Consider the following 72089-nt stretch of genomic DNA (forward strand, 5'->3'; position numbering starts at 1 on the left):
TTTTGGGGGCAAATAATCATTAACTTTAGAATTTGATGCCAGCATCATGTGACAAAGAAGTTGGGAAAGTTGGCAATAAATACTGAAAAAGTTGAGGAACGTCTCATCAAACACTTATTTGGAACATCCCACAGGTGTGCAGGCTAATGGGGAACAGGTGGGTGCCATGATTGGGTATAAAAACAGCTTCCCAAAAAATGCTAAGTCTTTCACAAGAAATGATGGGGCGAGGTACACCCCTTTGTCCACAACTGCGTGAGCACATAGTCAAACAGTTTAAGAACAACGTTTTTCAAAGTGAAATTGTAAAAAATTTAAGGATTTCAACATCTACGGTCCATAATATCATCAAAAGGTTCAGAGAATCTGGAGAAATCACTCCACGTAAGCGGCATGGCCGGAAACCAACATTGATTGACCGTGACCTTCCATCCCTCAGACGGCACTGTATCAAAAACCGACATCAATCTCTAAAGGATATCACCACATGGGCTCAGGAACACTTCAGAAAACCACTGTCACTAAATATAGTTTGTCTCGACATTTGTAAGTGCAAGTTAAAGTTATTCTATGCAAAGCGAAAGCCATTTATCAACAACATTCAGAAACGCCGCCGGCTTCTCTGGGCCTGAGATCATCTAAGATGGACTGATGCAAAGTGGAAAAGTGTTCTGTGGTCTGACCAGTCCACATTTTAAATTGTTTTTGGAAATATTCGACATCATGTCATCCAGACCAAAGGGGAAGCGAACCATCCAGACTGTTATCGACGCAAAGTTCAAAAGCCAGCGTCTGTAATGATATGGGGGTGCATTAGTTCCCAAGGCATGGGTAACTTATACATCTGTGAAGGCACCATTAATACTGAAAGGTACATACAGGTTTTGGAACAACATATGCTACCATCTAAGCGTGGTCTTTTTCATGGGCGCCCCTGCTTATTTCAGCAAGACAATGCCAAGCCACACATTCAGAACGTGTTCCAACAGCGTGGCTTTGTAAAAAAAGAGTGTGGGTACTTTCCTGGCCCGCCTGCAGTTCAGACCTGTCTCCCATCGAAAATGTGTGGCGCATTATGAAGCGTAAAATACGACAGCGGAGACCCCGGACTGTTGAACGACTGAAACTCTACATAAAACAAGAATGGGAAAGAATTCCACTTTCAACAATTAGTTTCCTCAGTTCCCAAACGTTTATTGAGTGGTGTTAAAAGAAAAGGTGATGTGACACAGTGTTTAACATGCCCTTTCCCCACTACTTCGGCACGTGTTGCAGCCATGAAAATCCAAGTTAATTGTTATTTGCAAAACAAAAATAAAGTTTATGAGTTTGAACATCAAATATCTTGTCTTTGTAGTGCATTCAAGTGAATATGGGTTGAAAAGGATTTGCAAATCAATGTATTGTGGTTATATTTACATCCAACACAATTTCCCAAATCATATGGAAACGGGGTTTGTTTAAGATAAACCCACACATCTTTTTTTTAATGCATTCTGACTAGTAAATAAATGTGAGCAAAAGTCAGCTGACAATAAAGTTTAAGGTACATGCTTTATTCCGTAACGCGCTTAAAAAAACATTCAAACACCTCCATCAAGGGTTTAATATACAGGATGTAAGTATTTACATAATGTTGTAACAGGCACATTTATAAGAACATTTCTTTTTTCTGTGTTTTGATCATTTTAGGCATACATTAATTTCAAAAACGCATCACAACACCACTTATTATTAGTCACTGCAGACTTCCGGAGAGCCAACAAACATAATAAAATATCACTTACTGTACAAGGTCGGTTGTCAGTAGGATGCCGACTGCTAGGATGTTCATATATTACCATTTAGAGGGGAAAAAAAGGTGAGTGGAACAAAGCATCTTTTCGTGTCTTTATTTCCGGGCTAAATTGGCTGTCAAAGTTGACCAAGTGGTCGGTTTATGTTCTTGTCCATCTACCATCCAGGTGAGAGGCATTATTAATGCTCTAATATTACATTTAATAGGAACTTCATTGGTTGTTAATGGACTGGGTAGAATCACCTTCCATCAGACAGGCCACAGGAATGGTGTCTCCTTCCCTTCGCTTTCTCTCACCTTAAACTGCGTCTTTTGTTTTCATGCAACTTGTTGTGTGTTCACTGACTACTGCATACTTCTTTGGCCCACATGTGATCTGTATCGGATTTTTTTTTTCCCATTTTTTTAATCCGACTCAGGCCTCTTTAGTAAAACTGATATGTATCCGTGGCGACTGCAGTCTAATGTTGCAATTTCCCACAGGGGTGTAGCAGCAAATGCTGGGCCCCCCATACACAAGATTCCTAAAAGGCCCCCCACACACATTTACATGCACTAAAAAAAATATTAATTGCATTAATTTGGTGGAAACCAGCTTTTTCAAAAACACATGTGAAAATCTTAATTGGGTTTTGGACTTTTTAGAAGAGAACTGTACTTTTCTTACAATTTTGCCTATCATTCAAAATCTTTATAAAAGACAAAGACATGTTTCGTTCTTTTTTTATGCATTCTAACTAGTAAATAAATGTGAGCAAAAGTCAGCTTACAATAGAATACAGTGGGGCAAAAAAGTATTTAGTCAGCCACCGTTTGTGCAATTTATCCCACTTAAAATGATGACAGAGGACTGTAATTTTCACCATAGGTACACTTCAACTGTGAGAGACAGAATGTGAAAGAAAAAAAGATCGAGGAATTCACATTGTAGGAATTTTAAAGAATTTATTATTTGTAAATTATGGTGGAAAATAAGTATTTGGTCAACCATTCAAAGCTCTCACTGATGGAAGGAGGTTTTGGCTCAAAATCTCACGATACATGGCCCCATTCATTCTTTCCTTAACACGGATCAATCGTCCTGTCCCCTTAGCAGAAAAAAAGCCCCAAAGCATGATGTTTCAACCCCCATCCTTCACAGTAGGTATGATGTTCTTGGGATGCAACTCAGTATTCTTCTTCCTCCAAACACGACGAGTTGTTTGTCTTTTGGCGATGACATCAGAATGTGACGTCACCGAGGTAATACACCCGCCATTTTCATTTTCACATTACAAACACCGGGTCTCAGCTCTCTTATTTTCCGTTTTTTCGACTATTTTTTGGTACCTTGGAGACATCATGCCTCGTCAGTGTGTTGTCGGAGGGTGTAACAACACTAACAGGGAGGGATTCAAGTTGCACCACTGGCCCGAAGATGCGAAAGTGTCTGCCGCCAGACCCCCATTGAATGTGCCCAAGTGTCTTCACATTTGACCGGCACAGAGATGTATGGATAACCTGCAGATGCATTTGCAACAATAAAGTAAACTAAATCACAAAGGTGAGTTTTGTTGATGTTGTTGACTTATGTGCTAATCAGACATATTTGGTTGCAGCATGACTGCCAGCTAATCGATGCCAACATGCTATGCTAATCTATGCTAACATGCTATTTACGCTAGCTGTATGTACATTTGAAACTAAATACCCACATTTAATACGAAAAAAACACTTACCAATCGACGGATTTAAGTTGCTCCAGTGTCACAAGATGCGAAAGTCCTGATTGTTTGGTCTGCACATTTTTCCGGCGATGCTAATAAGGCAGCCATGCTATGGGCCACTTCATTAGGTACACCCATGCTATGGCCGAATAGCATCAATAGCTATTCGCTCAATAGTTTCAATTTCTTCTTCAATTTCGTTTTTGCCATCTGCCTCCATATTCCGACCATCTGTTACAATACATGCGTAATCTGTGGAATCGCTCTAACCGCTGAAATCCGAGTCTGAATCCGAGCTAATGTCGCTATATCTTGCTGTGGTAACCGCCATGTTTGGATTGGCAGCCCTGTATGACGTCACAGGGAAATGGACAGTCGCATCGCAAATAGGGAAAATCAAGAACTTTAAAGCTTTTTTTCGGGATAATCCAGGAGGTGTAAAATTTTGAAAAAAAATTCGAAAAAAAACAAGCCACTGAGAACTGATTTTTATTGTTTTCAACCCTTTTGAAATTGTGATAATTTTCCCCTTTAATCTTCACCTCCAGTTTGATGGATATATCGAGCCATGCCCAGTTCCACTTGTTTCTCACGCCCTTTTAGATATATTTCGCTAATGAAGCATTCCTATCTTGAATAAGCTTAACCATGTCTGAAACCGTTTTGTCAATGAAGAAACGTGTTAATTGAGAGCTATTGTGTTTTCTTTCCAGATTAGTCGCCGATACGCACAACTAATATGAACAGAATACGCGTTCAGAAACGCTCACAATAATTTAGGATCAAGTGTTGTACCGAAATCTGTTACCCATCGGAATTTGTAACTCCAGGGGGCGATGTTCCCATGGCGTTTGTTTGATGGTTAAACGGCAAGCAAAGAGGCAAAAATGGCGTAAACTATCCTTCAAAGGCATAAACTACATTGGAAAATGTATGTGTGTGAGAGAGAATTAACAGCTGATACAATGGACTCGTACTATAATGAAAGTAAGTCATTGATTTAAAGAACATGTGTAATCTATTAAAGCTTAAATTCTGACAACTGACATTTCAGCATTAAGGATAGTTTACGCCTTTTACGCAAGCGTTCTTCTTCTCCTCCTCTGCTTGCCGTTTAACCATCAAACAAACGCCATGGGAACATCGCCCTCTGGAGTTACAAATTCCGATGGGTAACAGATTTCGGTACAACAGCTAGTTAGCTCTCTTTGATCACAGCGAGTGAATAGTTGTTCTGCTTTAGCACTTATAATAACTATATCACTTATACTTGCTTAATATTCAAGCCACGAAATGTAACTTGGGTATTGTTGACACTTTTGTGATGGTTGTTCGATGGGTAGAATAGAGGGCCTCCTATTGACTACATTGCAAGCGGTCTTTTATTTACGTTTATTTATGAGTAAAACTGCACTAGTAAAAAACACATCCATCTTCTTCTCTCTCATAATAATTGTGAAAGATATGAAAAATTGCACCGAAAAAAGTGCAGTTCCCCTTTTAAAGATTGGATTAACATAAACATATCTAAAACATATATAAAATCGATAAGCTCCCTTAAACGATTTGGTTTTGTTTACAAAAAATGCAAACATACTCGATATAAAGTAACCAAAATATGAAATTCAAGAATTGTCATCATTCACTTAAATATTCATATCAATCTGTCAAATCTTCCTCTACCTGATAGTGTAAAACAGAGATTTATACACATAGAATTATCATGAGTGGATAATACGAAACATAATCCCCCCCATTTTCTACCGCTTATTCCCTTTTGGGGTCGCGGGGGGCCCTGGCGCCTATCTCAGCTGCAATCGGGCGGAAGGCGGTGTACACCCTGGACAAGTCGCCACCTCATCGCAGGGCCAACACAGATAGACAGACAACATTCACACTCACATTCACACACTAGGGCCAATTTAGTGTTGTCAATCAACCTATCCCCAGGTGCATGTCTTTGGAAGTGGGAGGAAGCCGGAGTACCCGGAGGGAACCCACGCATTCACGGGGTGAACATGCAAACTCCAAACAGAAAGATCCCGAGCCTGGATTTGAACCCAGGACTGCAGGACCTTCGTATTGTGAGGCAGACGCAATAACCCCTCTGTCACCGTGAAGCCACGAAACATAATATTCCATATTTTTTCTTCTTACTATTGCATCTCCTGGGAGTACAAATGTGTATAAAAATGAGTGACACCTTTGTTTCTACTTTAATCAAGGGTCCTTGAATGCACCACAGTTATATGCAAAGATATGCAAAAGTGGAATATAAAAGTAACTTTCTCCTATGCTGCCAAAAAGAGCTTTATTATATTTTTACCTTTCTTCTCTCACTCCATCCTTGTTCCAAAATGTTGGTGCTGTGTGTGAATGCTCAAATGTGAGCTTTGATTTTGTTATGACATCTGTGTTGAGCAAAGTGTTCCAAGTGTTCCAAGTGAGGTTTGCTGCTCTCCAGACGGAATGAACCATTTTGCATTTTTGACAAAGTGACGTAGATAGTTCTAGACATTCTTAATTTGAATCAAGCTATCTTATTTTTGACCTTTCACGGCTATATTTATCTTATAATAACATTTCCGACAGTTTTTTTTTTTTACTTACATATTTGAATGTCATTAAAAAAAACTTCAACCTTTACAAAAACCCAGGACCTTTATGGTACAATATTTTTAAAGTTAAAGTTAAAGCACCAATGATTGTCACACACACACTAGGTGTGGTGAAATTTGTGAGGGGAGCAGTGGGCAGCAGCCGTGCAGCGCCCGGGAATCATTTATAGTGATTTAACCCCCAATTCTAACCCTTGATGCTGAGTGCCAAGCAGGGAGGCAATGCATCCCATTTTTTTATAGTCTTTGATATGACTCGGCCGGGGTTTGAACTCACAACCTACCAATCTCAGGGCGGACACTCTAACCACTAGGCCACTGAGTAGGTTCTCCACTTCATCCTGATAGTCTACGGCAACAAAGCAAGCATGTACTGGCAGTAAGTGCTCGATATAGCACTTAATTCACATGCTCCGGAATTGTGAGCTGTGAATTATGTTTATATAGCGCTTTTCTCTAGTGACTCAAAGCGCTTTTACATAGTGAAACCCAATATCTAAGTTCCATTTAAACCAGTGTGGGTGGCACTGGGAGCAGGTGGGTAAAGTGTCTTGCCCAAGGACACAACGGCAGTGACTAGGATGGCGGAAGTGGGGATCGAACCTGGAACTCTCAAGTTGCTGGCACGGCCACTCTAAATAGACAGAGTAAACATTGAAAGAGTAAATGAAATCACATTTGTGGGTGTTATAATTGATGATAACATTAACTGGAAATCTCATATAAAAACATACAACTAAGGTGTCAAGAAATAAATCGATAACAAATAAACCAAATATATGTATTGGACAACAAATATCACTCCATATTCTCAACAGCTCGATAGTGTTAGCATATCTGAGTTATTGTGCTGAAATGTGGGGAAATGACTATAAAAGTACAATTCATGTCACGATCCGCTTCCCGGATCTGACATAGTTTTAGTACTTGAGTCCTTTTGTGTGTTTTGTTTATTTTTGGACTCTTCCGATCCCTTTGTTTGAGCACTTCCTTGTTTGTTCAGTTACCATAGTTCCTCATTCGTTCCACCTGCCATGCCTTTTACGCACACCTGTGGTAACTGTTTGTTTTTGTATTTAAACCGGCCTCCTCCCTTTTGTCACGCGTTCGGCGCACTTGTTGCGCGGAGTTGCCACTTCGTGGATGCACACACTACCAGTCAGCAGGATTGCAGGTAAGAATAAGTTTTAATATAATAAAACAAAAGAACACTGGTGCAAAAAGGGGAAAAACAAAGCGCGTGCCTACGCACGGAAGCTAACACTAAACTTAGCAGGATACAAAAAGGGTTCCAAAACGGTGACGTGCCGAACGCACGCGAAGCTAAGACGGAACTTAGCACAACTAAAGCAGAGATAAGCAGAGGATACATACGTGATTGTTGCCGTTAGCAAATAATGAGCCGAGGACTAACTGAGGAATCAGGTGGGCTTAAATACACAAATAATAATCAAAAACAGGTGTGTGACAGGAGCCCGTGAGGAGGAGCACCCTACGTTGCCATGGTGACTAAACGGGGAAGTGCTCAAACACAACGAATCGGCAGAGTTCAGAACTAAACATGAACAAACACATATAAACGGCAAAACAATAAACGATCCGCATAGCGGATCGTGACACCTTTGTTCGGTTCATCTTAGTCCTTGTTTGTTCGCTAAGTCTCGTCTTAGCTTTCGGGCGTTCGGCACGCTCTTTTTGGACTGTTTGGACTCTCTGCTAATTTTAGCATTAGCTTCCCGTGCGTAGGCACACCGATTCGTTTCTGTTTTGTACAAGTGTTCGTTTACCTTTTTGTATATTAAAATCAGCTCTTACATGCTATCCTGCCTGGTCCGAGTCCTGCAGCATCTTGAGGTGACAACTCGCACATAAAAATGCGTTTCAAACGTGATAGAATGAACCAAGCATCTCGTCACCTCGCTTGGGACTTCCTGGAGCCTTCGCCTCGCCAAGCCGCGATGACTCCTTCTCCGGACAAAGGCTCGACAGCTACAGCCCAGAACTCTTCCCTGAGGGTTGGTAGTCTCTTTCTTTCTCCCGTTACTAAACACTCTTCTGACAGCGCTGTGAGGCCAGAGCAAACCTCCGGCTCTCCTGTCAATCAAGGTGATGTCATTCCGCTAATTTCCTATGACGTCACCGAAGACTTTTTTTTAGAATACCTCTTCTCAACCTTTTTTTGATTTTTTGATGTTAGCAGTGATGAGGAATCCTTTGATACTGAATGTCCTCACTTATCCCCTAAGGACTTGTACTTTATGAAGAAACTCTACAAGGACAATATTGTTAATTACAAGCCTAGTCTGTACCAGTCACCTCCCCGGGTTAACGACGCCCCGCCCACTCGGGATGACGTCACACCCCAGGAATTTGTTTTAGACGCGGTTAATTTCCCATGCAAGCCACCCACACAATCTTTTGATCCTGACGCTAACCCATTTGACATTTTTTTTTTCTAAATTTAAACATCTTCAGCGTTATGTTTGCCAAGTCCTCCACCCCCCCGCCCCCCAGTGACTTTTTCTCCCACCCAGTCCACCCCCCTCCTGACCTCCCACCTCTCTTCCGATCCCCTTGTTTGAGCACTTCCTTGTTTGTTCAGTTACCATAGTTCCTCATTTGTTCCACCTGCCATGCCTTTTACGCACACCTGTGGTAATTGTTTGTTTCTGTATTTAAACATGCCTCCTCCCTTTGTTCGGTCTTGGTTCATCATTTGCTGTATGCAACATTCACCTTTTGGTTTATCTAAGTCTTTGTTTGTTCGCTAAGTCTTGTCTTAGCTTCCGGGCGTTCGGCACGCTCTTTTTTGGACATTTTGGACTCTCTGCTAATTTTAGCATTAGCTTCCCGTGCGTAGGCACGCTGTTTCTTTTCTGTTTTGTACAAGTGTTCCTTTACCTTTTTGTGTATCAAAATCAGCTCTTACCTGCTATCCTGTCTAGTCCGAGTCCTGCAGCATCTTGGGGTGACAACTCGCGCATCAAAATGCGTTCCAAACGGGATACTTCAGTCACTAACTGAGAAGATTTAAAGCCTTTATTTATTGAATCTTTTGTTATTATTATTGAGACAAAGAGTATTTATGTATTTAATATGTGTTTGCTTACTATGGTATATTATTTTTTTAATTTGTTCACTGTTCTGTTATAAAGAACAAGGAAATTGCATACTATTGCTATGGTATGAAAAATGATTCCTGGGCGCAGCTACTGCTGCTGCTCACTGCTCCCCTAACCTCCTAGGGGATGATCAAGGGTGATGGGTCATATGCAGAGGAAAATTTCACCACACCTAGTGTGTGTGTGTGTGTGTTCAAGGTTCAAGGTTCAAGTTTATTTGTCACATACAGACTACACCACAGTGAAATTATTTTTTCCATGCTCTTCAGATATTGCGTACAGTGGGTTCCAAACACTAGTTGCAGAATCTAATACACTAGATACAAAAAATACAAAAAATTTAATAGCTGATGTACATTAATTACAGGACAATTAAGTTGCACAAAAAGTAACAGAAGTTATGGTAGAAGTATCAGTACAAGTAGAAGTACAGTAGTCAAATACAGTACCAGTGCAATATCAAATAGTGTAACAGTATATACAGTATAGGAAGGAACAAATATGAAGGTGTCTGTCAGGGTTGCCACTGACAGTTTGTTTGAGTTTTAGTTTCTCCTGTATGTTTAGTATTTCTTGTCCTTAGTTCCTGTCTATTGCTCATATTTTGTCAGCTTCCTGTCTTGTTCCCTGAGTGTTGTGTTTCTTCTCAGCTGTGGCTGATTACCACCTGGTCACACCTGTCACCAATCAGCCCGCTCCTATTTGTACCTGCTTTTTTGTCTTGTGCCAGTTGCCGGATTATTGTATTGTCGTTGCCACATGTCGCTCTTGTCGTGTAGATGTGATCATTTCAGCTATTACCTGTCGCGCTATATGTTGTCCTGGTCATCATAGCGGTAAGCTGTTTTTGTTAGCCATTAGCTATTTCCAGTTTTTCTGTTTGCTATCCACTAGCTTCCATGCTAAAGTTCCTTTTTGTTTCTTGCTAGCTTCTATGCTAAAGGCCTTTTGTTTATTATCCGCCCACGTGTGCGCTTTTGGTCGGAACCCTTTGTTTAATTTTGTCTTAGTATCTTTATTAAATCATGTTTGTTCACTCCATGCCAGCCTCCATGTCTGCATCTTGGGGTTCGACATCAAGTAACTCTGACAGTGTCTACAGTTCTTGGGCAGGTGAGCAGTGACAGTAGTATGAACAAAGGTAATGGAACAGTATGACTTCCTTTATACTCTTGTTTTTACATTATGTTTACATTATTTACAATCATTGAATGAAAAATATTGTAGTCCGGTAATTACAGTGGTAAGTAAAGTGTTTTTTACATTATTTTGGGTGTGTGTGTGTGAGAGACTATCATTTGAAAAAAAAAGAGGGTAGGATTAAATAAGCTCTGCTTCTCCAGACTCCTTTTCTGACGTGTTTCAATGATACAACTGGAAATGTGTGAGGCATTGCAATGTATTCTATGCATGTTCGAAATCAACTGAAACTGAACTGATTAATGTTAAAATTCAAAAATATAGGCCATGACACCACAAAAAAAGCATGAAAATGAATGCAGAGAAAAATGAAATAACACCCACGTTGCACAGTAGAAAGATGTCAGAGTTCACAATTGTGTGTTGTAAAGCCGAATGGCTGCAGATAAAAATGTGATTTTGTGGCGCCTAATATATAATACTATGTAAATATTACACATGTTATATTTTATATTGCTACTATGGTACATTTTTGTGTACTTTATACCTGCATTATCCTTTCCATCCTTTGTAACCGAGCTATTGTGTGGAACAATTTCCCTTGTGGATCAATAAAGTTTGTCTAAGTCCAAGTCTCCTTCCTGCACTGTGAACATATAGCCGACTTTTGCTGAAGGAACAATGGGGGCTGCTTAGTTTATTCCTAATTGTGCTGCATTTTTTCCCCCTCTCTTTTTCCTGCTGTTAATTTTCCAACATAAGGAAGTCGTTTTAACTTTTGTTTGCGGCCTTTGTGTTTGTGCTCCATGCGGTTGATGTTAGCCAACAGGAAAAATCCCTCCTCCGTTCGAGTATGCATGTAATATTGATGCAGAGCAGACTCGGAAAAAACACCGAAATGAAATACAATCCAAACTGAGTTCAAATGTCGACATCAAAACATACATTTTTGATTATTGCAAAACCGACAAGACGCCATTCCCTTTTTAGAGCGAGCCTCAGTGGCGTGAGGAGCCGGGAATATATTTGCAAGTACCGGTAAACTGGAGCCTTCAGATCAGATATTCCAATGAATCTGACTAATACTTGGTGAAATAAGTTGTTTTAAAAAAATGCTTTGTGTTAAATATTTTAAAAAGTACAAATTGTATGCAAACTTTTGGTGAATAATTGAACTTCTAAAACAAATAAATCCTGACTTATGTCAGAGTTTTCAGTGAATCAGTTTCCAGTCACATTTCAAAGCAACTGGAGATGGATTCAACACATGTCCAACGTGCTCAGGCCACGTCTGGCTGCTGCAGTTTCAGCAGACCACCGCTAGAGGGCAGTAAATCTAAACATTTGAACCGCCCTCTGCGTGGACAAAAGCATGGAAGGAAAATAGGGCATTGTTGTGCTGCATGTCTGTATTTCACCCAGAAGAACATTTGTCAGGTCAGAGGTCATGATACAGCTTAAAATAATAATACATTTTTTTCATAATGCACTTTATATTTCTCAAAGTGCTACATAGACAGAAGACAATTCAAATGTGAGGAAAAATAATGTTTTAGCTCAGTTTAGAATGTGTTTGCTGTTTTGTTCTTTTCGCAATCTCTTTAACAATAATGATAATAACATTCTTAGAATGTATTATTTTTTTCTTTATTTAATTGAGTTATCAGTACATATTATTTTGTTTTCCTGCTGTTTCTTTCTTTTAGGGCAGGGGTTGGGAACCTTTTTGGCTGAGAGAGCCATGAAAGCCAAATATTAAATGTATTTCCGTAAGAGCCATATAATATTTTGCGTGCATTTTTAAGTAAGACCAACCTTTTCACAGTATAATAAGTCTCATATTTTGTAACATTGTTATTCTAAAGTCAACCAATAATAAAATACTTCTTACCATTAATGCGACTTCTTCAACAGGTGCGGTAGAAAACAGATGGATGTTAGAATAAAATCTATGAGAATGTTCTATATTTTTAACCTTATTTTTAACACTGCGATTACCAGCGGAAATACTCATTACTTATCATGTTAAGCAATGTCAGCTAAGATTTTGTCTGAGAGCCAGATGCAGTCATCAAAAGAGCCACATCTGGCTCAAGAGCCGGAGGTTCCTTGCCCGTTTTAGGGGTTGGCATCTTTGGGATAAAACCAAAAAATATTTTGACATTTAGAAAAGACAACAGATAAATGATGTAATGGATAGGAATATCTGTGGATGTCAATACAAAATTAAATTTTTAAAAAATACAATTCTAATAACGTTCTTACTTTTAATAACATTTAATTTGAATGAAAACAATGGATTTTGTCTCTTAATTGGTTGAATTCCATGTAGGGTATTTATCGGGGCATCAGTCTGTCCAAAAGTCTCCGACTCCCATTAGAGTTGTTACTTTAGCAAGGCAATAAAGACCATCTGTAATTTTTTTCTCACCTTATTAGGATGCAATAAGAAAACAAATTAAGAAAAATACTAAAACATTTAAATGGCAATTACTGACCTGTCCTTAAGCTACGCTGGTGCCATTGAGTAATTGGTTATATTGTAAAGCATGCAGAGGTAAAGCATGAAACCTAATGTGCACATATATTGAAGAATGTAACTCTAGCACTACTTACTCGGTGGCCTAGTGTGTAAGAGTGTCCGCCCTGAGATCGGTAGGTTGTGAGTTCAAACCTCGGCTGAGTCATACCAAAGACTATAAAAAAATAGGACCCGTTGCCTCCCTGCTTGGCACTCAGCATCAAGGGTTGGAATTGGGGGTTAAATCACCATAAATGGTTCCTGGATGCGGCATTGCTGCTGCCCACTGCTCCCCTCACTTCCCAGGGGGTGAAGAAGGGGATGGGTCAAATGCAGAGGACAAATTTCACCACACCTAGTGTGTGTGTGACAATCATTGGGATTTTACTTTAACTTTTATATATTTACTATGTCAAAATGCCAGCTGTTAAAACAATGTAATTGCCACTTTCATGCATAGTGGACAACTATTTGCAACATTGAAACTATACTAAGACGTGGTGATAACAACCAAGGAGTAATATCATTATTAAAAACTATTGTGATTAATCATTCGTCCTAAGACATCGCTGGCTATTATTTTGACTGACATGTATAGTAGTGCGGAAAATGTATTGTTTTTGGCAAATACATTTACTGTTATTAGAAGGTAAATTTAGTTTTTATTAGAATGTAGCAATATTTTGTGGAGATTAATCCTATCATGTAAATTTTTGAAATCAGGAGGCTCAATATTTTTGTATTGCACTTAACAGTATTTGAATGTTAAAATAAGTAAGCATTAAAGGAATAAAAAATGTTTTTTAATAGAATAACAAATAATATAAAGTTTAAAAATATGTCAACATTAAATTATGAAAATGAAGTTAGATTTTTTAAAATTGTATTATTCACAAGATATTTGTTATTTTTTTCTTATTTATAAAACATTTTTGATCATTTTCAATTTATTCAGAAGACATATTTTTATTGATTTCATCAGTTAAAATCCCCAAAACCTTTTGTCCACACAAGTGGAAATTTCACCAACTCCTTGAAAAATGTACGTTTTTCGACATTTTTGTAAATGTTTAGATAATACTAGACACATCAGTAGGTCATAATTCCTGCCTAAAATAATAAAAATACCACTGGTGTTCGTAGATGTTTGCAGAGTACTGTGTTGATGAATTAAAAATGTTTTCTATTAGTGTCATGCAGAAAACATTACACTCTTTCATGCTCCAGTTTTATTACGCATTTGCCACAAAAAAGCAGGTTCTCGGCTGGACCTTTTTTTTAGTTCAGCACAGACCGTTCAGATTATCGGCGGTTACAATGAATAGATACGTTACAAGAAAGTACGTGGAAAAACGTTTTTGAGAAAGCTCACTTGTAGAAAAGTTACAACAGTGAAAAAAAATGGAAAATACTTAGAAAAAAACAAGGCAAATATAAAGAGATATATAGTTACAGGTAGGGGTAATCAACTACAAAGTCAGTGTGGGCTCATTTCTTTTTTTCTCTCAAGTGACTGTCGTAATGATACAAATATAAATGGACAGAACATCAAAGTGCAATAATCCCGCCAACGTTTGCTCGTAGTTGACCATCTCCATAGATGAGAGGAGCGTTTGGACCTTTTTTAAAAACGCCTTTGGATTCACAAACTTTTTTCAGCCAAGGTGCATACAGCTACATTCACCGTGGGGGAAAAGAGATTAGCCAAAAAGCAGTGCAGACAGAGGAGTTAACTGCAAACGTACTCCTCAAAACTAACTAAATGTAGGCCTCAACAACATTTGATATGCGTGACACTAAACAAGCACCAAGAAGAACATGGTAGATGCAATTAGATTACATTAGACAAGAAGAATGCGCTCAGTTCTCTGTTTCTGTCCAGATGCAGGACCTCGCTGCCTATCCATCATCCTCGTCACTCTTGATATTTTTACCACAACTGCTCAAAGGAGTGAGAGTGGGAGCTCAAGTGACATCATGGCCCCTCTCTCTAAAAGGAATTATGGAATAAAATAGGCTTGACCGTGCCTAAGAGGATCTTGGGCACATGGACGCTGACAATCTCCGAGATCATCTCTGGGAAGTTGACTCGAGTCTGCCGGGCCTGAGCTTCCATGAACAGATTATGAGTGAACTGATGCAACTTGCGCACAACCTGTGAATGTAAAGGCAACATTCAGAGATTCTTAAAAGGACCCTTATAATGCTGACAACATTGGAACTAAGTTCATAGTTCTGGACCTAAAAATGATGTTGACAGGTAAAATTAACCCCTTATACCGTATTTCCTTGAATTGCCGCAAGGCATATAGTATACGCCTGCCTTGAATTACTGCCGGGTCAAACTTGCTTCGCAAAATAATTAGCGCATGCTTAGTTTTACCGCCTGGTCAAACTCGTGACATCACGGGTCACATTTCCCCCGTCATTTTCAAAATGGAAAAGGCTGATTTCAACACCGGTAATTTGAAATCGCATAAAGGGAAGAAGATTAAGAGCTATTCAGTAGGATTTAAGGTCCAAGCTTACAGCACACTCAAATTTTTACTGCATATCTTTGGTAAGTGCCGGAGTGAGAAGAGTTTTTTTTTTAAATAATTAGCGCATGCTTTTACCACATGCCTTTGGTAAGCGCAGGAGTGAGAAGAGGTTTTAAATTAATTAGCGCCCCGGCGGCATTTCAAGGAAATACGGTAGTTTATTTTCTAAGGAGTTTCAACACATTTAATAGTCTTGTGGTCCTCTGTCTTTTATTGTGTTATTCTATTATATTGCTTTGTTTTCATTGTTTTATTCTATCTTATTTAGGTCTTATTATTTTATTCCATTTTTTGTTTTATTGTTTACTTGTTTCATTGCAATTTGATTACTTTTTATTGATTATTTTTTGAGTGCAGCACACTGAAGACAGCTGTATTGTGCTATATAAATAAAGGGGATTGGATTGGAACGGCCACTTTTAGCTCCAAATTGTGGGCGGGCATGCATCAGCCTGCTATCATCACCTACAGATGACTGGAGGCAATTGTATATTGCATAGTATGTGTTTTGGTAACAGATTGATCAAATATGGCTCCCAGATGCATTGTTGCAGGTTGTAGCAATACAACTAAAAAGGGGTCAGCCTGCATACATTTCCAAATGATGGTGCTACGAGGAAAGTATGGACCTCTCCAGTCAAGTTCACTTGCGCCAAATGGGACGGACCAAGCAAGAGGACTGCAATTGAATCTGACTTTGAAGAAGGGTTTTAGTCAGGGTTTGGATGGAAAGATGTAAAAGACTCCAGATAAATGTGGTCCCACAAATCAGGAGCACCCTCGAGGAGAAAAAGAAGAGCAGGCCAGGGGCCTCATGTAACAAGCTTGCGTATGCACAAAAACCTGACGTGCGCCCTTTTTCATGGCAAAGTTGAGATGCATCAAAACTGATGTTGACATTTCTACATGTTGTGGACTCTTTAGCCACACACAGAGGTGATGCTGGGTAACAGTTCACATAAAAAACCTTTACTCCTCAGACTGATTGACGTGCCCATCAGAGACATGTGAACCAACCAACCACACCCCTATCCCGGCATTCGGGCTTGGCAACATTTGTTTTCAACAATGTAAAAAAAACATTCATCGAGGCAAAGACAGCATGTCACAAAAGATACAAAAGACTTTGACTATTGTTTGATTACTCCATTTTTTATTAGAAAACATGGGAGCTTTTTGTGGTAGCAACCATACGTGACATTCTCCTCGGTCGCCGATGCTGCGACTTCCCGCTGCTGCTGTCCGCCTGGCATGGCCGAGGAGTCACAGGAACACGTTTTGACAGCAATAAGTGGTAAAATGATTGCCTCGATGAATGTCTCATAAATACTTATATGAAGCATTTAATACAATCGGGCGGAAGGCAGGGTACACCCTGGACAAGTCGCCACCTCATCGCAGGGCCAACACAGATAGACAGACAACATTCACACTCACATTCACACACTAGGGCCAATTTAGTGTTGCCAATCAACCTATCCCCAGGTGCATGTCTTTGGAAGTGGGAGGAAGCCGGAGTACCCGGAGGGAACCCACGCATTCACGGGGAGAACATGCAAACTCTACACAGAAAGATCCCGAGCCTGGATTTGAACCCAGGACTGCAGGAACTTCGTATTGTGAGGCAGACGCACTAACCCCTCTGCCACCGTGAAGCCCACCCGTCTTGTCAAATTTCAAAAGCCAATGTAGCCCCTGAGCTCAAAAGTTTGCCCACCCCTGCTATAGAGGGACTTCCTCAACTTTAATGTTTTCACGAGGCTCAACTGCCTTCAGGTTACTAGTGTGCACAATCTGGCTAATCAGACTCAGTTGACAAGATGTGCAGACACTGACATAGCTGAGCCATCAGGGGTAAACTCACGATGAAAGACAGAAGGAACATAGGTACTATGAACACACCTGACTGACTTACATACTGAAATGCTGAAATGCTGTTTTCTATCAATACTGTACTATTCATTAAAACAATATTTTTTTTCAGCTACTTTAATTTCTTTATCTTGATTTAAAAAAAAATTGTGACATTAAACAAGTTATTATTTTAGTATAAGTAAAATATGGCACTACAATACTAAAATCAACACAAAAAAAACAACAAATCATAATAACAGAAAATATTTGTGTACACATCTGTTTAACTAAAAATAACATACGCATTATTAGAAAATATTCTACTGTACATTCAGCATCTGTGGGTAAGGAATAAGGCACAGTATTGTTCACGTACGCCCTCTAGTGGTTGCCTGTATACACACAGTATATAAATAGTACAGTAGTCCGCGTTCAGAAATGCTGAAGTATAGTTTGTGGTTTCACAATTGCTCATAAAGACTAAAAGAAATAAAACAATGTCTGGATGTTTATCTTTCTGTAACCACTTCATCTGTTTTTTCAACCTTGGACAGGCTTGGACTGTTAGTCTTGCCATCACAAGTTACACTCTTGTTATCTGATCTCAGTCTGAAACCACCCTGATATTGAGTTTTACGACCTAATAAAATTTGAACATCATTAATCTTTTCATGCTGATAGAAGAGGAAATCAAATTGTAAAAAGAAAACCGTGTAATTTAACACGCATATTTTAGACTCAAATACAGCAGTAATAAAGAAATGTGAATGTAGTCCAACGGTATCTTTATGACACTTCTGTGGATATTGTTTTAGATTAAAGTAATATTTCTGCCACTTAATTTTAAAACCTAACAATAAAACTCTATATTATACCAAAATAATTCCACCTGCATTGTCAATGTTATTAATTTGCAATGTGTTTAAACTTTTATAGATCACTTTTATGTGTGTAATATTAGTTTTGTTGCGCTATTTAATTTTTTTTTTGGATGAAGTAGTAGACCGAATACAATTTACAGTTATGTTGAAGTGACTTAATTCGAAAGCACAGCATTTTTACACTATTGCATACTACTAACAAACAATATTGTAAAATAATATCACAACAACACCGATCAAAATCCTGCATTATTATTCATGTAAAAGCAGCAATTTTGCTATTAGAGCAGGAGTCTCAAACTCAATTTACTTAAGGGTCATTTGGAAGAGAAACTGGGTGAGGCTCGGCGGCATTAAGTATTCACTTCATAATCACGTTTTAACCATATGATGAAATTTGTCCACTATCTCTACCAGCAGCTGTGGGGACTAGTGTTGTTCCGATGCCGAAATTTTGGTAACGGTACCAAATTGTGTTTCGATACTTTTAGAAAATCAAGCGGACAACAAAAAAAAAAACATACGTTTCTTACTTCACTCAAAGAACAATTTTAGAAGATTAAACAATTCCTCTTTAAGTCAATATAATTGTAAAATTTAATTAAAAAAGTGGTATATTTTGACACTATAGATAAAGTATACCGGAGGACAGCCAGAGACATTTCTGGCTTGCTTAAAGGATGTTGCTCTTTGTGTTGCTCAATGTGGGTTTGTTGTGCCCTTCATTTTTGTGTTGCACCATCCAGTGGGATTCAAAATTAACAGCGGGACAAAATTACACTAATCTATTAAATTGAATAGAGGGCCAAAAAAAGAAGGTCCTGCAGGCCGCAAATCTGAGACCCCTGTATAAGGGTGTGAAAAGGTCCCTAATGAGGATAGTTGGGTCGAATGGTTTCTGCACCAAGTGGAGACAGATCCAAGCATATTATGAGAAATCACAATCTGAGATATTTTGTGGAAGTCTGCATTAGGTGGCGACTTGTCCAGGGCATACCCCACCTTCTGCCCAAATGCAGCTGGGATAGGCTCTAGCCACCCCCGTGACCTTGAGAGGGACAAGCGGTAGAAAATGGATGGATGGAACGAAGGGGGAACCTTAATGCTGTCAAGTCTCTACATTAAGGATAAGTCGCTGCTGGGAGAAGTCCCAACCTTGATGTACTTTGATCTACACAATTTTCCACTAAAGCACTTAAAGTGACACAAACACCAGTGACATTTATACACCAGTTCAAAGTCAGAGTGTAGTGTGTTGCATGTGTGTGTGTGTGTGTGTGTGTGTGCGTGCGTGCGTGCGTATTACCAGCTGGAGGTAGTCCAGCAGTTGTGTGAGCTGAAACAGCCTGTGTGACCGGGTGGTCTCGCCGTGGTTGCCGGCCAAGCGGTCCAACTCCTTCATGTAGGAGGTCCGTAGATCATCAAAACAGCCCTGGTTCTTCAGGCCCTCCACTGGCACTGAGACCACAAAGTCGTCATACAACATCTCCCATTCCATTAATTGTCATATTTCAGCTGCTGACTTGGCATTATTTGCCGGACTCACGAATGCTGAAGAGGACCAGCGCCTTCATGCACAGGAACTCCTCTTCGGTGACCTTCAGCATACAGAAACGTTGGGAGAGCACCTTCATCCGCATACAGTGTTCATACATACTGGATACCTGCATACGCTGGCTGTATGGAAGAGACACAATGAAAGGCAGGATGAGTGGAAAGACGTGACTAAGAAGACGCAAGGAGGGTAAGGCGTGGAGACATATTAGGGGGAAAAAAGCCGCTTAAACGCGATAGAAAGGAGCAAAAACGCAGCAGCAGCGGCAAAGGTGAGGAAGGTGAGCGAGATAGATAATAGAAAAAGGGAAAGACAGCCAGGCTGAGAAAGATGGAGGTCAGGAACGGGGGCAGGCGCAGTAGCCATTACCATGCAGGTCAGAGGCGACCCAATAGAGTGGGACCACCACCAACACAAAATGTGTTCTTGCTACCAAGGCCACCAAGCCTGTATGCCACATGCACTTTCAGCACCCAATAATACTACGAATTAAGATACTAATTGAATGTGCATAGTAAAAAAACAATAAATACAAACCTTGTTTCGATATGAGTTGGGAAATTGCGTTAGATGTAAATACAAACGTAATACAAGGATTTGCAAATCATTTTCAACCCATATTCAGTTGAATATGCGACAAAGACAACATATTTGATGTTCAAACTGATAAACACTTTTTTTTTGCAAATAATCATTAACTTTTTGAATTTGATGCAAGCGACACGTGACAAAGAACTTGGGAAAGGTGGCAATAAATACGGATAAAGTTGAGGAATTCTCATCAATCACTTATTTGAAACATCCCACAGGTGTGCAGGATAATTGGGAACAGGTGGGTGCCATGGTTGGGTAAAAAAGCGACATCCGTGTGTAAAGGATATCACCACATGTCTCAGGGACACTTCAGAAAACCACTGTCAGTAACTACAGTTTGTCGCTACATCTGTAAGTGCAAGTTAAAACTCTACTATGCAAAGCCAAAGCCATTTATCAACGATACCCAGAAACGCCGCCGGCTTCGCTGGGCCCGAGCTCATCTAAGATGGACTGATGCAAAGTGGAAAAGTGTTTTGTGGTCTGACGAGTCCACATTTCAAATTGTTTTTTGGAAACGGTGAACATTGTGTCCTCCGAACCAAAGAGGAAAAGAACCATCAGGACTGTTCTAGGTGCAAAGTTGAAAAGACAGCATCTGTGCTGGTAGTGCCCAAGGCATGGGTAACTTACACATCTGTGAAGGCACCATTAATACTGAAAAGTACATACAGCTTTTGGAGCAACATATGTTGCCATCCAAGCAACGTTATAATGGACGTTTTTGCTTATTTCAGCAAGACAATGCAAAGTCACTTGTTACAACAGCGTGGCTGAATAGTAAAAGAGTGCGGGTACTAGACTGGCTTGCCTGTAGTCCAGACCTGTCTCCCATTGAGAATGTGTGGCGCATTATGAAGCCTAAAATACCACAACGGAGATCCCGGACTGTTGAACAACTTAAGCTGTACATAAAACAAGAATGGGAAAGAATTCCACCTGAAAAGCTTCAAAAAAGTCTTTCCTCAGTTTCCAAAGGTTTATTGAGTGTTGTTAAAAGAAAAAGGTGATGTAACACAGTGGTGAACATGCCCTTTCCCAACTACTTTGGCACATGTTGCAGCCATGAAATTGGAAGTTAATTATTATTTGCAAAAAAAAAAAAGTTTATGAGTTTGAACAACAAATATCTTGTCTTTTTAGTGCATTCAATTGAACATGGGTGCAAATCATTGTATTCCGTTTACATTTACATCTAACACAATTTCCCAACTCATATGGAAACGGGCTTTGTAAATAAACACATTATTTGTATAAATGTAAGATCAGAACAAAAATACTTGTAATTGTTTCTTTTTGACCCATGACAGAAGAAAACAAATCAGGTGTCACAAGGATTATTGCAGTATTAAAGTGTCAGCTCGGTTTTCCAACGCCCGACTTTTCATATAACTTGTTTTTCAACAAAGATTTTCACCAAAATGTTGCTCACTATCTTGGATATCCTACAACTAAACATTACGCACAACAAACCAGTTTGTTTGGCCACCAATTAGGGATAGGCGATATGGCCTAAAATATACATCGTGATCGATATTGCAGCCTCTTGCAATAGCAATATATGTAAGTGTATATATATATATATATACATATATATATATGTATATATATATGTATACATACATGTATACATGTTTATATATATATACACAAACCCTGTTTCCATGAGTTGGGAAATTGTGTTGGATGTAAATATAAACGGAATACAATAATTTGCAAATCCTTTACAACCCATATTCAATTGAATGCACTACAAAGACAAGATATTGATGTTCAAACTCATAAACTTATTTTTTTTTTTGCAAATAATAATTAAATTAGAATTTCATGGCTGCAACATGTGCCAAAGCAGTTTGAAAAGGGCATGTTCACCACTGTGTTACATCACCTTTTATATATATATATATATATATATATATATATATATATACACATACACAGGGTGTACCCCGCCTTCCGCCCGATTGTAGCTGAGATAGGCGCCAGCGCGCCCCGCGACCCCAAAAGGGAATAAGTGGTAGAAATGGATGGATGGATATATATATATATTATATATATATATATATATATATATATATATATATATATATATATATATTATATATATATATATATATATATATATATATATATATATATATAAAGGTTGGACGGTATACCGGTACTAATAAAGTACAGCGATACTAATGAATTGAAATCTGTAGTATACTGCCTTTGAAAAATATTTGGGCTTCAAAACTAACGATAAAGGTGACACTTTAAACGGTAAAGAATGGTAAAGAATTCCACTTTCAAAGCTTCACCAATTAGTTTCCTCGGTTCCCAAACGTTTGAGTGCTGGTAAAAGAAAATGTGATGTAACACAGTGGTGAACATGCCCTTTCCAAACTACCTTGGCACGTGTTGCAGCCATGAAATTCTAAGTTAATTATTATTTGCAAAAAAAAGAAAAAGTTTATGAGTTTGAACATCAAATATCTTGTCTTTGTAGTGCATTCAATTGAATATGGGTTGAAAATGATTCGCAAATCATTGTATTCCCCTATATATTTACATCTAACACAATCTCCCAACTCATATGGAAATGGGGTTTGTATATATGTATATATATATATATATATATATATATATATATATATATATTTAAAAAATGTGAAGAAAAATCAGAGGGCCAGAATGAATTGTAAGTGAATTCATTCACTACTTGTATGTTGGAAAACACCATTTTTAACATAACTAAAATACCAGAAGCCACTCTATCATAAAATAACTGGAAAAAACATTGGCAAACATCACAACAGCCATTTTTTTATTTGCCACAGAATAGTTTTGTTGCAGAAGGTGCAGTGTGTTTCATATTGACTGTTTTCAAGTGACAAAAACAACCCGAAAGTTGGCCTTTGTAGAAGAAAGCACAACAACAATATTGTCTGTGCAAGGGACTGTTCGCATCTCTGCTAAGCCTGAATGGGTAACTTTTGCAGAGTTTTGGCTGTCAGAATTGAGTAAACAGAGAACATTTTCTACAGCACTTCTGTCTGCACAAAGTTGAGAAAAAACAGGTAGTGTTGACAGAGCAAATGTCTACAAAGAAAGAAGGCGATTATAGATCACAAGTCACAGAATTTGGACATGGAGAATGCGGATAACATTCATAGTTGCTCATCCCATTTTGTGTCTGGTATATATTTCCTGTTGAATACATTTCACTTGTTTTTAATGACTTTTAAAAACATATATTAATGATAAACAAGGACTAATTATTTATTTAGAATGACAAAATCCCATCCGCATATCTCTCATGCTTTCCTCACCCAACCATAACATGAGTGTGAACAGGAAATTAATTATTTCTGTTTTGTAATTATTCGTGCCCTCAAAAATCGAAGCGAGACTGAAGTTTCCGCATTTATAATAACGTCAATATATTCTTAAGAACTTTCATTGTTATATTTAAGACTTTTTGGAAGATTTGGATGGAGTTTAAGGCATATTAGAGGCCTAAATAACACAAAAATATGATTTATAGCATATAGTATCTGTTCTATATCGCGCAACCCTACCACATATAATTATGCAAGATCTCTGCAATACAATTGCAAAATAAGACAACAGAGAAAGTGTGTGTATAAAGATGTCCCATCCATCAATCCCTTTTCTATTATTTGTTCTTCTCGGAGTGGCGGGGGGTGCTGAAGCCAATCCCAGGTGCACTCGGGCGGAAGGCCACCTCATCACAGGGTTAACACAGACGGACAACTTCCACACTCACATTTACACACTAAAGTAAATTTAGTGTTGGCAATCAACCTATCCCCAACCTATTTTTGGAGGTGGGAGGAAGCCAGAGTACCCAGAGGCAAACCACATAGTCACGGGGAGAACATGCAAATTCCACACAAAAAAGACCCCGAGCCCGGGGATCGAACCAAGGACCTTCATATTGTGAGGCACACGCACTAACCCCTGATGCATTGTGATGCCCCTATAAAGAAGTTGAAAAACACTATTAAATTTATTTCCACCCATTACCATCTTTGCGAGCAAGTGAAGTGGTCCATCATTCATATATATTTTACATTTTTCCCTGCATGTAAAACTATAATTATTCTCTATGAAATGTATTTTGTTTTTCTATTTGTGGGTGAATTATTTGGATTTACATTAATTTATCATTGGAAAAATGTATTCGTTTTTTTGTCTGACCTTTCGGAATGAATTACGAAGCAAAACCAAAGTATCGTTGTCCTTCTGTTTGGCATCAAACAAATGACTTCACTTTGCATAATTTGGGAGGTTACTGGGGTGACTTACTCATTGAAAACCAGGTCTGGAGCAAAGTAAAGCAGGGAGCTGTTGGTGAGCGTGTAGGACCTCCAGCCCAGACCAAACACCATCACCCCCATCCATGACAGCTGAATCACCGTCATCTGGTCTTCCACATGTAGGTTGCGGAAACCTGTGGAAACACGTACTGTATTATTACCATTAAATGTACAGTAATATGCATAAGTCATGATTTTAGAACTTAAGTTAGAACATACTTGCCAACCTTGAGACCTCCGATTTCGGGAGGTGGGGGGCATGGTTGGGGGTTAACTATACCTACTGCTTCACAGTAGGTGTGGTGTTCTTGGGATGCAACTCGGTATTCTTCTTCCTCCAAACACGACGAGTTGAGTTTATACCAAAAAGTTTTATTTTGGTTTCATCTGACCACATTACATTCTCCCAATCCTCTGCTGTATCATCCATATATCCATTTTGGTATAAACTCAACTCATCGTGTTTGGAGGAAGAAAAATACTGAGTTGCATCCCAAGTCCACCATATCTACTGTGAAGCATGGGGGTGGAAACATCATGCTTTGGGGCTGTTTTTCTGCTAAGGGGGCAGGACGATTGATCAGTGTTAAGGAAAGAATGAATGGGGCCATGTATCGTGAGATTTTGAGCCAAAACCTCCTTCCATCAGTGAGAGCTTTGAATGGTTGACCAAATACTTATTTTCCACCATAATTTACAAATAAATTCTTTAAAATTCCTACAATGTGAATTCCTGGATTTTTTTTTTCACATTCTGTCTCTCACTGTTGAAGTGTACCTATGATGAAAATTACAGACCTCTGTCATCATTCTAAGTGGGAGAACTTGCCCAATCGGTGGCTGACTAAATACTTTTTTGCCCCACTGTATATGGACAAAAAAAGCAGTTATGACTTATGGCCATCAGGTGTCATCTTGGAAAAATTCTGACATTTTTTTTTATTTTTTAATCTCCAATGTCCATAAAGTGCTATCTTGCACAGTTTTCACATTTAGTTTATTTATTTATGTTATTATTTTGTTTCTGCCATATTGCTTTGTTTATAAGGCTTGTGTTGCTTTCATATGCACATTCAATTTATACTTGAGGTCCATGAAACAGTGTTCTTATCTACAATAATGATCTCTGACAGAGGAAATCATTTTCAATGTGTTTTTTTTTTTAAACAAAACTTGGTTTAAAGATTACAGTATGAATATTTTTGGAAAATTTTAAGCACATTAAAGAATTCCGCGTTCACAATATCCATGATAAGAAAATGTCAACACGCAGATTGTAGCGGCAAACAGCTGTCTCGTCAGCTGATGCGCGAGATCGCAACCGCGGCGACTTGGCAACCAGACAGACCCCGTTTAAAAAATTAAAAATACATAAATTATATTTTATGGTAAAGCACATCCGCACCACCTATTCACCTTGACAACCCCAGGTAAATAATAGATAATCCGGCATTAGTTCAGATAGTCTGTTTATATGATCACCTGATCTATTCACATTCACACGCAGGCAGAGCGCAGCGCGCTCCCCTCTCACCTGCTGGTGCGCGAGCCCGATAATCTGACAGCTGCGTCTAATCAAGTGGTGCATAAAATGCCACTGCAGCGCATACTGGAGGAAGGTTCACTATCCTTGAGAAAAACCTAGAGTTGTGCAAAAAAAAAGTACCAAATCCAAAAGCTGAACGGACAGCCGGTAAGATTATACGTTATTCCTCTTTGTGGGTTGACGCACTTGTTGCGCTGGTGAGATGGGAGGAGGAGGGGGGGGCGGGGGGGGGGGGGTGTAAGGGAATGTTAATGCATATTCTTTACTTGGTCTGATAAATGTTGGAACAGTTTGCTTCATCAGGAGGGTGAAGTTATTCAATTTAAAGTGTTGGATTTAACTGTGCTGGATCATTGACTGGCAGTGAGGGCATATATAGGAAACATGTCTTTTTTCTACCAGTAAACAACATTTAAGATCTGAGTGTTTCACTTCTAAATAAATACATTTATATTGGATATGTATTTTAAATATGTATATAAAATAAGTGGTTAATTAGTATGGTATGTATTAGGGCTGTGGATCTTTGGGTGTCCCACGATTCGATTCAATATCGATTCTTGGGGTCACGATTCGATAATATATCAATTTTTATGATTCGATTCGCAATTCAAAAACGATATTTTTCCGATTCAAAACGATTCTGTATTCATTCAATACATAGGATTTCAGCAGGATCTACCCCAGTCTGCTGACATGCTAGCAGAGTAGCATGTCAAACTTTTATAATTGTAAAGGACAATGTTTTGTCAACTGATTGCAATAATGTGAATTTGTTTTACCTATTAAACGAACCAAAAATATGACTTAATTTATCTTTGTGAAAATATTGGACACTGTGTGTTGTCAAGCTTATGAGATGCGATGCAAGTGTAAGCCACTGTGACACTATTGTTTTTTTTTAAATTATTTTTATAAATGTCTAATGACAATGTCAGTGAGGGATTTTTAATCACTGCTATGCTGAAATTATAACTGATATTGATACTGTTGTTGATAATATTTATTTTTGTTTCATTACTTTTGGTTTGTTCTGTGTAGTGTTTGTCTCCTCTCAATTGCTCTGTTTATTGCAGTTCTGAGTGTTGCTGGGTCAGGTTTGGTTTTGAAATTGGATTGTTATGATATTGGTGTGTAGTGGTTTGTTGGATTGATTAAAAAAATAAATAAAAATTGATTTTTTTAAAATGAGAATCGATTCTGAATCGCACAACGTAAACGATTCGATTCTTATTCGAATCTATTTTTTCCCACACCCCTAGTATGTATCTATTTGCATATTGGGTTTTCTGCTGCATTTATTTACTGTGTTTTTGGGGTTAAATGTATTTTATACGTATCTTGGTGCATTTATGTTGAGAAAATTTATTTAAAATCTGTTTTAACTTAAAGGGAAAATATTGGTCAATTTTCTTGCATGTGTTTAATGGTTAAGAGTTTGATAGCCTAATTATAATTGTAAATAATGGGATTAGAATTGATTAATTTCGTACAGCATGTTAATCTTTTGGTGTTTTGTCCTTTACAAGTTTTTCACCTAAAAGCTAGAAGCTAAAAGCTAAAAGCTAAAAACTAAGAATGCCAAAAGCTCCTAAAGACTGCAAAGACTCCAATTTCATTGGTTGAAGAAATTGTGGCAAACTAAAGGAAAATGAATGAACCAAAAATTAATAACCGTCTGGTTTTTTGAGTGAAATCCAGAATCTATATTCAGCATTGATACATTCTTTCAAGTGCGGGATAAGCGCAGCTAAAAAACCAAAACACTTGACACAGACGTACACACAAGTCTTCTTAGTATGGTTCAAATGTTAAAACATTTTGCTACAATGTAAAAAAGGAAAATCATTTCAACCTGTGTCTGAGAGTATTTGTGGCATTTTTTAACACTGTGAAATCAGTGTTACAGTCACCACTTGCCTTAGCACAAATTAGCATTGGGAGCCAATCTTTCATCAGCTTGTGTCTCGGTAGTGCCTTCTACTGCTCTGTAATAAATGTCCGCTGTAGCATCTTTTTTGGTTTCATCACAATTAAAAGACTTGCTGCGGAACAAACCACCTTTGCTGATAAAATCCTCGAACTGGGAAGGCCGCAGGCCCAAGGTTAACTAGCTAAAACCATAGTCCAAAGCTGTTGTCGAGCAACCCGAAGCTATACAGCGAGACTGTGAGTGTTGGGTTACATTTAAATCGTTTCTGATCACTCAAAGTAATCTCTAAGACTGGCTGACATAGCTCTGATAGGCAATTGTGGAAATAAACATGTCAGAAATGCCACTGGTAGTTGAAGCCCTTCGATATGGCGGTGCCCGCGTGTACAGAATGTAAACAGGATGTGGTGTAGAGGGCGCCGACTCTTCAAAATGGCTGTGCCTCCATGCAGAGGAAGTAATGCCATCAAAATGCCACGCAAAATGAATGAATGACTGAATGAAGCAATCATACACCAAGACATGGTTCACACACAGAGGCAAATTGTGTCATAGACACCGTCACAGTGGACAAGCGCACCCGGGTCTACCCCAACAGGAAGCCCTGGATGACAAAAACAGTCCAGGGCTTACTCAAAGAGAGAGACAGTGCCTTAAAAGCGCAGGACCAGGCACTCTACAGTGCTGCCAGAGCCAATCTGAAGAGAGGCATCAGAGAGGCAAAAGCCGAACACAGGAGGAAAATGGAAGCCCACCTGCAGAGCAGCAACACAAAGGAGGTATGGAAAGGAATAAAAGACATGACCAACTTCAGACCCAGTAACTCTTTGGCTGACGGCGACGCCTCTTGAGCGGGGGAGTTAAACAGCTTCTTCGCCCGATTCGAGAGAAAAACACCTGCAGCCGTCACAACACCCCCACCCAACACCCACAGCAGCTGCACCCTTATACTGGAGGGGCATGAGGTGAGACGCACGCTGAAGGGAGTGAACCCGAGGAAGGCTACGGGCCCAGATGGAGTCCTGGGACAGGTACTAAGAGACTGTGCAGACCAGCTGGCTGGAGTATTTACGAAGATCTTCACCCAGTCCCTCTCTCAGGCCGTCGAGCCCATCATTCCTGAAGACCTCCACAGTAATCCCGGTGCCGAAGAAGAACTCTGTCAGCTGCCTGAATGAATACCGTCCAGTGGCACTTACACCTATAGCTATGAAGTGCTTCGAGAAGCTGGTACGGACCCATATCACCTCAGTCCTCCCTCCCGAGCTCGCCCCACAAAAAGTTTGCCGACAGAGCCAACAAGTCCACAGAGGACGCCATCGCCACAGCCCTACACTCCTCCCTGGGTCACCTGGAGACGAGGGGGAGCTACGTGCGGCTGATTTTTGTGGATTATAGTTCAGCATTTAACACCATTATACCTGATAGACTGGTGTCCTAACTGTCAGACCTGGGTCTATCGAACTCCGTCTGCATGTGGATAAGGACTTCTTATCCAACCGCCCCCAAAGGGTGCAGTTGGGTCGCCACATGTCATCGAGCCTGTACCTCAGTACCGGTTCTCCACAAGGCTGTGTGCTGAGCCACCTTCTCTACTCCATCTACACATACGACTGCACACCTGCCCACTACAGCAACTCCATCATCAAATTTGCGGATGACACCACCGTAGTGGGGATCATCTCGGAGGGAGACGAGGCTGCATATCGGGACGAGGTGGAGAAGCTGTCGGATTGGAGCAAAGTCAACAACCAGGCCCTGAACACCTCCAAGACCAAGGAGCTGGTCATAGACTTCAGGAGGGAAAAAACGGACATCCTGCCCCTGATCATCAGTGGTGACTGTGTGGAGAGGGTCTCCGACTTCCGCTTCCTGGGAGTCCACCAGGCCGACGACCTATCCTGGAGCACCAACACCACGGCTACCATCAAGAAGGCACACCAGAGACTGCACTTCCTGAGAATACTCAGGAACAACCACCTCTCACAGGAACTGCTGGTGTCCTTCTACCGGTGCTCCATTGAGAGCATCCTGACCTACTGCATCTGCGTGTGGTTCAGCAGCTGCACGGCCGCAGAGAGAACGGCGCTCCAGAGTCATAAAGACCGCCCAGAAGATCATCGGATGCCCCCCCCCCTTGGCTGACCTGTACAGCTCCCGCTGTCTCAGGAAAGCACAGAGTATCCTGAAAGACCCATTCCACCCCGGGCACAGCCACCTGGAACTACTACCCTCAGGCAGACGCTACAGGGTGCTAAAAGCGAGCACCAATAGACTAAAAAACAGCGTTTACCCAAGAACCATAGTAGCACTAAACAGGCACTGAGTGAGCACAATATGTCCATCATGTCCTCATGTGTAATGTTTAAATTTTTTTCAATTTTTTCAGACTACAATGTGCAATAATGTTATATGTATGTGTGTATCTATATTCATATGCATTCATATATACATCTGTGTGGATATATATACATGGATACATCTCTCATCTCTATCTTTTTTTTACTATTTATATTACCATATTGTATATGCGCCTTAGGAGGATCTGTTCCAATTTCGTTGTTCTTTGAACCTGTTCATTGCAATAATGACAATAAAACTCTATTCTATTCTATATTTGGTTCAATGTAAAGGTTTGTAAACTGAAAAGGTTGTAAATAGAGGAGTGAGTAAATCGAGGTTCCCTTGTATTTTTTTTATTCTGTCAATGAAACTTAGTAAATAACCATCCACAAACTGCCAACAATACACAATTTACATTTCACGACTTGAATATGATTTAAGTATTAGTGATATTGTTATTATAAGCGCTAATGCAGACAAACTATTTATAGCAGCGCCGTGATCATTAGCTTGTGTGGCTTTGTACACAGGAAGTGAACAAAGTTTATACAACAAAATGTAAACAAACTAAATATTGTAAGTACATCCATCCATCCATTTCTACCGCTTGTGCCTTTCGGGGTCGCGGGGGGTGCTGGGGCCTATCTCAGCTGCATTCGGGCAGAAGGCGGGGTACAAGTATGTAAATATAACAATATGGTGTAAATTCATTATCAAGAATAGGCATAAAAAATGGGTAGGATTAAATAAATTGTGGTTCTTCCTTCTCATTTTCAGAAATGTTAAATTGTGGAAATGTAATTGCGTGAGGTTTTTCAATGTAACCCAGGTAAAACCACTGTTTCATACCTGGGTTGGACAAGACATCACATGGCAGCAACTCAAGCACAATAAGCATATTTGTAGCTGACTGTCTGTAGGTAATGTTGTAATTTTATATCCATCCATCCATCCATTTTCGAGTCATACCAAAGACTATACAAATGGCCCTGCTTGGCACTCAGCATCAAGGGTTGGAATTGGGGGTTAAATCACCAAAATAGATTCCTAGGTGTAGCCACCGCCCACTGCTCCCCTCACATCCCAGGGGGTGAACTAGGGGATGGGTTAAAGGCAGAGGACAAAATTTACCACACCTAGTGTGTGTGTGAGACAATCATTGGTACTTTAACTTAACTTTTACCGCTTGTCACTTACGGGGTAGCCTTCGGAACAGGGTCCAGTTTTTTTCGGTACAGTCCATTGAGTTTTTTCTTTTGTACCATCTATTTTAATACAGTTTGTTGCTCTCTCTCACAATATCGCTGTTTGAGTACAATCATGTAAACAAAAACTTTGTCCAGCAACAATGGCTACCCAGCCACACAATGCATTGCAAAAATCACATGGCCTTTTGAGCCCTATTTATGTTGTATATTGTCTATATTGTGTATCGTTTACAGTATTTTGCAAAAGGAACGTATAAAAATTTTTAGAAAATAAGAATTAAAATTATATTTTAAATTCAGTAAGAGTAATAAAATGTAACTCAATTGTTATTACTTGTCCATCCATCCATTTACTCCCGCATATCCCTTTGGGGTCACGTTGATTCTGAATTTCAGCTGCACACGGCCGGTAGGCGGATTACTTAATAGGAAATAAACAAGTTACATAATAAGTTTGTTTAGCATTGTAGTAAGTGCATTTAATGCATTTACTGTTTTACAGTGTGAATATGAGTGAAGTTCATTACAAAGTTCAAAACCATGGTAATAGTAGCCCAAGGCTTTAGCACAGTACTGGAAATACTTGAATGAAATGCTCTAAAATCATTCCAGCCATGGCAGCAGTTTCCATCCATTTGTGTCTTAAACGTGAACATATTGCCCTCTTGTGGTTACTATTTGCAGAGCTCAGATTGGGCTGAGAATGACTGTCACCAAGTCTACATGATGAATGATATTTTGTCTGCCTGCTTTCAGGCCTTGCCAATTGTTATATGATGAACATGTTTTCTTCCTGAGAGCTTTATGGCTCTTCTATACCGCAGTAAATTACCTGGCATCGCTTTGGCCCAGCCTACCACTGCTACAAGTTGTCTCTCCCCGAGTTCGTTCAGGCTGGTTAGCAGGGAGGTGGAGCTGTCTGGAAGGGCTGGGTCATGCCCTGCGCTGACGACGGCGGGCTCAATGGCCTGGAGCACGCTGGGCAGGCCGTTGTGTATGGTCCGGGGGATGCCTAAAACCAGAGCCTGGGATGCTGGGAGAAAAAACAAAATGGCAGTCATGAGAAGAAAAATATTAGAATTACACGAGCAAAATATGCTTATTGGTTTGATTGTGGCACTTTTCCTAATTACCACAAGCCCTGGCAAGTGCATTTCCGTGCTCCAAGATGACATCTCTCTAACCTGGCCTTTCTCCTATTTCTCCAGGCCTCAACGGAGTTGGAGGATTCTTCTCTTGCCCGCTCGTCTGGCTGGCTCCCTTCATCCTGCGACCTACAATGTACCGCAGACAAGCAGGACAAGAAGCATAAAGATAAAAAGGAGATAATGTCAACATCTTTAGTCCGATTGCACAATAAATTGCTTGGATACGGCAATGGAGTACTTTTAAAAGCCTTTCTGACACTCACTTACTTTTATCATAACCATGTGGGGAGGTTCTTCCCCTCCGGCCCCAAAAAAGTCAACAGATTTGTTCCGCTGTATTCCATTAGGACATTTTATTAGCATCTCTTGATTTGACGCATGTAAAGTCCACACAAACTCCACACCCTCCTTGCTCATGGATACTTAGGATACTCACCTTTGAGGCTCATTCCTGACATGAAGCAGCGCTTTAAGCGACACGAGGCACAGTTTTTCCGCCGCAACTTGTCAATAGTGCAATCATTCCGGCTGGCACACAGATGGTTCTGTTTACCTAAGAAAATAAGAACACGATAAAGCAGCCACGCCACCAAAAAAATTTGGGCAAGGCGATCCAAATGGCAGTAATATTGATACCAGTGTGGTTTTGTGACAATTTTTCAGTTCTTTTTTATGTTTCTTTTCACAAATATGTGCTTGTTCGTCATGTTGTTATAAAACATAGTGTACAGTATGCCCTTGTTTATCGCTGTTAATTTGTTCTAACTGTGTGGAATGAAATTCTGCGAAGTATAAATTAGGTTTAGGCAATTTAGACAGTACACGATACTTTCATCATATCGCGGTGATGCATTTTGATGACACATTCTCGCTGTGTCCCGCAAATGTGACAGCAACAATCAAATTAACGCGTCCTCAATGCAATGTAAAATTCTAGAAAATGGCTAACGTCCCTCCACAGCGCGAAGCCACTTGTAAGTCAACAATCCTTGCCTCTGTGGCAGCAAATCAACTATGTTTCCTGTATCATCCTTAGTAGATGAAAAAAATCCAAACATGCTACAACACACAGAATAGGAAGATTTAAACCTAAAACTAAACAAGAAGCAGCCTCAAAAGGTTCTGGAGCCATGGTAACATTGGCTCCAAAATTCCTGACTACATCTTAATACAAACAAAACTATGTTTTTTTTTTATGGCAGGCGGCTAAAACCCACAACAATCTTTTTTAGTCAGTGAAAAATGTTTGAATGTAGTAGATCCTTTTAAGTATCTGCATGTGGTCTTTGTTTCAAGTATCATGGTAAAAAAATACAAGTATCATCAAATTCAACTCATCAAATGTTAATCATATAATACATTTTTTGACCTTGGAATCAGCAAAAGTGTATATGAACACTGATTTTTGCACATATAAACTACAGTTATACAACTTGGTCTCATGCAACATAGAGCACCTTAAGACCCATCAAGTCTCTCTTTAAGAAGACATTGAACATTTTAGACATAAAGCCTCGTCACTATCATTAGTGTAATATTCTTAGTAAGTATAATATTTTAGGTTTGGATAACTATCAGACATTTTTGGATTTTTGTTTTGTTTTTAAGGTTTTGACTGAGCTCGCCCCTTCACAATTACAAGTTTTAATCCATAAGAAACCTTGCAATCGAGTCAATACTAGAGCACTAACTAGTGGCGATTGTAACATCCAACGATATAGGATTAAATTTTGTCAAATGGTTGTCTCTATGCCCATGCATGTAACACACCACCAGCTCACATTAGGTAACGTGTCAACTATTCAACTTTCAAAAAAAACGTACAACAGTGATTAAGGACAAACCAGTTTTGGGGACAGCGTGGTGCAGTTCAATCAATCAATGTTTATTTACATAGCCCTAAATCACAAATGTCTCAAAGGACTGTACAAACCACTACGACTACGACATCCTCGGAAGAACCCACATGAGGGCAAGGAAAACTCACACCCAGTGGGCAAGGAGAATTTACACCTAGTGGGACGCCAGTGACAATGATGACTATGAGAAACCTTGGAGAGGACCTCAAATGTGGGCAACGCCCACCCCCTAGGGGACCGAAAGCAATGGATGTCGAGCGGGTCTAACAAGATACTGTGAAAGTTCAATCCACAGTGGCTCCAACAGAGCCGCGAGAGTTCAGTTCAAAGCGGATCCAAGACAGCAGAGAGAGTCCCGTCCACAGGAAACCACAACAAGCGGAGTCGGATCAGCATCGTAGAGATGTCCCCATACAATACACAGGCGAGCAGTCCATCCTGGGTCCCGACTCTGGACAGCCATTACTTCATCCATGGTCATCGGACTGGACCCCCTCAAGAAGGGAGGGGGTGACAGAGGAGAAAATAAAAGAAGCGGCAGATCAACTGGTCTAAAAAGGAGGTCTATTTAAAGGCTAGAGTATACAAATGAGTTTTAAGGTGAGACTTAAATGCTTCTACTGAGGTAGCATCTCAAACTGTTACCGGGAGGGCATTCCAGAGTACTGGAGCCCGAACGGAAAACGCTCTATAGCCCGCAGACTTTTTTGGGGCTTTAGGAATCACTAATAAGCCGGAGTCTTTTGAACGCAGATTTCTTGCCGGGACATATGGTACAATACAATCGGCAAGATAGGATGGAGCTAGACCGTGTAGTATTTTATACGTAAGTAGTAAAACTTTAAAGTCACATCTTAAGTGCACAGGAAGCCAGTGCAGGTGAGCCAGTATAGGCGTAATATGATCAAACTTTCTTATTCTTGTCAGTTGGGAGAGTGGCCTTGCCAGCAACCTGAGGGTTCCTGGTTCAATCCTCACCTTTTACCAATTTCGTCACATCCGTTGTGTCCTTGGGCAAGACACTTCACCCATGCTCCTGATGGGTAGCGGTTAGGGCCTTGCATGGCAGCTCCCGCCATCGGTGTGTGAATGTGTGTGTAAATGGGTGAATGTGAAAATAGTGTCAAAGCGCTTTGAGTACTTTGAATGTAGAAAAGCGCTATACAAGTATAACCTACTTACCATTTACCATTATGTCAGTTGATCAATTTATGTTGATTTTTTTATTGCCAATATTTATTGTGAGTTATCTTGTAATGTATGCCCGTTACGTATGGTATTGTCTGTATATGTGTGTCTGCTTTTATAATGCCTGTCGTAGGACAACAGAAGAAACCGGCAATTGCAGCTAATTATAGCATATTAACTGTGATGCTTTGCTCATATTTTAATCAATATGCATTGTCTTAATCAAATAATGATTATCCGTGTTTCAGTTATCCTAACTTTTAAAAGCTAAAGCTCTTGAATGTAATCAGAGGTGAGCATTTTGATACAAATATCGGCAGTAACAACACCAAATACGGTATCAGTATATAGTCCATACGACAATGGTTAAGGCTTTTTTTTTTATTGTCAAAAATTATTTTGTAGTTTTTGTTACTGTTTAAAAAAACTCAGGAAATAAATCCCTGGACACAGGAGGCCTGTAAGTGCTACCAAGGGATTGATAGCAGAGCAAATAAATAGTTGGAAATAATTTCAATATTCAATTAATATTGTTACACTGGCATCCAGTGTTTTAGTGTGATTATAATTGTAATCAAGAATTTAATCATGCATTTTGAAAATTTTACGTTTCAGTATACCTAATTTTGTATCAATGCCCAAAGCTAATGTTAAGTATTCAAACATGTTTTAAATTTTAACAAGTGTAAGGAGCCGCGTAAAAGCAGAAAGTATGATGTTAGTAACAGTAAACAGTAAGTAGATTAATTATATTTTTGAGAAAATAACAAGTCTAGAAATGATCACAAATATCAGCAGCTAAATTAGGACTGTAACTCATTTTACATAGTTCTAAAATAATGTATGTGCCAGGTTATATATAGTGAAAAATATACTACAATATTGTTAGAATTATGTTATAAATTTTATATTTTTATAGTTCTGGCATAAAAAAAACTTGTGTACAACCTTCTAAATACAGTTAACATTAGGAGACCCCTCGTTACATGAAATAACACCAACATAGTCACCTTTACTAATCCAATATGATAATGCTGTGTGAGGGTGGCGTCTAACATCGATACTTTATTTTAATTTAGACATTTTTGTGCTTAAAAATGCTTAAATTACTCCAAAAATATGTAGAGTACCGTGTGCATTTTTTAAAAATCTGCGAAAGAGTGAAGCCACAAATTTCAAAGGACAGCTGTGTATTATATTGGGTTTAATTCATTTCACATATCATTTAAATAAAACTAATAAAACAAGTGTATTTTTAGTTAATTTTGTCTTATAGTGTTGTATTAAATAAAAGTATTCACAAATGAATATTGATAGAAATATTATGGTAAACTCAACTCAACTCTTTGTCTTTTGTGTTATTTGTAATCTTTATTGATTCACGTATTTAGTTTTTTTAATTATAAGCAACCACCACAAATTATTACAAAGATCTTTAAAAATTTTTTAAAAACTATTAAAAATAAAAAGTATCGCTCTCAGCGACCTGGTATCGAGGAATAGATACCAAGACTGGTTGTATTGCCCACATCAAATCCCCACACCTCCAAGCATCAATATGTGGATGTTGGCCGATAACAAGTAGATGCTACTTGTAATGTCAGGTCGTTGTGCCCTGGTTGCCTAGGCCAAAGAGTGGGTGTAAGAAATAAAATAAGTGCACAAGTAATAATGTGTGTGTGTGTGTGTGTGTGTGTGTGTATGCGTGTGTGTGTCACCCACCAGCAGCGGCCCTCTTGAAGAATACTTTGCAGCTGCCACAGGTGACTGCTCCATAGTGACAACCAGAGGCATCATCCCCACACACCTGACACACACGCCTGTCTGATAGGTACACACCTGGGAACAGATCTTCAGGCCTAAAAAACAAAAAGTAGAGTTTTAACAGTGGATTTAGGTCAATATGCGCCCCGTTAGTTCTAATTGTAGTGACATTCTGGCCACTAACACGTCAAATCGAAATAGATCCCTCTATAATGTTTGCATGTATCCCAAAATGTAACACAGAACGACACAGGAAGTCCTTCATACCAACAGCCATAAGACTGTATAACGCATATGTTCCTTTTTGACTCTACTTCAATGTATATTAGACTTATTATTAGACCTATTATTTATATTATTCACATGTGAATAATGCTGGATAATAGACTGTATTTATATTATTTACAAGTGTTTATTGTTTATCGTGAGCTAACTGTGGTGCTAAATTTCCCCCAGGGATCAATAAAGTACTTTCTATTCTATGTACGGCAACAAGTTGTGTTAAGAGTCTTTTTCAAAACACACTACGACGGCAGGCGGAGCACCAGGTGCTGTATCTCATGTTTACAGGGACACTGATTTTTTAACCTGTTTTGTACAAAGAGCACTGCAAAGTTGACTGGAGCAGCAAGCAGACACACAACAGGGCCAAGGCTGAGAGCTAGACACAGTGTTGGCACACAAATTGTGTAAACTTCGTAGCTGTATAACTTTAAATGCCACTGGTAGCCAAACCTTTTCCACAGCGGGCCGCATACTAATGTGAGGATGCAGGGGCTTTTTTTGATTGATTTTGTTGGGGTATATTTGATCATTTTATTGAAAAGGCTAAAAAAATAGCATCTCAATACAGATTACAATAACTCTAAAATTACATTTATTTCAGTAATTCAACTTAAAACGTTCATTTAAATTGCACTTTATTTTGAAATGTACTTTGTTATTTTGTGTCTATTTTAAGAAAGCATGAAGTCTCAATTCAACAGTTATGAAATTAAAAAATACTAAAACTGAAGCTACTAGTAACTTAGCAACCTGTTGGAAAACCCAGCTATACATGTACTACACACAAAGGGAAATATTTCAAGAATGTATTGCAATTTTTGCAACAAATAAAAACCCCATGGGTAATACAGTACCTTAGAAAATTAGAAAAGTGTAATATTATAAGCGGTAGAAAATGGATGAATGGATGGATTATTGGATTACTGGTTCACGCTGCAAATTAACTGCAAAAAACATTGTTTGGTTTCTTAGTTCTAATAGTTAGTTCTGTATATGCTTGAAGACACATCTTTTCCCATCCCTTCATCTATCCATTTTCTACCGATTGTCCCTTTCGGAGTCGCGGGGGGTGCTGGAGCCTATCTCAGCTGCATTCGAGCAAAAGGCGGAGTACCCCCTGGACAAGTCGCCACCTCATCACAGGGCAAACACAGATAGACACCATTCACACACTAGGGCCAATTTAGTGTTGCCAATTACCTTTCCCCAGATGCATGTTTTTGGAGGTGAGAGGAAGCTGGAGTACGGGGAGAATTTGCAACTCCACACAGAAAGATCCCAGGACCTTTGTATTGTCAGGTACATGCACTAACCCCCGTTTCACTGTGCTGACCAACACATCTTTGCATTCTTATTAATTAGTTGTTTCTCTTTACATTGTGTAGCTTTTGAAATGGCTTGTGGTCCAATAATGGCATCCAGGCTGCACTTTGGACACCACCCAAGCAAGTCATGGTGTGTGTCTGTGTCTGTGTACCATGTGGCACTGCAGCCCACAACACATTAATATTGGGATCCACCATGACACAGCAATGGGTGCATAAAACAAAGTTCAAAAGGACACATTGGAACAAAAGGACTGTGAACTTGACAGGCCAATACAGTCATTGTTCACATATGTTTTCTTTTTGTCTGATGAGTTTTTTGTTTTTCCTGGCCAGTATTTATATGGTTCCTTTAATTGAAAGCCTCACTGAATATGTATTTATGATTGACTGAAAATGTTTTATTCTTAGATTGTACAGTACAGTACATATTGACCACTAAATTGTAACACCCGAATAAGTTTTTCAACTTGTTTAAGTCGGGGTCCACTTAAATAAATTCATGGTAAATCGGGGTTGTATAATTTTGCTAGCGACGACTGCCAAACAAAATAAGTCATTTATGTTGGACTGTCTTATTTACCTGAAGCCTCCATCCGTGCAGTCCATCCAGGTTTGCGGTTCCGTCTTGACGGACGGGTAAGCGGGCTGGCCGTGAGAGTGACCACTTTGGTAACTTTCCACTTGGCCGTAGCTCGGTGCCATGGCTGCTGCTCGCATGCCTCCTTTGCTCGGCTCGTCCCTGTTGTGCCAGACACAGCGGCACTCCTGTCTGCACCCAACACCTGCTTGTCCACACTTACAATATTTACACTCCAAATTATGTCCGGTCCTCCCCGGCTCGGCTCGGCCGCCGTACGCGCCCTCGTTCACGCACAAAACATTCGGGATGTCTCTGTACTCGTTGGGGTTGAACTGGTAAGCGGTGTATTGTTTGAGTGGCAAGAGTCGGTCCATCTGAGAGGGGGGCTGCATGTTGGCAAACAAGTTGGACTCCTTGCATACGAACGTAGATATGACCGAACCGCGCGTCACCGGCGTCGGCGAGCTGTCGGCTTCGTCGGACCTCAGCAGGTCCATGCAGCTCACCTGCTGCATGCCTTGGCACATGGCGCCGAACTCGTTCTCAGTGGTGTCGGTGTGCGCGGCCGCGCCGAAACTCTGACCCGCCTCGCAGACCGGGAAAGCGGCGGCGCCGCTGGAGCCATGCGCGGTGCTGTGGAGCGGGGAGGACAGCGCATCCAAGCCCAGGGACACGGACACCGCCTGGCTGAGCTCCGCTGTGTTGGGACACGGACAGGTGTCGAAGCGGTCCGGGTCGCTTCTTCTTCTAGGGTTGTCCTCCAAACACAACAAAGTGGAGGAAAAATCCATGTTGTGAACAAGCGTGGTGGTCGAGGAAGAAGTGAAGAAATATAAACTAGGAGACGCCTTTTAAGCAGTCTGGTCATATCAGGGGAAGGAAGTCCATACCAGCCGTCGACGTAACGAAGAAGGGACGTCCTTCTGATCTTATCCGCCAGTTGGACAACTTTTTTTTATCCACACAGTCTCTTCCACTTCTTTCAATGCATGTGCGCGACACAGCTTCACACGATGATCAGCTCACGTCAACATTGCACACATAAAGGCCGAACAATACCGCTGAATCATATAACAATGCCGTTATTTGGACGCCACTAATGACCCTAGATCTCGCGAGAGAAAAGCCAGGCAGTCTTAAAAAAAGAGTAAAGTCAACGAAACACTTTAAAAACACCATGAGCGCTACACTAAATGTGGCTTGTCGTTTATGCTATGTTAACGACTCCAACGACTTTGAACTGCAGATGGCGACATAAACATGATAGCTATATGCAGGGCCGTTGCTAGATATTCTGGGCCTCTTGAAAGAGTATCTGGGTGGGCGCCTCTTCTGATAAATTTGGCTGCTTCCTCCAAAAACACTACCAGTATCTTTCTAAGGCTGCAATTGTCTACATAGTTACCTGTCAGAAGATACGACTCAGCTTCACACAAGCCAACATAAATCAGCTCACTTAAACTATGCACACATTATAGCCAAACAATACGGTGGAATTATATAACAATGCCGTTATTTGACTGACAAAAATGACCCCAGATCTCGCGAGAGAAAAGCCAGGCAGGCTTAAAAAAAGAGTAAAGTCAACGAAACACTTTAAAAACACCATGAGCTGCATGTTGTCGTTTATGCTATGTTAACAACTCCAACAATTTTGAACTGCAGATGGCGACATAAACATGATAGCTATATGCAGGGCTGTTGCTAGAGATTCTGGGCCTCTTGAAAGAGTATTTGGGTGGGCGCCTCTTCTGACAAATTTGGTTGCTTCCTCCAAAAAAACTACCTGTATCTTTCTAAGGCTGCAACAGTCTACATACTTACCTGTCAGAAGATACGACTCAGCTTCACACAAGCCAACATAAATCAGCTCACGTCAACTATGCACACATTATAGCCAAACAATACGGCGGAATCATATAACAATGCCGTTATTTGGACGCCATTAATGACCCTAAATCTTGCGAGAGAAAAGCCAGGCAGGCTTAAAAAAGAGTGAAGTCAACGAAACACTTTAAAAACACCATGAGCAGCACACTAAATGTGGCTTGTCATTTATGCTATGTTAACAACTCCAACGACTTTGAACTGCAGATGGCGACATAAACATGATAGCTATATGCAGGGCCGTTGCTAGAGATTCTGGGCCTCTTGAAAGAGTATCTAGGTGAGCTCTTCTTCTGACAAATTTGGTTGCTTCCTCCAAAAAAACTACCTGTATCTGTCTAAAGCTGCAATTGTCTACATACTTACCTGTCAGAAGATAGGACTCAGCTTCACACAAGCCAACATAAATCAGCTCACGTCAACTATGCACACATTATAGCCAAACAATCTGGCGGAATTATATAACAATGCCCTTATTTGGACGCTACTAATGACCCTAGATCTCAGGAGAGAAAAGCCAGGCAGGATTAAAAAAGAGTAAAGTCAACGAAACACTTTAAAAACACCATGAGCAGCACACTAAAATGGCTTGTCGTTTATGCTATGTTAACAACTCCCAACGACTTTGAACTGCAGATGGCGACATAAACATCATAGCTGTATGCAGGGCCGTGGCTAGAGATTCTGGGCCTCTTGAAAGAGTATCTGGGTGAGCTCTTCTTCTGAAAAATTTGGTTGCTTCCTCCAAAAAAACTACCTGTATCTGTCTAAAGCTGCAATTGTCTACATACTTACCTGTCAGAAGATAGGACTCATCTTCACACAAGCCAACATAAATCAGCTCACATCAACTATGCACACATTATAGCCAAACAATCTGGCGGAATTATATAACAATGCCCTTATTTGGACGCTACTAATGACCCTAGATCTCAGGAGAGAAAAGCCAGGCAGGATTAAAAAAGAGTAAAGTCAACGAAACACTTTGAAAACACCATGAGCAGCACACTAAAATGGCTTGTCGTTTATGCTATGTTAACAACTCCAACGACTTTGAATTGCAGATGGAAACATACACGTTGCTAGAGATTGTGGGCCCCCTGAAATAAAATCTGTGGGCCCCTTTTCTGTCAAATTTGGCTGCCTCCTCCAAAAAAAACTACCTCAGGCTGCAATTGTCTACATACTTACCTGTCAGAAGATACAATGAAAGAAATATAATTGAAATCATTACTTGGACATAGTGTTTGTAAAAATGTCGTTAAATAATAAGTTTTATTAACGCTGTTGCTTTTACTAGTTACAAGTGACGGAATTCATTACTTTTAGGTCCGTTACAACGCTGTTAGCGATAGCCAGAGGTGGGTAGAGTAGCCAGTAATTGTACTCAAGTAAGAGTACTGCTACTTTAGAGATTTATTACTCAAGTAAAAGTAAGGAGTAGTCACCCAAATATTTACTTGAGTAAAAGTAAAAAGTATGTTGTGAAAAAACTACTCAAGTACTGAGTAACTGATGAGTAACCTGATTACGGCAACAAATAATGCACAAAAACATAAAAATAGCAATGAGCAAATTCAGAGCCAGGAATATCTCTTAAGCAACTAAAACAATAATATATATTAAATGATAGTACATTAAAATAAAATAAATAAATGGCACATTGAGCCACAATAACTTAACAGCACCATAGCCTCAGTAGGCATTGATTGATTTGATTGATTGATTAAAACCTGTATTAGTAGATTGTACAGTACATATTCCGTACAATTGACCACTAAATGGTAACACCCCACTAAGTTTTTCAACGTTTATCAATTACTTAGTAAATGACCAAATCGAGGTGATCTACCTCATATATATATATGTATGTATATATATATACACACACACATATCATTTATACACACACATATCATACATACACACGCAAATCATTTATGCACACACATATCATATATATATATATATATATATATATATATATATATATATATATATACACATACATTTATATATATATACACATACATTTATACATATATATACACATACATTTATATACATATATATATATATATAATATATACGTACATACATTTATATGTGTACATACATTTATATGTGTACATATATATTATATATATATATATATATATATATATATATACAGTATATAATTTGTATTTACTTATTTTGCCGTTTTTGTTCACATGTTGAAGGTGTTTTAATGAATATTCATGCATGTTTACACACAAATATCATTTATACACACACATATAAATGGTAAATAAATAAATGGGTTGTACTTGTATAGCGCTTTTCTACCTTCAAGGTACTCAAAGCGCTTTGACACTACTTCCACATTTACCCATTCACACACTGATGGAGGGAGCTGCCATGCAAGGCACCAACCAGCACCCATCAGGAGCAAGGGTGAAGTGTCTTGCTCAGGACACAACGGACGTGACGAGATTGGTACTAGGTGGGATTTGAACCAGGGACCCTCGGGTTGCACACGGCCACTCTCCCACTGCGCCACGCCGTCCCTAAATATCATACATACATACATACACACACAAATCATTTATACACACACATATCATATATATAAATATATATATATATATATATATATATATATATATATATGTACATACATTTATATAAATATACATGAATATATATATATATGTACATACATTTATATATACAGTATATAATTTATATTTATTTATTTTGCCGTTTTTGTTCACATGTTGAAGGTGTTTTAATGAATATACATGCATGTTTAACATATAGATTCCTATCTTTCATGAAGACAAGAATATAAGTCGGTGTATTACCTGATTCTGATGACTTGCAATGATGGTAATCAGACGTCCTCGTTTTCAAATGGAGGAGGAAAAAAAGTTCCTCTTTTGTGTCTAATACCACATGAAAGTCGTTGGTTTTTGGAATCTTATTCGTCCAGCTTCTATATTCGTTTGTATACACTTTACAAGAAATACATTGGCGGCAAACTCCGTAGCTTGCTATCTTCTTTGCTCTGGCTTTTGGAGACTCTTGTTTTGTTAGCGCAGGCGCGATGTAGCGGCGCTTTTATTGCGAAGAAAGGAACTGTGCGATCAGCCTTCAGGCTTTTGACGGGAAGTACGGTTGAAATAAAAAGTGTATTTTTTCCTTTACACTTTTGATTGATTGATTGAAACTTTTATAAGTAGATTGCACAGTACAGTACATAATCCGTACAATTGACCACTAAATGGTAAAACCCCAATACGTTTTTCAACTTGTTTAAATCGGGTCATGTGACCGCCTGGCTCTGTTTGATTGGTCCAACGTCACCAGTGACTGCATGTGATTGGTGAAACGCAGGCATGCGTAGATTCTACTTTGAAGCTGTCATTAACCAAAACAAACATTAATAGATCGATTAAAAAAAAGTAGCGAGTAGCGAGCTGAATGTAGATAAATGGAACGGAGTAAAAGTAGCGTTTCTTCTCTATAAATATACTCAAGTAAAAGTAAAAGTATGTTGCATAAAAACTACTCGTAGAAGTACAATTTATCCCAGAAGTTACTCAAGTAAATGTAATGGAGTAAATGTAGCGCGTTACTACCCACCTCTGGCGATAGCTTGAAGTAACGGGGCTCGTTACTTTTGAAGTGGTTTTCTGTCAACAAAAAGACAGCGTCATGAGTGCCGCAAGTTCCATCCATCCATCCATTTTCTACCGCTTATTCCCTTTCGGGGTCGCGGGGGGCGCTGGCGCCTATCTCAGCTACAATCGGGCGGAAGGCGGGGTACACCCTGGACAAGTCGCCACCTCATCGCAGGGCCAACACAGATAAACAGACAACATTCACACTCACATTCACACACTAGAGCCAATTTTAGTGTTGCCAATCAACCGCAAGTTCAATGCAGCAAATATATTTTTTCTCGTGAAAGCAGCAAGCAGCACCGCGTTAAAATTAACTTGATATCAAATAGCAAGAGGCACCGTCACACTGTGACGCATGCCACACAACATACGCACACGTACACAATGGGAAGAATGAACAACAATTCAATGACTGAAGTGACAAGCTTGCCATTCAAATAAGAACTTTTGACAGCACATTCAATCTCTTAACGCAATAAGGTGAAAAGATTCAAAAGAGCTGGCGTCAGAGCAGAGTTTACTGCCGCTGCTAACTGCTAAAGCCAACAAACACACCGTTGAAACCCTACATGATGTCGCACTTTACTAGGCAAAGGGCTCTGCTTTTTAAAAGCACACACGCACTTTCTACCCTTTCTAGATATTTTAAGATTTGTACTTAGAACATTAATAATATATAAATACTATGCAAATATAACACAGGTATTTGTTTTTAATCTTTATTGTTTGCTTCAAGTAATTACTGTATGTCTCTATATACATATATTGTTTTATTTGTTTTATTAATTTTGGCCTAAGGGGGCCCATTTCAATGTCTTGCCCACACTTGGTATTACATATGTTGACCAAAGGGGGCGCATTTTAATTTCTTACACACACTTGTGATTGCATATGTTGGCCAGAGGGGGAGCACTTTTAAAGCCGACATACAGTCAATTTGAAAAATCCCACCTTTTTGGGAACTTCCTAATTTTGCTACATTTCAACACCAGGGGTGCAAACAAATTATTACATCTAATTCTCTATTAGATGCAATGGTTTTCCGTATCAGGACCATGCTTTTGGTCCTAACTTGTTTACCGGTCCTCATAAGGAAGGTACTTTTCCTTGTTGATGTATCAAGAAGGGTAAAAATACAAGAAAACACACGCACACACACACACTGTGCTCTCAAATGAAACGTCTTTTAATTGGACATGTGCCAAATATTCAATTTTTTTTTTTTTTTAAAGCAATGTTTTAACTACTTTCCTTAGTAATTAATTACATTTATTAAAGAGTAATTGTGTTAGTGATTCAATTACTTTTTTTGGCAAAGTAACAGGTAAATATAATTAATTGCTTTTTAAAAGTAATTTTCAGTACACTGCTTGTACACGAGGCACACGAGGCAGAGCAATGTGAACTTTCTCATGCTGTATTTCTCTACAAGCTGCTAGTCAGAATATACAATGAAAGATGCATATTTTAAAATCACTACTTGTACACGACGCAGCTGCTATTTGTTCGAGGCAAATATTTGAAACATTTGTGTTTGTGCTCATGTTGAGTAGCATACATAGATGGGTAGCACACGTCAACAGAAAACCTCTCTACTCCATTCATTGCCACATTCAATTTTGTTTTTCAGTGTGTTTGGCGGTGCCTGTTGTGATATACCCAATTTCCGATTACAACCTTAAAAAGTCTGAGTATTATTATGTATACGATGTCTTATTAGTTGACTCATTCTCATTTCACTGATTTGCAACGCGTTATTACTTCTCTGATTGCAAGTACATTTTCAGTTAAACACTCAACAAAAATGTAGTGGGTATTTTATTGTATTTAACAACCAAGCAGTGATAGGATACAATAAACAAGGTGTCCTGCCTCAAGATAGTCTGCAGGTAGATACATATGTCACAAGTAATAGTGTGCAAATAAAACAAAGAGCATGTTGAATATTATGTTATAAAACATCATCTAATCCATTAAAGTTTAAATTGCCGTATTTGTTCACTGTAAGTCTCATCAGAAAGCCTAGAGGTCGGCAACCCAAAATATTGAAAGAGCCATATTGGACCAAAAATTCAACAAAATAATTAGCCTGGGGCAGCAAAACTTTAAACGACTTGTAAAAGTGTTATAATGAAGGCAACACATGATGTACATGTAAGTGGCTAATTTGCTATATTAGCTAACTATCAAAATGACGATGTGTCACAGGCTGAAGCAAATCTTTGTTGTCAAAAATGTTGAAATGTAATATGTATTCTACACATTTCTACAACATTGGAAAACATTAGTAAAACTTCTCAGATTGTGAGATAACTCCTGGAAATTACTGTGTATGTCCAAGTTCAAGGAAACGGCAGGCTGCCTCCTAATGGATTGATTACAATCATTGCAAGCTGGGTAATGTTTGCTGTGGTCTGGAACAACATGGCACACAGAAATGCAGCCATTATTACATACAGATAATGTGTCATGAGACAAACACATATACATTAAACAGACAGAGGACGTAAGTAAAGGAAAATAAATGAGCTCAAATATACCTAAAATGAGGCAAAATGATGCAATATGTACATAAAGCTAGTCTAAATAGCGTGTTAGCATCGATTAGTTTGCAGTCGTGCAGTGACCAAAAATGCCAGATTAGCACCCCACAGAAGTCAATAAAAACAACAAAGCTCACCTTTGTGCATTCAGGCACAGTATAAAACCTTTGGTGGACAAAAAGAGACAACGAAGCAATGGCATAAAATACGTCTTGTGTCGTGTTTTTCTTCCCACAGAAACCATATTACAACAAAAAATATATTTTTTACCCCATTTTTTTTTCCATTTCCATACATTTTTGAAAAAGCTCCATGGAGCCACCAGGGCACCGCTCAAGAGCCGCATGTGGCACTAGAGCTACAGGTTGCTGACCACCGAGAAAGCCTAATGTCGGACCTCTTTGTTGGGAAATTTGACAGCCGAGCTGACTTTCAATTATAAGTCTCTCTTGGCTTGTTGTAGATCCCAGATCGTTCTAAATTTGTTTCAGTTTGCAAAACACCTTCTGTCAACCTACAACAGTCACAGGAAATGTTTTGATATGAAAGTTAGTCGAAAACTGTCCCAAATCCTAAATAGTCTTATTTACTTTGTTGTTGTCATCTGTTATGGTCTTTTATTTAATATTGCTATAAAAACAAACAACAAGAACAAATCTTTGAACATTTAACTTTGTATTTAGGCCATTCAAATGTCCCATTAATAACACATTTTACAAGACCACATTCATCACATCATGATAACGTAACTCATCTTCATCAGTTGTTCAGTAAATATGAGCATCTGACCAAGGTAATTATTCAGTAATTATTCATTACTGAGTAGAATTTGAATGTGTCATAAATACAATTCAACACAGCCTCTGAATGGGCGCATACTGGAGCACTGTCCGACAGTAACATGTGTGAAAAACACAGTCACACTTTTGCTTCATAATGAACTGGCGACTTTATTATTATTTTTTTCTAACTAGTAACTTGTCCAAAGTGTAGTGCGGCCAGATGACAGCTAACACCCGTCAAAGGTAATGTTACAGACGTTAAATGAATGAACAAGTTGGCTAATTGTTGCAACTATCAGTCATTTTATTCTCTCAAAAAAAGCTTGGGATGTACAGCCCTCATGCTGCCCCGTACATCTGTTCCTACTCCTGGCCTCTCTGCTAGAGTTTGCTCGTGCTCACTTAATGCAGTTGAGGAAAAACCACGGCGGGAGGAACAAACTGCGCTGTGGACCAAACCACTTTTCAAGAAGGGGCCAAGGGGGTTATTGAAAGTATTTACATTAGAACAGTGGTTCTTAACCAGGGTTCGATTGAACTCCTGGGGTTCAGTGAGTCGCCCTCAGGGGTTTGGTGGAGCCTCCACTCATGCCACACCCGACTCATCGCGTACATAAAAACTTCTCCCTATCAACATATTAGGGATACGGCAACAGCAGAACCCAAACTGATTTGCAGGTGTGTAATTTGTTACGAGTTCATGCACTGTGTTGGTTTTGTTCTTTGAACAAGGTGATGTTCATGCATGGTTGTGCACCAGTAAAAGATCATATAACTTTTTCTTGAATTTGAAAAACATTTTATTTTTCACTAAAGAAGAGTTCGGTGAATGCGCATATAAAACTGGTGGGGTTCAGTACCTCCAACAAGGTTAAGAACCACTGCATTAGAACATTGTAAGACTTGTGGCTTTGTTTTAATTTGGATTTATTCGTATAAATATATATTCGTCCAGTGTATGCATAATCATGTTGTCATAAAGGCTACTGTGGACTATGTGTGGGCCTTAGCGGGTTGTGAGCACTTAGGATTGTCATCATCGTTCCCCCTATACGGCGGCCCTGTAAAAAGGGAGGTAGAAACAGTAGATTTAGATCGATAAATATTGTAGACATATCAATTAGCACCTTGAATTGCACTTGTAGTTTTTTCCCAAATTTGTGTAAAATATACATATACATATACATACACTCTTCTCCTGAGCTGCCACGTTATTGTGGTAGAGGAGTATGACGGTCGCAATGATCCTAGGAGCTATGATGTCTGGGGGCTTCTATGCCCCATGGTAGGGTCTCCCAAGCAAACAGGTCCTAGGTGAGAGATCAGACAAAGAGCAGCTTGAAAACCTCTATGAAAAAACTAAATCTAGGACCAAGATTTCCCCTGCGAGGATGCGGGTCATCGGGACCCTCTTTTGGTGCCAGGCGGGGAGGTTGGGCAACGTGGGTCCTTCCTTCGATTGGGCCCAGCACTCTTAGGAGGGGGCATAGAGGTCAGGTGCAATGTGGCCTGTGCGGTAGTCGAAGACTCGGTCCTTGGCTTTATCCGATCCTTGGCTACAGAAGCTAGCTCTAGGGACATGGAATGTCATCTTGATGGGGGTGAAAGAGTCTGAGCTGCTGCGCGAAATGGTCAAAGTGGACTCATTTTGACGCACAACAAGGACTCTGGAACCAGTCCTCTCAAGAGAGCCTCGACTCTCTTCCACGTTGCAAGAAGTGAGAGGTGGGTGGGGGTTGCTCCACTTGTTGCCCCACAGTTCAGAGCCTGTACGTTGAAGTTCAATCCAGTAGACAGGAGGGTAGCTTACCACTGCCTATAGGTTGGGGGACAGGTCCTGACAGTAGTTTGTACTTACGCACCAAACACCAGTACAGACTACCTGCCTTTTTTGCATTCGCTAGACCAGTGGTTCTCAAATGGGGGTACGCGTATCCCGGGGGTACTTGAAGGTATGCCAAGGGGTACGTGAGATAGTTTTTAAATATTCTAAAAATAAAAACAATTCAAAATCCTTTATAAATATATTTATTGAATAATACTTCAACAAAATATGAATGTAAGTTCATAAACTGTGAAAAGAAATGCAACAATGCAATATTCAGTGTTGACAGCTGGATTTTTTGTGGACATGTTCCATAAATATTGATGTTAAATATTTCTTTTTGTGTGAAGAAATGTTTAGAATTAAGTTTGTGAATCCAGATGGATCTCTATTACAATCCCCAAAAAGGGCACTTTAAGTCGATGATTACTTCTATGTGTAGAAATCTTTATTTATATTTGAATCACTTGTTTATTTTTCACTAAGTTTTTATTTATTTTTATATCCTTTTTTCCAAGTAGTTAAAGAAAGACCACTACAAATGAGCAATATTTTGCACAATTATACAGTTTAATAAATCCGAAATTGATGACATAGTGCTGTATTTTACTTCTTTATCTATTTTTTTCAAACAAAAATGCTTTGCTCTGATTAGGGGGTACTTGAATTAAAAAAAATGTTCACAGGGGGTACATCACTGAAAAAAGGTTGATAACCACTGCGTTACACGGATTAGTGGAGAGTACTCCCACAGGTGATTCCCTTGTTCTGCTGGGAGACTTCTAACACACATTGGCAACGACAGTGAATCCTGGAGAGGCGTGACTGGGAGAAACGGCCACCCAGATCTAAACCCAAGGGGTGTTTTGTCATTGGACTTTTGTGCACGTCACATATTATCCATAACGAACACCATGTTCAAACATAGGGGTGTCAATATGTGCACTCGGCACCAGGACACCCTAGGCCGCAGTTTGATGATCGACTTTGTGGTTGTGTCATCAGATTTGCAGTAGCATGTTTTGGACTCTCAGGTGGAGAGACGGGCGGAGCTTTCCACTCATCACCACCAGGGGGTAAGCTGTGTTCGACGGATGGAGTGTAACATGTAGGGATGTAACAATATAAAAAATTCTTATCACAGTTATTTTGACCAAAATGATCACGTTATTATTGCAGAATTGTTGAGTGATACACGCATTAAAATCATATACCCAAGTTAGAAAACCGATCAATTTGCATATTTTTGTGTTTGTGTTTATGCTTCATTGTTTTAGTCTAAGTATTCAAATTTCAATGCTAAGCTTGTCTTGTTGTATCTATTAGTTTGCACTGTAGTACTTAAGATTTGTTTGAATGAAAACTGCATGTTTTTGTTTAATTTTTTTATCCAACTATTGTATCTAATAATATTATTATCAATCATTAAGTTTATTCATACAGCCCTATCACAAGTGCTTTTAAGGGCTGCGCAAACGACAATGACATCCTTTGATCTGAACCCAACATCCGGACAGGGAATTCACATACGAAAGAGGCCTGGGTCGGATATTAACAATTCTAAATGGCGCTATTCACACTGACATAAACAAAATGTGATACAGGTTGTATATAGGCAAAACAAATGGGAATTGACCTACCGTGTGATTGAGGTGTTTGATATCAGTTTTATCTTGCATTAAAACTCATCTTACATCACAGTCGTCTTTAGAAACATAACTCGTTCATAAACTGAGGACCACCTGTACTATTGTATCTCATAATTAAGGATTTATTTTCATTTTTAGAATATGATGAGGCCAAAAATGACCTCATCTCCCACAATTTAGACACCTCTGGAATAAACACAAACAAGCATCATCCGTACACCAGGAACTGTGTGTACAAAGGATAAATAAATTCACGTCATATCCAAATTATTTAGCATCTTTAGATTTCAATATTTTTTTTCCTGAAAAAACAGCATACAGAAATAAAATTATACTTTTTGTGCATTAAAGATGCTAAAACCAATCCATAATACAGTAATACCTCAGTTGTTAGTAATCTGTTCTAAATGGCTGGACAAAGATTGAAAACCAAGTAAAATATTCTCTTAAAATATAATGTCAATTCAATTATTCTGTCTTAGACTCCCAAATATTAACTCAAAATACATTTAATACTGATTGATGTTTTACATGCATACAAGAATGTGGAATTATAACTGTAACTGTAAATGGAAAATTAAATGAACATTTAACATCACTTTTACCTTCATAAAGACTCTTGGTGGCCAGGACAGCGATGGGGAAGAGGGAAAAGCCACACAAACGCCGCCATTGTACTTAGCTGAGTTATTTCTTGAATACAATAGTGTTTCTCACCTTCTTTATCAATGCGCTGGCACTTGTACCTTTCTTTGGCCCCATAGAGTCACCAACACATGTGATCCTTTGTTTGGAGAGTCCGTTCCATAGAATGATATACAAAGAAAAATATTAGTGTAGTATGTTACGTGCAATGTTTGGCAATCATTTTGCGGCAAATTCCTAAAACAACCAGATTGTTCTCGTTGTAAAGGGAAACTCGGACCTCTGGAAACACATTGGCAGATTATTGCATTGACATTTTACCCTGTCTAGCAAGCATGGAAGACTTGGGTCCAAATTTGTGATTTACATATCTTAGGCGTTTTTCTTTTTTTTTAACTTTAATGAAAAAAAGACTAAAGTTTTTTTTTTATGCTCCCAGTGGTATTTGTGAGTAGCCGCCTATTGACCTTGGCCCCTTGGCTACATGCACATTAAGCCCATGGTCACAAACCTTGGCTTTCGTATAGATAGTGATTTTAACTAGGACCGTCAGATTGGTACAGTGTTGAAAGCCACCTTATTTCATTTACGGAAGTTGGCCAAGGTTAAAACATTTCTTTCCAGACAATAATGTGTAACAGTAATAATCTATGCCTTCATTACTTTTTGGCTGTATATGTTAAATTGTGTTTCATGTCTTTGTTTTTATACTTTCCTACAGGTTTACTTGTTTGTGGTGCACAGCCCTTTGTTTCTCAACGTTGGTTGTTTTTAAAGGGCTTCATAAAGAAAGTTGGAATTGTTAGGTTGCATATGACATCACGTCTGCTTTGCATAGTCATGGTGTAAAGCACATAGAGGACAGACAAGCTTAAGAATAGCAATAAATCAAATGGAAGGCACATTAGTAAGTGAAGAGTTTGAGTTGAAAATGCCCCTTTGCTGTGCCGTTCCAAGCATTCAAATCGAGAGACAGGGGAGAGCTTTTCAAGAGTCCTGAAAGATGTGGTTCATAAAAGGAATACGGTCGGGGAAATTACCAAAGCGCTTTAGGGAAATTGGCAGTAAAACATGTTGCTTTCATCTTGTACAGTCGGACCATGCTCGTGTGTGCAGCGGTGGCTTGGTAAAAGGTTTGATTAGACATTTGATTTGTTTTGAGTTTTTTTCTTTACTTACAAACCCCGTTTCCAAATGAGTTAGGAAATTGTGTTAGATGTAAATATAAACGGAATACAATGATTGGCAAATCCTTTTCAACCCATATTCAGTTGAATGCACTACTCATAAACTTTATTTTTTTTTTGCAAATATTAGTTAACGTATAATTTCATGGCTGCAACACGTGCCAAAGTATTTGGGAAAGGACTTGTTCACCACTGTGTTACATCACCTTTTCTTTTAACAGCACTCAATAAACGTTTGGGAACTGAGGAAACTAATTGTTGAAGCTTTGAATTCTTTCTCATTCTTGTTTTATGTAGAGCTTTAGTCGTTCAACAGTCCGGGGTCTCCGCTGTCGTATTTTACGTCTTAAGAGCTGGTCAAGGGGGTGACCCCGGGATGCAGAGACGGGAGGTAAGTTTGAATAACGAAAAGGAATACATTCAATGAGTCCAAAAGGTGTAACAAAAAGCGATGGGGTAGTAAATGCACTCCATGAAAACTAAATGAAGCCGGTTCCCCAGTGGTCGGCAGTGGAAAAGCTAGGGCGCACTAGTGCACAGGGAAACAGTCTCTACTGCCTCAGGGAGGCTAGAAAACAAAATACAACAAGGTTAAGAAATACATGAATAAGGAAAATCAACATACCGGACTGACGAGGCAGAGCTGGTTCATGCACGTAGGAGGTGCAGGATCAAAAATTAACCGACAAGGACCAGTTGTGGGTGACGAGCTTATATACTCCTCGGTAGAAAATGGTTGCAGGTGTGTCTTAGTGTATGCCCCTCACTGGAGGCTAATGATCTGAGGAAACAAATCACAACAAAAGAGAAGGCAGGGAAATAAAAACATAACATTACGCTTCATAATGCGCCACACATTTTCCATGGGACACAGGTCTGGACTGCAGGCGGGCCAGGAAAGTACCTGTACTCTTTTACTACGAAACCACGCTGTTTTAACACGTGGTTTGGCATTGTCTTGCTAAAATAAGCAGGGGCCTCCATGATAACGTTGCTTGGATGACAACATATGTTGCTCCAAAACTTGTATGGACCGTTCAGCATTAATGGAAATATCATCGCTTACGTGCAGTGATTTCTCCAGATTCTCTGAACCTTTGGATGATTTTACAGACCGTAGATGGTAAAATCCCTAAACTCCTTGCAATAGCTCATTGAAAAATGTTGTTCTAAAACTGTTTGACAATTTGCTTACTAATTGGTGACCCTCACGCCATCCTTGTTTGTGAATTACTTAGCATTTCATGAAAGCTGCTTTTATACCCAATCCTGGCACCCACCTGTTGCCAATTAGCCTGCACACCAGTGGGATGTTCCAAATAAGCGTTTGATGAGCATTTCTCAACTTTATCAGTATTTATTGCCACATTGCCTGAATATCGTAAAAACAACCGTCCAACATTTTACAACTAATTGTAAACTTAAAGGTGCCGACCATCAGGGCCGAGTTGCGACAAAAGAGTGTGTCGATGTTGAGATATTAAGCCGAGTTGGTAAGTGAATTTGTTTGCTAATAGTAGCTACTAGCCGTACCCATGTATTATCTATGGGTGGTTAGCATCGTGTTTTGATTCCTTTTTATTCCAATGTTTCTGATCCGTTTGAATTTATATTTATGTCGAGTCTTTATTTTAGGTACTTAAATATGGTGACTGAGTATTGTGGCGTTTTAAGGCCATCTGCATTTTTTATGCTACAGTAAAGACAATGAATGAACACTGCCGCTGGTGCGCGTTTACACCTGTCATAATGACAACTCTGTGTTACACCTGTCATAGTGACAACACTGTGTACTGTTGTGTTTGTTATTTTGTACATACATGTGATTGTCTAATATTGTTAATGTTAGCAGTATCATCGCTAATAATGATAATAATAAGTGTAATTTATTTATTGAACTCCGGGTCCTGTGTTTACGTAGGCCAGGTCCCTAAGTCTTGGATGGCGAGCTGTAGATAGGCCTCGAGCCCGAGCCCGAGCCCGAGCCCGAGCCCGAGCCCGAGCCCGAGCCCAAGGATCTCCACCTCCTCAACCCCTGAACTGCACCTGCTCTGGTCGGGCCGGTAGGCCCCTTATAGCCGAACCCCTTGTCTTGCACTTCATTGCTCAGCAGCCTTTCGCACTACTTCATACACAACCTGCCCATAAAGTGAACTTTCACTACAAACTGCCACATCCACAACGGCAACCCGTGTGGCTGTATGAACTGCGAATGCACATATGGACTGCGATCCGTCTCATATGGCTCCTATAAACTTGAAAAACTTTTGATATTACTTTTTATGAATTACCTATACCAAACCAACATTGTTTGTTGAGATTCCTTTCTGTTTTTTTCTTTTGTTTTAAATGTCCATTCCTATTAATGTATGTCCACTAGTTGTTGCACTGTACATTGTACATGTTTAAATAACACCAATATCATTTAAAGTATTTAATTGTGTCTGTCCTACTCTCTCCGAGTCGTAATCTAGACTTCTGATTAGCCCAAATATTGAGAACTTCTACTATACTAGCTAAAGTACCTGCTACAATAAGTTAAAGTACCAATGATTGTCACACACACACTAGGTGTGGTGAAAATTGTCCTCTGCATTTGACCCATCCCCTTGTTCACCCCCTGGGAGGTGAGGGGAGCAGTAAGCAGTAGCGGCCGGGAATCATTTTTGGTGATTTAACCCCCAATTCCTACCCTTGATGCTGAGTGCCCAGCAGGGAAGAATGCTAGTATGAGCTTTTAAACATAACCCGTTAACTGCTGCCAATCAAATGGTGAATAAGATACTCTATAGCAGTGGTTCTTAAATGGGGGTACGCGTACCCCTGGGGGTACTTGAAGGTATGCCAAGGGGTATGTGAGATCTTTAAAAAATATTCTAAAAATAGCAACAATTCAAAAATCCTTTATAAATATATTTATTGAATAATACTTCAACAAAATATGAAGGAAAGTTCATAAACTGTGAAAAGAAATGCAACAATGCAATATTCAGTGTTAACAGCTAGATTTTTTATGGACATGTTCCATAAAAATTGATGTTAAACATTTATTTTTTTGTGAAGAAATGTTTAGAATTAAGTTCATGAATCCAGATGGATCTCTATTACAATCCCCAAAGAGGGCACTTTATGTGGGCCATACCGAAGATGTCGTTGTGGTCTGTGCAGCCCTTTGAGGCACTTGTGATTCAGGGCAATATAAACAAACATTGATTGATTGATTGAAGTTGATGATTACTTCTATGTGTGGAAATCTTTATTCATAATTGAATCACTTGTTTATTTTTCAACAAGTTCTTAGTTATTTTTATATCTTTTTTTTCCAAATAGTTCAAAAAATACCATTACAAATTAGCAATATTTTGCACATTTATATGATTTAATAAATCAGAAACTGATGACATAGTGCTGTATTTTACTTCTTTATTTCTTTTTTTCAACCAAAAATGCCTTGCTCTGATTAGGGGGTATTTGAATGAAAAATAATGTTCACAGGGGGTACATCACTGAAAAAAGGTTGAGAACCACTGCTATATAGGGTTCATATGTTTATAAATCTGACTGTGATGAAGTCAGTGCCTCACCAGCCATGACCCTCACCGCATGTCACTGGTTTGCCATGCCTAAATATAACTACAAATACCACTGATTGTGGAAATAAAGGAACATCATGTGAAGTCCTAGTCATAAATATTGTGATTGTTGAGCCAATATTTTGGTTGTCAAATTTCATAGAAGAAACTAAAAGCTTAGTTGTTGTTGTGCAGGGAAGCTTAAGTAAGTGCTTTAGTCGACATGGATGACAACAGTCATTATTGTCAATCAAATACGTTACTGACCGATGGAAAAATAAGTCCAACATTGTCTTTCATGGATTAATGTTTAATTCCTTGGCTTCTCCAGATCTAAAGACATGATGTGCCTCCAATCTTTTCTACTTTAAATCCTTGTGAGTGTCGAAGGAAGTGCGGTCATGATGAATGTTTAAATCTTTAGAAAATTATGTTCCCAGGAGAGTATAAAGCCACCCCATCCCATTTCAATGTATTTTCATGATGGCTTATTTGCCTCTAAGCCTTACAAAATATGCCCAAATCTGTACTTACGCATGCAAATAAACAGTACGTTTGCCCTCCACTTAAAACCCAAAGGTGCCTTTAGGTCACGTGATTGCAGCCTGACAATAGTATGGTAAGGTACCCCTTTAAGTCCTCTCCTTTTAGGCAGACACCTTTTTTGCGTCATTTTATATATGTTATTAGGTGTTGCAGTAACGTATTTAAATTTCAGATGGAGGTGGTAGCAGTGGCGTCGCCAGATAGATTTCACTGGGGCACGTGCCCCAGTGTTGATCTGCAGTGCCCCAGTAAAAATTTCACCAATAAAAAAAACCGCTTCAGAGTTTTAAGTCTACATAACATAGACAACAGCGCACATACTACTTAGTATGGTAATTGATTGCTACTGTATTCACTCCACGTAACAATGAGCACATGGCTAAATAATATGGTAATTTATTCACGTGTGGATCGAGACTTCAGTTGAGAGGGAGAGAGAGAGAGAGAGAGAGAGAGAGAGAGGGAGAGAGAAAAAGAGAGAGAGAGAGAGAGGATGCGAATCACTGCTGAGGTAGGTAACGTTAGCCAACAACAATTTGTTAATTATGTTATTTTGATTTTGATTTGACTCAAACTGTAACTCCTAGTTGGATATCAGAAAGTTATTTGCCCGCAGCAGGGAAGAAGCAGCGAGGAATGAGAGATGTAAGTGAAGTCCGAGCTAGCTAGGCATCATTGTCTTAAGTTGATGCTAAGTTAGCTAACTTTATTCCTTGTATCAAGACAAACATATTAATTTACTGTACGAGCTGTCGGGGCAATTTCCAATGAACATGAAACATAATGTTGGTTATTGTCTGCTGGTTCTGCTCAGGACCTCTGCATCAATGATGATTTTGAGTAAGCATGTGTGAGTTGAGTGCTTCTCAAATGGTTTATCTTCAGGAAGAAAAACATTTTTCCATATCAAGTCGTGAGCCAAATTTTTATTTCAAATTTATTTCACAGAAAAATAGCACAGTAGACTTGTCTTGTTAATCGGTGTGACTTTGACTAAAATAATCTTGTTTTGTGACCAGAAAAATGGCTACAGCTAAAGCATCTGGTTTTGTTTCCAGAAAAAATAGTAACATTTCTGTATTTGTTTTCAGAAAGATGAATAAAAATATCGGGTTTTGTTGCCCCATTTAGATTTTTTAAAAATATATTTCCATTTCTGTCCTGAGTTCTCCTCCAACTTGTTAGTCAGTTTGCCGTTTGCTAAAATACTCACTAATAGTCACTAGAAAAATGGCTAAAAATATCTGGTTTTGTTGCCACAATTTGATATTTTTCTCCCTAAACTTTTTTTTTTTTTCATGCACACATCTGACTGCGACTCACTGAAAATGACACACAATCCACTTTTATGTCACGACCCAGCAATTGGGAACCACTGGTCAACTGTATAACAGTTACTGTAATATTTCCATGTCTGTCCAGAGTGATTGACAAATTTGCAAAAATGAAAACGAGACGTTACAGTTTACTTCTCAGAAAATGATTCCCTGAACAGACACACAGCAGTTGTTAATTTATTCTACTACTGTGGCTTTATTGTTTTGTGTATATTTTATGGTTTTGTGTATCTGAAATAGGATTAGCCACATTGCCATAAATGGGAATTAAATAATATAAAAGAACCCAGAGATGTAGGGGTGCTTTATTTTTTGTTTTACTATTGTAGATGTTAAATTTTCAGATGATTACTGCAATATATATTTCAAAAAGATTCATTGCTCTTCCTTTTTGCTTTTACCAGTAGCAGTTTAGAAGTCTGGGGTAAAAAAGTGCACAAGTAGGTCAAATGCATTAGTTAATTTCAGGTGGTTAATCAAAGATCCATACAACATAATCTCATATGATTTCATTCTTTAAAGCACTATTTATTTATTTTTTATGCTAAATAAGTGCTAAAAATGTTTTTTCTTGCGCATTTTGCACGCTCACATGAATTATTTGTGCCCCAGGTGTGCCCCAGTACAGTATTAGGTCTAGTGACGCCCCTGGGTGGTAGTCATTTGTTTAACTTCTTTAGTTAGTGTTCATCAAGGTTTTTTTTTAGGTTCTTCCTCTTTTCTTAAATTTGGCATTTTAACTGGTGGCGGGTAATTTCAGTTCCAAAAACTTTTGAAAGATTCTTTAGCTCTCACTGGATCGGTTCGCAGCAGTGTGAAGTGACTAGGATGGGAATCAGCACTTCCAAGTTCTCACCCGAAAAATTATGAAGTGCCATCTGTGAGAAGTTCAAGTACCTCAGAGTCTTGTTCACGAGTGAAGGAAGAGTGGACAGTGAGCTTGACAGGCAGCGTCTGCTGTGATGCGGACCCTTAATCAGTCCGTTGTGGTAATAAAGAAGGAGCTGAGCCAGAAGGCAAAGCTCTCAATTTACCGGTTAATCTACATTCTCATTCTCACCTATGGGCATGAGTTTTGGATTATGACCAAAAGGATACAAATTCCTTTTTGTCCTCAAAATTCTACACAAAATACCCCATAATGACAATGTGAAAAGTTTTTTTTTTTTTTAAATATATATTGCAAATTACAAAAAAAATGATATCACATGTATATAAGTGTAATACTTTATTGTTGCACCTTTGGAAGCAATTACAGCCTCAAATATTTTTCAATACAATTCCAAAAGCTTGACACAACTATCTGTTGGGCAGTTTCGGCCATTTCTCAGAGTCAGGTTGAATGGGAAGTAGGGCTGGGCGAAATGACCTTTTTTTAATATCGCAATATTTTTAAAGCTGTGAATATTTATCTGCATGGCATTATTTAGTTTTATTAAATGAATACATTAGCTCATATATATTTAATTTTCATTAAGGGTTATTGTATGTCAAATTTTTGGGAACAAAAAATTATTTATTCCATTTTGGAAATGAGGCTGTGACATAAAATGTCATAACATGAGGAAAAAGTGAAGCGTTGTGAATACTTTCCGGATGCAGTGTAAATCAAAATCCTCCGCTTTTTAATAAACTACTGTTTTGCGTTCAAACTTACGTTTTGACTTCCAGGAGTAATCAATTACTCCAGTCTAATATTATTTGACTATAATACTTTTCTTTCTAAAAAAGAAAAAAGTCCATGTAGACACATTAGCACTTTCACTTCCAACTTGGTAAAGAAAGACATTGCTCTGGTGAATCGTAGAATCAGTGCTCCAATGATCATGACTTTGTATGTCTATGTCTGGTTATACTACCCCCAGTATGTGGTTTGATGTGTTTAGAGTGAACATACTCAAGATTGACTGAACTAACTCAGATCAGCTGTTCTGAAATCAGACATGCAAGAGTTTACCATCAAAATAAACACAGAGTTCAGGTTTAGACTCAGAGTTTGTTGAACTTTCTACCTGGGAAACTATCCTGATAGTTTCTCTTTGGCAGCATTAAAATATTCATTTGACGGCAATCACTGGGCGCGTGAATACTTAGAACAATTGGAATGTCTATGAAACTCAATCAATCAATGTTTATTTATATAGCCCTAAATCACAAGTGTCTCAAAGGGCTGCACAAACCACAACATCCTCGGTAGAGCCTACATAAGGGCCAGGAAAAACTCACACCCAATGGGACGTCGCTGACAGTGACGATGATGACTATGAGAAACCTTGGAGAGGACCGCATATGTGTGCACACTCCCCAGCCTCCTCAGGGGACCAAAAGCAATGGATGTCGAGCGGGTCTAACATGATATTGTGAAAGTCCAATCCATAGTGGATCTAACATAACAGTGAGAGTCAAGTCCAAAGTGGATCCAATATAGTAGCAAGAGTCCCGTCCATAATGGAGCCAGCACAAAACCATCCCAAGCGGAGGCAGATCAGCAGCGCAGAGATGTCCCCAAAAGATACACAGGCGAGCGGGGCATCCTGGGTCCCGACTCTGGACGAGCAGTCCATCCTGGGTCCCGACTCTGGGCAGCCAGTGCTTCATCCATGGCTACCGGACCTGTGTGTGTCCCCCCCCCTCCAAAGTCAGTGAAGATCAGGTACAAATTATTAAGATATTTTTACATACTCACACTCTTACACTAAGATGAAAGCAAATTGTTTCGGATATTCAGGAACAACCTAGTAACCCCCCCAAAGAGTCAAGCCTTTGCAAAGTGGAAAATGCTGGAAAGCAACATCAATGTCTACAGAGATTGCCATGGACGGAGATGCTACAGATCAAGAAAAATATGCACAAAACATTATTTAAGCTCCATTGAATTTTGCAGCAGTCTACATTGACAAGCCAAATGCATTCTGGAACAAACTTTTATGGTAAAGTCAGGTCGTTGCCCGGAAACCAACCAACTGAAATGAACTCTACCAACTCTGCTAAGAAGAGTGGTCTAAAATCCAGCCTGAATCATGCCAGAAACTTGTTGGTTGCTACAAAAAGCATCCGATGAAGGTGAAGCTTACTAAGGGACATGTATTAGCAGGAGAGTATATATATATTCGGGCAGACAATTATCTTACAGTGGAAAAATAACTTGTAAAAAATAATATGACATTCATTCCTATAATACTCAATTGTGTGTAACTGTACATGTCCTTCATGGAGCCATTGAAATGTATTGCCATGTCTGAAATTGTTTCAGACGTTGTACTTTTGAAAATAACTTGGAAGTAAGACAGACTTGAAAAAAAATATTAGCATGTCCAGCTCATGCATGCATGGCCGGCTGCCGGCATAAACTCTGCGATCGAACAGAAACATTTAAGTCATTTTTGTTTTTCAGTGTTTATATTTTCAATAACTATTTACATTTAAAGCTTTGGAGGGTTCAATAGGTTGATTGGCAACACTAAATTGTCCCTAGTGTGTGAATGTGAGTTTGAAGGTTGTCTGTCTATCTGTGTTGGCCCTGCGAGGAGGTGACGACATGTTCAGAGTGTACCCCGCCTTCCGCCCAAATGCAGTTGAGATAGGCTCCAGTACTCCCCGCCACTCCGAATGGGACAAGCGGTAGAAAATGGATGGATGAAATTTGATTGGTAACATGTAAAATCTAACCCTACCAAAAAAAAAAAAATTCAAATGACTTCTATTTGAAAAAATTCTTAATTATAAAAAATCAAGCATCTGTATACAAAACCCATTTCTATATGAGTTGGGAAATTGTGTTAGATGTAAATATAAACGGAATACAATGATTTGCAAATCCTTTTCAACCTATATTCAATTGAATGCACTACAAAGACAAGATATTTGATGTTCAAAAAAATAGATAACTTAGAATTTTATGGCTGCAACACGTGCCAAAGTAGTTGGGAAAGGGCATGTTCACCACTGTGTTACATGACCTTTTCTTTTAACAACACTCAATAAACGTTTGAGAACTGAGGAAACTAATTGTTGAAGCTTTGAAAGTGGAATTCTTTCCCATTCTTGTTTTATGTAGAGCTCAGTCGTTCAACTATCCGGGGTCTCCGCTGTCGTATTTTACGCTTCATAATGTGACAAACATTTACGATGGGAGACAGGTCTGGACTGAAGGTGGCCCAGGAAAGTACTCGCACTCTTTTTTTACGAAGCCACGCTTTTGTAATACGTGCTGAATGTGGCTTGGCATTGTCTTGCTGAAGTAAGCATGAAAAAGACAGCGCTTAGATGGCAGCGTATGTTGTTGTCCAACCTCTATGTACCTTTCAGCATTAATGGTGCATTCACAGATAAGTAAGTTACCCATGCCTTGGGCAAAAATGCACCCCCATACCATCACAGATGCTGGCTTTTGAACTTTGCGTCGATAACAGTTTGGATGGTTCGCTTCCCGTTTTGGTCCGGATGACACGATATAAAATATTTCCAAAATACATTTAAAATGTGGACTCGTCACACCACAGAACACTTTTCCACTTTGAATCAGTCCATCTTAGATGATCTGAGGCCCAGGGAAGCCGGCGGCGTTTCCGGATGTTGTTGATAAATGGCTTTCGCTTTGCATACTCGAGCTTTAACTTGCACTTACAGATGTAGCGACCAACTGTATTTAGGGACAGTGGTTTTCTGAAGTGTTCCTGAGACCATGCGGTGATATCCTTTAGAGATTGATGTCGGTTTTTTATACAATGCCGTCTGAGGGATCGAAGGTCACGGTCATTCAATGTTGGTTTCCGGCCATGCCGCTTACATGGAGTGATTTATCCAGATTTTCTGAACCTTTTGATAATATTATGGACCATAGATGTTGAAATTCCTAAATTTTTTGCAATTGCACCTTGAGAAATGTTCTTAAACTGTTTGACTATTTGGTCACACAGTTGTAGACAAACGGGTGTACCTTGCCCCATCCTTTCTTGTGAAAGACTGAGCATTTTTTCGGAAGCTGTTTTTATACCCAATCATGGAACCCACCTGTTCCCAATTGACCTGCACACCTGTGGGATGTTCCAAATAAGTGTGTGATGAGCATTCCTCAACTTTATAAGTATTTATTGCCACCTTTCCCAACTTCTTTGTCACGTGTTGCTGGCATCAAATTTTAAAATTAATAATTTTTTGAAAAAAAAAATGTTTATTAGTTTAAACATCAAATATGTTGTCTTTATAGCATATTCCACTGAATATGGGTTGAAAATGATTTGCAAATCATTGTATTCCGTTTATATTTACATCTCACACAATTTCCCAACTCATATGGAAACGGGGTTGGTATATATATATATGTATATATATATATATATATATATATATATATATATATATATATATATATATATATATATATATATATATATATATATATAAAACATCTGTCCTGTCCAAGCAAATCATATTATTGATGGAGATGACCAAATCTGCTGTACAGATTTATTTTAGAAAAGAGAAATGTGGGATACTTCTCTTGTTACCTTATTTGTTTTTGACTTTATAACATTTTTGGGTGGAATCTTATAAAACAAAGCCAGTTTTCTGTTTAGTAATATAGAAATTTATCAGAGCTGTTTATCTATTTTATGGTGGTAATGTGGTTAATTATAGAACAGGCACACAACATTAAAAAAAAAAAAGTATGGATTTTGAATCAAGCATCGCTTTGTGAGTCGAGAATCAATTCTGAACAGAATCGTTACCCCCAAGAATCAGATCGATTTGAATTGTGTGGTAGCCTAAGAAAATATTAATATGTCCACAAACTGAATCTTGTTTAGAGCCTTAAGAAGCATGGAATAAGCAACTAAAAGATACATGTACAGTAGTGCCACACTTTACAAGCTTAATGGGTTATGTGATGGAGCTCTTAACTCAAAACATTTGTATCTCAAATCAACATTTCCAATTGAAATTAATTATAACTAATTTAATCGGTGCTTGAAACCCCAAACAGCACAATTTTAACATATAACATGCTTTTTAAAAGGAAAATGTTCCTCTGCCGAATGCACCTTGTATGCTTAAAGACATCTGCGATGTCATCCGCACCCACGTTCAGGAACTAATCAATAACAGTCTTGCTTCAGGAACTGTCCCAAATTACCAGTATTTTAAGCAAAATGGAACCTCTGCCAAGGAAACTAAATTTAGATCTGGCTATTTTATCCATTGCAAAACTTCCTTTTATTCCAAAGATTTAAGAGAAAGTTTTACTTTCACAAATACACTCGTATTTTGTTCAGGTTTTATAGCCTTTCATAACACCAAATCTGAACTTTTGAGGGTTTTTAGACCTTTTAATATGCACTGATTGGCGATTCTGCCATTTTAAGTATTTTAGCTATAGCTGCTGCATTCGACACAGTAGATCACGCACATTTCATTGGTCGCTTGGAACAATGTGTGGGTTTAAGTAGCACAACCTTAAAGTGGTTCAAGTCCTATCTGACAAAAAGAGCTTTTAAATCCAATTTGAAGACTCTGCTTCCGTTTGTGCTCATTTGTCCTGTGCTGTCCCTTAGGGATAGATTACTGGACCAAGTCTTCACTGTACATCCTGCCCATGCAACATCCATCCATCCATTTCTACCGCTTATTCCCTTTTGGGGTCGCGGGGGGCGCTGGCGCCTATCTCAGCTACAATCGGGCGGAAGGTGGGGTACACCCTGGACAAGTCGCCACCTCATCGTAGGGCCAACACAGATAGACTGACAACATTCACACTCACATTCACACACTAGGGCCAATTTAGTGTTGCCAATCAACCTATCCCCAGGTGCATGTCTTTGGAAGTGGGAGGAAGCCGGAGTACCCGGAGGGAACCCACGCATTCACGGGGAGAACATGCAAACTCCACACAGAAATATCCCGAGCCCGGGATTGAACCCAGGACTGCAGGACCTTCGTATTGTGAGGCAGACGCACCAACCCTTCTGCCACCGTGAAGCCCCCCATGCAACATATTTTAAAAAATCATATAATTTATCTCTACGTTAATGGTGACACGTGTTTAACAACACTTTTAAATTCTCTTGAGGACATAAAAGTATGGTTAGAAATGAACTTCCTAAATTTAAATGAGAACAAAATGAAAATATTTTCATTTAGTTCAAATTTAAACCCAAATGCTAACCCAAGTGACCTGGACCCTCTGATTGCTTATTTTGAACCCACAGTTACAAATCTTGGTTTTAAGTTTGACAAAGATTTTAAATGGGAACAATAAATATAAACTATTTTGTTCAATCCAGTTTGTATCATCTAAGACTTTTAGCAAAAAAAAAAATCTGTGCCATCTTTTAACGACTTTATGAGGGTAATCCACAGAAGTGTGGACTCGAGTCACATGACTTGGACTCGAGTCAAACTCGAGTCATGAATTTGATGACTTTAGACTCGACTTGACAAAATGTAAAAAGACTTGCAACTCGACTTAGACTTCAACATCAATGACTTGTGACCTGACTTGGACTTGAGCCTTTTGACTTGACATGACTTACTACCTTCCCCATAACCCAACGATTAAAAAGTTATTCAGGAGTGCTCCGTGTCTGTCCGTGTCTGTCCGTGTCTGTCAGAGTGTGTGCGATGACAGCCTGTGCGCTACCTGTCAGAATAACACCCAATCAAATTAAAGCCACGTTATTTTCGTCACACAGTATTCAGCCAATCAAATTGCATGAAAACCAACGAAGAAGAGCTCTCATACAACACGCCAATGAGGAAAAATGATGCCAAAAATTGTTTCGTTCGGGTATTAAAACTACGACTTGGTCAACAAAAAACAAATTCCAGTTTGCAAAGCATGCGGTTCGTTCGAAGATTACAGACAGAGACGCAACAACTTCCAACTTCGTTCGACAATTGAAGATGCACAAAGAAGGGTAAGTGTTGAATGTGAGTTAACATTTGTTGGCTGAGTAACATAACTTTTATTTGCTGTTTAGTTAAATCAGTGAGGCTGTAAACTCACTGCTAACGTTATGAAAATAAACATCTTATAAGGGTATGCAGCATCGAACGCTACTGGCGCTGACGTGACGCGGGGCCGCCATCTTGGAGTTGTGATCCCCTGCACTCAGTGCAATTCATTTGGCAGGAGCAATGAACTGTCAGCGCATTTAATTCATTTTACCTCACTGAATACCACTGATATTCACGGGCTTTTTTTTCATACGTGTAACTATGATAAAAGACACATTTTTTGGCGTGTTCATTGTTTGCTTAACAGTAGTGGAATATTCTTATATGCTATAAGTGAGCAGACGTCCAAGATCAAAACTGGGAATAATAATCCCAAAAAGGGGGAAGAAAACGTGCAGCTATTTTTAAGGTGAAGAAACAATATGATTAGGTTGTATATACATGCATATATCCTACATAAAAAATGTATAAATACATATCTTATAGACTGTATCTCTGTTGCTGCAACAACAGAGAGTTTATTCTGTCTTGACACTTTGTATTAATATTTTGTATTACATTCTTCCCTTAAATGATCATATTTACAGTGATTGTTTTATATGTATTTTTCATGTATGTTGCTTCGGATAAAAGCGTCTGCAAAATACTTAAACATAAACATAAATAAACACCTGAAAGTCTTTATATCAGCTAAAACCACGAATCTCTTTCACTGGATTCAGAATAAAAGCAAATTCTGTTTTACCCAACAATGTTAGTATTTGAATATTGTTACTTGAAGATTTATTCCTGGTCACAATTACACTGTTAAGAAAGTATTGTCTTATAGTTTGCCTAAAATGAGAATGCATCATAATCAGTGGCGGCTGGTGAATTTTGTTTTAGGTGGGGCTGAAAGTTTGTTAACCAAATACCTGCAGGGGCGTCATCCTCCCCCAGAAGATTTATTTGTGATTTTCACATACAAATTGAAGATCTTTGTTCCTTCTCAACTCTGTGGTAATATTATTTTCACAAAATACAACCATGTTAATGTTCAATCTTACTTGTGAAAAGTAATCCCCCGATTCCTATTTTCAACAGTCCGCTCATTAAAGCAGGAAAACGCTAAACACCAGCCCAGCATCTTTGTTTGCTACCTGTCAACTGTCAGTTTAGGCTGCTTGCCGGCTCCTCATCACCACTTCAAGATGGCGGCCAAATTGCTTGCGTCACAGCAGCCAATTCTGCGTCTACTTATTAGATGTCTATGGTTATAACGTCATTGCAAACACGACAATCTGTTGCGTCCACTGCAGTTCGCTACCTTATTCATACTTTTCGTCAAGTGATTTTTTTTTAAGCAGGGTTGCATGAGGTACCTACACATAATGTTACGTTAGTCAATGTAACACACACGGTAACGTAACGTTATACGGTGGTCAGCAGCACCGCATATTTTAGACACCTACAAAAAGACAAACATAGTCAAATAAAGGTCAGTTAAAATGTATACTATATTAAGAATATGTGTACATATTCCATAGGGCCATGAAATCTAAAAACTACAACTCTGTTCCTTGTTATTTTCATGTAGTTATGTTTTTCATGTGTACGCACACATCAACACACATACAGTATGAGATGAGATCAATGAGATAAGGTAAGAACAGGATAGAAACTGCTATGGAACTAGTTACAATGCAATATACCATGGAAATACAATGTTAACACCTTTGTGCAAATAAGTACAGTTGCACTTGTTTTTTTCAAATGTGTTCATTCTGTAAAGGAATGAGTTAAATGTTTAAAATAACTGGTTAATAGTACTATTATAAAGTGCAATGTCAGCACAATTTTTTTAAAATAATAAATACATTTTAAAAGCATACACAATCTGTGTAAATATATTAGTCTGTGGTTAAAAGGACTTGAAATGACTCGAAACTCAAAATGCAGGACTTGGGACTTGACTTGAGACTTTTCAGTCTTGACTTTGGACTTGACTCAGGACTTGCCTGTCTTGACTTGGGACTTGACTCGAGACTCAAGGGCAAAGACTTGAGACTTACTTGTGACTTGCAAAACAATGACTTGGTCCCACCTCTGGTAATCCATGCTTTCATTACTTCTCGTTTGGACTACTGCAACTAAGTTCATGTTGGAGTGAACCAGGCCTCATTCGCTCGATTGCCGTTTGTCCAAAATGCTGCTGCTCGCCTTTTAACCGCTGCAAAAAAAACAATGAGCACATTATCCCCATTTTAGCATCCCTTCTCTGGCTCCCAGTTCATTTTAGAATTCATTTAAACATGTAATTATTGTATATTTCAGACCTTATAAAAATATCACCAATTCCTCCCACAAGGTATTTGAGGTCTGCTGAACAATTTCTACTTGTTGTCCCAAATACCCGATAAAAATCCCAAGGGGATCGTGCATTTTTTGCTGTGGCTCCGAAACTTTGGAACCATCTTCCTTTGATAATCAGGGCAGCTCACTCTTTAATGAGTTTCAAATTATGTCTTTAAACACATGTTTACTCATTGGCTTTTAAACCAGAAAGAGAGTTGTGTAAAATGTTTCTTACACTTGACTGTCCCTAGTTTTATCCTGCTTTTAAATGTGTATTTTAACTACTGTGCAGTGTTTTGTGAAACATTATTGTTTTTTTAAACAAATAACATTAATGTGATTGGAAAACGTATTTTAGATGAGAAATGTCTGATAAAAACAATACAATAGAATGTAGCAAAAACAACTACAACATTTTTACGAAGTAATGGAACAAATAATGTACGACATTAACCTTTTCGAGTGGACTTCTACCGTATCTCCTTCCAGCTGCTTCTCAATCTAACAATCAGCAGACTGTTCATGTTTTCATGGATACATGTATCAGCATAATTTTAACATTTGTGACTAGCATTAGATTCATTCAGCTTCAGTACTAGCAGTGATATGCTCAAATTGTTTTACCAAGGTGATGACTTAGGGGATATTATGATTTTTTTTTCACATTTGGAAACACTTCCTTGTGGTCTACAATGGTGGTTCTTTGGTCAAAAGATAGATTACGTCTTACAGACCATCTTCAAGCCACTTTCTGATCGTGGCTCCACTTTGAATGAGTCTTCTTCCCGTCATCTTTGTTGTAGTTTTTAGTGCTTCCTCTTGGAGTCTACTGACAGATATACTGTACGTTAGAACTATACACTACTTTGTAATAGAAATTCGGAGGATACATGTGCATGTACGAGCCAGTCTGCCCCACAACAAGGGAATAGAGAAAAAGAAGGAATCTTTTGGTTACAGTGTCAGACTACAATGGTGAACTCTCGCATAACTCTACCATATATGGAGATATCCTGCTGACGTCACAACTGGGAAAAATGTCACAATATGGGCAAATTCCAAACAGGCAGAATTATAAAGGGAGGCCAGATTATGTTATAAATATCCCCCCAATAACTTCATGGTTTGATTTCAAATTTTCGAGACTTACGCAGATCACAAATACCCAACAGCAGGTACCAATAGGTATGAAAAGTTTATTTTACATAATAGGTCCCCTATAATTTAATGACTATGATCTGCTTTTTCTTCTTATCTCTGTCTTTCACATGTGCTTTCTTCCTTTCCATTGTTGGAAAACAAAGTGATGTTGATCTCTAGTTAATAGCTAATGCTAGCAAGTAAAACCAGATGTTTTGGGAGGATCCTAAGGTGTTCACTGGGAGGGGAACGACCAAAAAGATTTAGTTGTGTAAAAAAAAAATCCAGTTTCAGTATTAGCCTTTGGACGACACGGGGAACATTTGAGCCATTCATCGTTCTTATTTATATGTCAGAAATGTCAGACTTTTGGGCCGCTAACATACGAGAATATATTGCGCGCATTTTTTTTAAACAGACAAAACATAAACATTATTGTCATCCAAACAATAAAAGTGTCCTACAACAGGAAGTTAGAGAGTTCACAACAGCCACAGAAAACACTTTGTTTTAGACGTGCTTAGCAAATTTCATTAAGGAACACCACATGGTTACATTTGCACATGATAAAACTGACTAAATATAATTTTAGTCAGTTGAATGGACACGTAGAATAAATAGGAATTGATTGTAATTCTAATTTCCTCCTGAGAACAAGCGTCTTCAGCAGTGAACATTTGTTTTTAGCTTTTGGTTGCATAGTTCTATTATGCAAAAAACAAATGTCCACTACAGATGATGCTTGCTCTTAGGAAGATAGACGGACACTCCATAGTCCATTTCTAGATTATATACTCATAAAGATGGTCTCCCTGGCTGTTGAAAATACCCAATACATATTGTCTTTCAAGTGTGTGTGTGTTTCTATGGTTTGATGCATTTGTTTAATGTAAACCCTCTGACACACACACGCACGCATGCCTGCACGCACATTCTTGTATTTGTTACCTTCTTGAGACCTCCGAATAATGCCTACATCCTCAGGACCACCCTTTCTCGATATATAAAAAAATGTATTTCCAACATTATTAATATATACATACTATGCAAATATAAAAAAGCTTGTTGTGAAAAATGTGTTGGAATTTCACAAGAAAAAGGTCACAATCTCACAAAAAAAACTTACAATTTTGGCAGTATTCCAATAAAAGTTGTAATTTTACTCAACGCAAGTCAAAATTT

At 38.9% G+C, this 72089-nt stretch overlaps 1 long non-coding RNA gene and 1 pseudogene across 1 annotated transcript; one reads left to right on the top strand and one right to left on the bottom strand.

The window, feature by feature from the left end:
* The first annotated feature begins 9984 nt into the window (after window positions 1-9984).
* LOC133552394 (uncharacterized) lies at window positions 9985-10448 on the top strand. The gene is made up of 2 exons (XR_009806700.1): window positions 9985-10080; window positions 10292-10448. It is a non-coding gene; the product is annotated as an uncharacterized LOC133552394 (long non-coding RNA).
* A 3671-nt stretch (window positions 10449-14119) lies between these two features.
* Window positions 14120-41046, bottom strand: LOC133553482 (progesterone receptor-like; annotated as a pseudogene).
* Window positions 41047-72089: the final 31043 nt, after the last annotated feature.

The sequence above is a fragment of the Nerophis ophidion genome, linkage group LG05, assembly GCF_033978795.1.
Source record: "Nerophis ophidion isolate RoL-2023_Sa linkage group LG05, RoL_Noph_v1.0, whole genome shotgun sequence".
Classification (NCBI taxonomy): domain Eukaryota; kingdom Metazoa; phylum Chordata; class Actinopteri; order Syngnathiformes; family Syngnathidae; genus Nerophis; species Nerophis ophidion.